This window comes from Notamacropus eugenii, chromosome 2 (genome assembly GCF_028372415.1).
Source record: "Notamacropus eugenii isolate mMacEug1 chromosome 2, mMacEug1.pri_v2, whole genome shotgun sequence".
NCBI lineage: Eukaryota > Metazoa > Chordata > Mammalia > Diprotodontia > Macropodidae > Notamacropus > Notamacropus eugenii.
This window is the reverse complement of record NC_092873.1, coordinates 253994143-254066231: the sequence shown is the minus strand read 5'-3', so window position 1 is coordinate 254066231 and position 72089 is coordinate 253994143. Positions and strand designations below refer to the sequence as shown.

General features: G+C 38.5%; 1 protein-coding gene across 1 annotated transcript; it reads left to right on the top strand.

The window, feature by feature from the left end:
- Positions 1-21732: 21732 nt before the first annotated feature.
- LOC140527137 (solute carrier family 22 member 2-like) lies at positions 21733-63994 on the top strand. The gene is made up of 11 exons (XM_072643846.1): positions 21733-22236; positions 23459-23562; positions 31555-31709; positions 36526-36694; positions 41850-41964; positions 43238-43344; positions 47972-48186; positions 56645-56753; positions 58352-58464; positions 60332-60431; positions 62748-63994. The coding sequence occupies exons 1-11, from the start codon at positions 21826-21828 to the stop codon at positions 62812-62814; spliced, it is 1665 nt and encodes a 554-aa protein (XP_072499947.1). The 5' UTR covers positions 21733-21825; the 3' UTR covers positions 62815-63994.
- The last annotated feature ends 8095 nt before the right edge of the window (positions 63995-72089 follow it).

Here is a 72089-nt window from a genome sequence, read left to right as displayed (position 1 = left end):
GTATGTTTCTTATGGCCAAGAATTACAAAGTCTGGCAGGAGTGCCTTTTAACCCTGGAATATTCAAATTTATTGGAACCTATTCTGATGTTTTTTACTGGTCTATTTAAAATGACATCATATCTTGGGTAATAATTACACTTGATCAAGGATGGCAGTGGTGGAGGATGTATGGGAGTATTTCATTTAGTGCACACACTAATGAATGCTTAACTTTAGAACCAAATCTCGTGTGTGTGTGTGTATGTATATGTGTGTGTATGTGTATGTGTATATATATATATATATATATGTATATATATATATATATATACATATATATATATATATATACACATATATATACATATATATAAATATATATATAGGGTTCCAGTGATGGCTCTTTAAGGGAGATAAAACTATCTTTTACCATTCTTTCTGATTGTTTTGTACAGGAAACTGAGGGTGTTATTGAAGATCATGCCAGTCTTAAAATAAAAATTATAAAAATAGTTACTGCATCTAGTTTCTACCCAAGTGCTAATTTCAGCTTATCTCCAAGGTCCAGAACAGTGGTCATATTAATTATCACACTGCTTTGGTTCCTAATTTGAGAGGTAGAAGATTTAATCTTTCTATTATTGTTATTGAATATAATGATAATATATAATTATTTATATAATTCCTATCAATTATTCCTTTAATATCCTCCTTCTAACTCTCACAGCTATATTTTGGAATTGTGAAGCCATACATTTCCATAATGGCAGTTTGATATAAGCTCAGCAAGGAGTCAGTCAGTCAGTCAGCTAGCATTTATTAAGTACCTACTCTGTGCCAGGCATTGTGCTGAGAAGAGGGTGAGACAGCAAAGAATAAACTCTTTGGAAAGCTCAGCTGTTTTCCAACATAATGAACGAACTCTAGAATATGCTGACAGAGTAAATTGGTTTGGTAATACATCCTTTCTGTTTTCAAAATTCTTCCTTTGGGAAAGAGAGTTGTGCAAGTAGACTCAAGGAAAATTGAATAAATGTGAACCATTTCCCTGCCATCCAAACCAAAACATTTTAGGCACTTCACAAGATTTAGCTAACCCTATATTTTTCATTTTTCCTCTGTCCTCAAGCCTCTGTTAACTTGTGTTTTTGGTGCAAATACTGGATGCAGACACAATAGAAATCTCCTGATGAAAAAAATGTACTTTTATAGGTCACAATTTTTCTGAAGGATAAAGAAATTAAATGAGAATGAAAGAAATGTGGAGATGTGAGGTCAACCTTCAAACCAACTCAGTGTAGTAATATGGTTCACAATTCAATAGAATTTGAAGTTCTTCAAGGCCTGTGAGTTAACTTGTATGTACTGCCCTTGTAGATACAAGTACTATTACCTTTATTTTGTTGGTGAGGAAATGAGGTTGTGTGATATGCCAACAGTCACACAGCTAAGTGATAGATTCAGGATTTGAAATCAGGTCTCCTTACCCTAAGCCTACTCTTTTCCCTATACCTCACTGTCTCCCAAACCTCTTTTCTAAAAGGAAGGCTTAAATTTAATGTTAGAACCAATCTCACCATCAACGAGATTGAGAACAAGCGCAATACAATAAAAATGACAATTCTACCTAAATTAATTTACCTATTCAATGACATCCTGATTAAATTACCAAAAATTATTTTATTGAGCTAGAAAAAAGTGATTTAAAAATTTATTTGGAAGAAGAAAAAGTCAAGAATTTCAAAGGACTTAATGAAAAACAATGTGAACAACGGAGGCCTTGTAGGCCCAGATCTTAAACTGTACTATGAGGTAGTAATTGTCAAAACTATCTGATACTGGTTAAGAAACAGAATAGTGGGTCAGTAGAATATTGATAATAGTTTATTAACAGTAACATGGATAGCTGTTAATAAAGTGCATTATTTTGGCCTCCTCAGCAAAGACAGGGACCCAAACGGAATGGAAGAGATCACTTTTTTTAAGACCCAAAAGGAGGTGGAGTTGGGGTTGTTGGTAAACCTTACACTGAGGAAAGTGGGTAGGTCTTCAGGTGTGGCTGATCATGCCCCTTTGATAATTAAGGAATGTTAATTGCTTTATGGGCCTCAACTACTTCTAGTGATCTTGGCTAGAAAATCAGAACCACTCCAATCAGTATCATTCTGGTTAGCTATCCCTTTAGGGAGACCAAACCCCCGCCTAATTTTGACAAGGAGAGACCAGGACAGGAGACCTATCCCTTGGGGAGGAGCCTAGCCTAAGCTAGTTCTTTCTTCACAGGCAAACAAAGCAGGGATCCTAAGTTAAATTAGTTAGCAAGCTATTGTCCTGGGGACTAGTTGACAGCCAGGATCTACCATGCCTCTAAGTCAATTCAGACTGAGACAGATAATTCAGACTATGGCAGATACTGACAATTCTAAAAATCAATGCAGCATAAATACTAATTACATTTTAAAATCAATACTGTAGAAATCAGAGGTAATTTTAATTTTTATCTCTAACATTACTGATTAAAGAAATGTGAGTTAAAACTACTCTGAGGTACCATCTCACACTTATCAGATTGGCTAAAATGACAGTAGAGGAAAATGACAAATGCTGGAGGGGATGGTAGAAAAATTGGGACACTAATACACTGTTGGTGGAATTGTGAACTGAAACCATTTTGGAGCTCAATTTGGAATTACGCCAAAAAGTTATAAAACTGTGTATACCCTTAGACCCAGCAATGCTACTACTAGGTCTATTTCCCAAGGTGATTAGAGAAAAAGAAAAAAAGCCTGTATATTCTACAATATTTATAGCAGCTCTCTTTGTGGTAGCAAAGAATTGGAAATTGAGAGGATACTCACCAATTTGAGAATTGCTGAATAAGTTGTGATATATGATCGTGATGGAATACTACTGTGCTATAAGAATTGACAAACGCATTGGTTTTAGAAATGCATGTATGAAATAATGCAGAGTGAAATGAGCAAAACCAAGAGGAAGTTATATACAGAAACAGCAATATTGTTCCAAGAATAACCCTGAATGACTAAGCTATTCTGGGTAATATGATCATTCAAATCAAGTACAAAGGACTTATAAGGGAAAATACTATCCACCTCCAGAGAAATATCTGATATATGGAAGTATGTATCATATGGTTTTACACACACACACACACACACACACACACACACACACACATACAATTTTGGCCTCTTCTATGCAGTTGAGAGGAAGGAAGGGAGACAACTCAGAACACAGAATGTAACCTGAAAATATATATAAATACATATAATTTTTTGAAAAACAGAGTGACTTTACAGGTTTTGTTCCAGGCTGGCTATGAGGGGTCCAGAGAAGACGGGAAAAGCTAGGCAATGTTGGATCCCAAAGGGAAGGGAACAAATTTTTACTAAATGCCTACTATGTGACAGGCACCATGCTAAATGTTTTACAAATACTATCTCACAAAAACCCTATGAGTAGGCACCATTATTAGCCCCGTTTTACAGTTGAAGAAATTGAAGCAGACAGAGGTTAAGTGACTTGCTCAGTCACAGAGCTAGAAGTGTCAGAGACCAGATTTGAACTCAGGTCTCCCTGACTTCATGCCCAGCTCTCAGATCAACAGTGTTGCCTAGCTGCTGTAGAAAGTAGAAGAGGAATAAAGGAGTCTTGCAGGCTGGAAGGATCTTCTAGTGATTGTCTATCATTCCTACTACAACCCTAACACAAAACTAAAGGTAGGAGGGGAGTGAAGGAGTCGAAGGGTTCTTTCCATCTAACAAAGTTTCTTCTAACTCTGATCCAGACCCCAAACATTAGACTAGCTCAAAAAGAGTAAGATATTTGTTATAGGGTTAAAATGCAGGTTCTCCTCCTCCACACACACATCTCTGAAGTCTACATAACTTCTAATTAATTTATTTAATTGAAATTAATTAAAATCAGTTGTTCTATTGCTCCCTCGGGTCCCAACACATGTGGGTGTGTTTGTACAAACACAAACAGAGCAGTGTTGAAGACTCCTCATAAACGCATTGGAATGTTACATGAACTGACCTCCTCACCTTGTAAAAATAGCACTGAAAGCTGGTAAAGAGTTAGTGAAGAGAAAAATGGGCCACAAAGCCTTTGAAACACACACAGAACAGCTTAAATGAAGGCACTAAGACTGAGGTTTCTCCTCTTTCCTCCCTTCTCTCTCAAGCAATAGTCAATATATGGTATTTATAACAATTCTCTTTCTTTCTTGTCTCTGAGTGTCTCCTCAAAGAAGACACTGAAAGAATCTGACTCCTTTCTGTGCCTTCCAGCAAGATTAAATCAGCAGTGGGGTTCAATTTGGACTTGTGTTCCAATAAAGAATTCATATGGGCAAAGAAAACTGAGTAAACCCTTGAAGTCAGCAGGACAGCGCTATGAGAAGCTAAGGATTTTGACCCTGGATTTAAGTTACAAATTTAACACAATCTGAGATGCCTACAGCCGAGAACTGCCAGACTATTTGGTCACAGAACACTGTGAGACTTGAAAGAGAGACATGGTCACTTCTGATAAAGATGGTGGCATGAAAGGTCATAGAGGAGCCCAACTCTCCCACAGACACTCCAACAAAATTCTGAACATTCATCAGAAGTAAAAACGACAGAAAAAAAGAAGCTTAAAAATAATCTCTTCCATCCAATCCACGATACTAAAAGACTACCAGAAGTCTGTAGTCATTTTAAGCAGAGACAAGGCAGGGGAATAAGAAACTAGGACCTAAAGTCAATGAGATTTTAACACTGGTCTGTTAGAGCTTCAAGGAACAGAGGCAACATCCATAGCTCACTGCACGTAGAGACATGGACTGTGTTCACTCACCTTGGGCCTTCTAGGAACGCTAGCCACCCATACCACACCTAGAACAAAGTAGAAGTTCAGTACAGTAATTTGCAGCCTTCACTGGAGCCAACAATAGAAAGGATCAGTACGTGGACAGCCCACACAGCCTGGGGCTCACCAGGAGGCTTGAGTCATGGCTTAGAGATATAGTACCTAACCCCCTGACAGAGAGGTCACAGATATGCAGTGCAGGATGAGAAACATACATTTTCAGATCCAGCCAATATGGAAATTTATTTTGCTTACTTATGCATATTTGCTATGAGGCTTTCCTTCTATTATTTTTTCTCATTGGAGAGAGGACATGAGATGAAGAAGGAGACTAGGGATAGAGTTGTCCCTCAGAAAGGAGAACAAAAGGAAATGATAGAGGGTTATTGACGCAGCTTTTTAAAATGCACCGAAGAGAACAGAAAGAAGGCTAGAAGGGATGCAAATGAGAGTTTTGAAAGTTACATGTTGGATTTATTATATATTTAAAATAAAAAACAAGCTACATAGAAAAGCGATGTATATGTTCCATCTTCCGTTTACAATGCATGTGGAAAAGTTCTGTTCTACGTTGTATGTGGAAATCTTCACTTTATTTGGAGCTAAATTCAGGTTTAAAAAAGAAGAAGAAATGAATGTGAATATTGAAAGGAAAATGACTCCACTACCAAATTTCAAGACACTCTTTTTCCAAATATGCAGAACAGAGCAATAGGGAGGGCACTTGAAGGAATTAACAAGTAGTTCCAGGGAGATTCACTTTCCCTAGGGTGGAGAAATGGGAGGAGGAGAAGAAGGAAGGGAAGAGAATTTCTTCCCTTCCTCCAGGCTTGTTCTTGGTTTGCAACAAGTAGGTTGGCCACATTTCCTTGTCTCATTTCTTAACAAAAACTCTTGGATCTGCCCAATCTCTCCTCCACTTCATCATGGCATCTTTTGTGCCCATTTGTGTCCTACTTGAGATAGCTCCTCTTCCCTTTCCTCTAAGCTCCCAGACCTCAAGGCTGGAGCCCTCTGGGGCAAATCCCACAACTCAGGAAGCTGGGATAGCCCACCAAGGAGAGTGCTTGAAAGACCTCCTCCAAGTCTCTAGAGTCACCATCTCAGGTAATAGCAAAATGAGAGGACTGGATCCTTCTCCAACAATTAAAAAACAAAACAATTTCTACTTGGCTTCCCATCATCCCTGAGCTTAAGGGACAATGATAGGGCTATTGGATTAGGGATAGATTTAGGAAGGAAGTAGGTTGAATGATACGGTATTTTTTTAAACAGAGTCAGGATTAGGGTCAGTGTTCAGGATAATATTAGGGAAAGCATTAAGATCAGGTTTAGGATGAGTAAAAGGGGACATTTTAAGATTAAGCTTATATGGGTTTAGGTAAGAATTCATGTTAGGGTTCAGCTAGTACTCGGATATCTTAGTTTTATCATTTTTAATTAAGTGAAATTGACTCCTCACTATGGGGTAAGATGAGGAAAAAAGATACTTGTTTGGCATACTATATAGTGGATTTTCAACTAGATTTCAGTTGTCAGATATGTGCTCTACTCTTAAAAAATTGTACAAGAGACAAGTAGAGCAGAAAATATCACTAATGGAAACTTCTTTTCAAAAACATACAATATCAGATAATAGTCAATATTATTGAAGAAAACAAGAAACAACAGAAGGGGACTGTTGAATATGCCAATCTGCAATTTACTTACAATCACTGTGCTTGGCTGTCTATATGTAGAATGCTTGAAACTAAAGACACATTTATTACTCATCATTAATTTATCACCTCTAATAGGAGTTCTTAATATGGGATTTATGAACTTTTAAAAATATTTTTCATAATTGTAATTTCACTATAATTTCTTTCCTGTGTAATTCTGCGTATTTTATCGTCTGCATTTTAAAATATCCATAAGATTTGCCAGACTGCTAAACCAAAAAAGAAAGCAATGAACCCCTTGTTTACAGAAAAGATCTTCCTGCTGCAGAAAGAAATATTAAAGGAGGCGTCAATCTGAGTTCTTCATGAAATGAGCAGTAGCAAAATCCAGAAACTTGACTTACACTGTTAACCATTTGCCTATCTGAATGTCTGACTTGCCTCCATAAAGTAATCATTGGCTTAAAACCGGAAATTATTCATTTTCAATGAACCTTTTCCTCCAGATAAAGGAATTAAAAAAAAAAAAAGGGAAATTGAACAGCTGCCTTATCTTCATCCCTTAGAATTCAGGCCTTCATTCTGTTAATCAGAATTGCAGCTGATCACATTCTTGGGTAAATATTTATTTTATATTATGAATGAACCCGAATAAATGGTTGATAAATACTTCCTAGATTAATTAGAGTAAATTATCAGATTATTTAGATGAATAACCACCTGGATCAGGTTAGCAAACTAGTATTGCTTTTGTGTTTGCAAGCATGCCTCTTAACTAACCTCAAAGTTTACCAAAGGCTGAGATTTAAACCAGGTATCTTGTTTCTTATTTTTGCCTTTCTTCTACTTCACCTTACTGCTCTCTATTCCTTACCTGAATATATGGCAAGAAAATGTCTATCATCCTATGTCCAAATAAAATCTGGTGGGCTATACTCTCAGGTAGAAAGTGGTTCAATAGGGACCTCAGGGCAGAGCCAAGATGGTAGAGTAAAAGGAGGGACTTCCCAGAAATCTCCTCCCAAACCCTCCAAATACCTGTAAAAATGACTCTAAACAAATTCTAGAGCTATAGAACCCACAAAATGACAGAGTGAAACAAATCACCAGCCCAAGACAACCTAGAGAGTCAGTGGGAAAGGTCTTTCTCACCAGACAGGGGGTAAGCACAGTCGATTGTGGGCCACAGCAGCAGACCTTGGGGATTGAGTCATTGGTGGCTGTGGCAGTTTCCAGACTTCTCAACCCACAGATGCCAGGAAGGTCAATGGGAATAAATTAAGGGGTAAGAGAAGAATATATTTGGAGGAGAAAAGGAGAGATAGAATGGGATAAATTATATCACATAAAAGAGGCAAGAAAAGGTTTCACAATGAAGGGGAAGAAGGGGGAGGTGGAAAGGAATGAGACCTTTCTTATCATACACATTCAAGTGGGTGTTTTACCCTATAGGAAAGTAGAAGAGAAGGGGATAAGAAAGGGAGGATGATAGAAGGGAGGGTAGATTTGGGGGAGGGAGTAGTCAGAAGCAAACACTTTAGAAAAGGGACAGGTCAAAGGAGAAAACAGAGTAATTGGGGGGTGGGACAGAGTGGAGGGAAATAGTCTTTTACAACATGACTATTATTATGGAGATGTTTTGCATAACTACATATGTATAACCTATTTTGAAGGGTGTGCGTGGGGAGGGAAGAAGGGAGAGAATTTGGAACTCAAAGTTTTAAAAACAAATGTTAAAAAAAATTGCTTTTACATGCAATTGGGAAATAACATATACAAGTAATGGGGTATAGAAATCTATCTTGCCCTATAAGAAAATAGAGGGGAAGAGGATGGGGGGGGGATGATAAAAGGGAGGGCACACAGGGGGAAGGAATAATCAGAATGCATGCCATCTTGGGGTGAGGTGGAGGGGAAAGATGTGGAGAAAATTTGGAATTCAAAATCTTGTGGAAATAAATGTTGAAAACTAAAAATAAACAAATTTAAATCTTAAAAAAAAGAAAGTGGTTCAATACTGTCATAAAAGTATTGAAATACTGACTAAGATAATCACTGCAAGCAACCTGATGACTTATCTTTACCTCATCTGATCATTTACTATGATTGGTCTCCAGAAGCATTTCAACACCATCTCTGCTTGGCATAGTGCATCCTTATATGTTTTACACTACTATATATCTCCTATGTCATAGATAGAAAGCTAGATTCAGGATCTAGAAGAAAAATTCTGTACCATATATATCAACCCTTTTGCTGCTGTTCAATTGTGTTCAATTCTTTGTGACCCCATTTGGGATTTTCTCTTTGTCAGGAGCAGGAAAAACCCTAGCACAAAGGGCACAGGAAAAATTCCTAGGAGTGGAAAAGTCCCTAGCTCTTCAAGCAGCTAACCCAAGCAACAGAAATAGCCCCACTCAATCTCTCCAGTCATAAATCTCCCCTTTTCCCACCAAAGGTTCCATCCTTCCCACCAAGTTCTGACTGGGAACACTAAAGGTCAAGGAAACATATATTGTGAGAAGGGGGAAGGAAGAAAGATATCCCTACTCTTTCTCTGTGACTGTGTGGAGGAGATTAATATGGATTCAGTTTCAATTGCTAAGCATTTTTCCCTTTCCAGCTATTTTCTTTTTTAAACTTCCGCTTTTCCCTGAGGGTGATTAAGCCAATGCCCTCATACATACTCATTCTTCCTTCATCAAAGTCTATGACCATTTGTTCATAATGACAGGACAATGCTACTGTACCCCCATAAAGGCTTTCTAGAGATGTCTTGCCCCAATGTCACAGGAGTTATTTCCCCAAGAGTAGCTATAGTTTGCATTAAACTACAGGAAGACAAGAAATCAATTCATTTGCTGGCTCTATACTTAACAAGTAGGCTACCAACAGGAGAAATGAACACGTGAATATTTGTAAAACCAGGTGCATGTGCAATAAGAAATCTATAAGAAGCTATTGTAATACAGAAAAAGGAAAAAATCATTTCTGCCTAGAGAAATCAGAAATATTCCTGGAAGAGAGAGCATTCAAGCTGAGCCTTGAAGGTAGTTGAGAATTACACAGAACTGTCATGGGGTTTTAGTGTGTGTGGAGGGGAAGAGTGGAATCATTCCAAGTGGAGAAAAGAGGATGAGGAAAAGCAGAGAAGTGGACACGATTGGGGGTCAGTGAAAGGAATAGTCTGGGGTCCAATTTGACAGGAGAGAAACAGTGGGAAATAATATCCCTTCTTTTTGGCTTTCTGGTTACCAACATGGTAGTGATTTCAACTGGATTATTCAAGAGGAGCAGGATGTGTAGTGGATAGCCAAGCAGATCTGGGTTCAAATCCCATCTCTGACAGAAATGTACTGGCTATTTGACCCTCAGTTAGTGACTTCACCTTTTGGTGCTAAAACTATAAGTTACAAAGAAAGGGATGATCTACATAAGTTTCCTTACCCAGGAATTCCCTATACCAGTTAAATCAAAGAGCCATTCCCTATCCTAACACTGTCCTTAGCGTTTGAAACATCTCCTGGAATTTGGCACAAAGATCCTAGAACATGACCCTGGTTAAATGATTCCATTGGTCAGTTCCCCGAGACATTGCTTTATGTATCAGAAAAGTGCCCTGTTGCTGGGCATCCTTCTCCATTCCTCCCTAAGTGAGGAATAAACCGCTCAAGATGAGAGTTTGACCTGTGCTGCTCCTGCTGAAGGGGTTTTCAAATTTTTACATGGTACTGATTTAAAGTAGATCCGTAAGGTAAAATTTAAAGTAAAGTACTAACTCTCTGGTAGTCTTGTGACTTGAAAGAAATATGGAATATCTATAAAGGATTTTTTAAAATTCATTTGAGTAACTTTTAAAAATTATTTTATTATAATGACCTTTAAAACATCAACTAAAATGAATGTTTCAATATACACAGGAGAATAGGGGGACAAAAAGGATTATGTATAAAACTGTGACTTTCCCTGACAAGCAGCTTGATTTTTTTAAAAAAAAATTTATGTTCAATTTAACACAGTCATACTAGTGCTACCCTGCTTGTCTCTGTCCCCTCTTGAACTTTCTTATATTTTCTTCTGTGTACAGGGTGACCCAAAAGTTTAAACACAGTTTTAAGCTTTAATAGCTTTAAAAAGTCACTCAGGAATGTTCTATTTTAGAATGTGAAGTGTCACCAAAGTCTTAGTGTAGTTTAAAGCTGAAACCACTTCATTTTAAACTGCACTAAGACTTTGGGGACACTGTATTTTTTTTTTCATATTTCAAAGTGTTTTGTTTTTTCTTGCAAAAAAGTGAAGCTGAGAGTTTCCCTCTGCAAAGGAGCTAATAATCTTAATCATGCAATGGTCCAGGTTTGAGTCCAGATAGCAAAATAAGTAAGAAGTCTGGTAAGAGAAAAGAATCTTTTCTCTCCCATGAATTCCATTATTGGCTGTCAGTCAAACAGTTGTTGCCAGCTCCAGTGAAATCCCAGGACTCAGGTCTGAAGTGACTTAGCCCAGAATAGCTCCAGTGGGCGTGTGCTTGTAACCAACCTTGAAAAAATCAGTTGAATTTGTCTTCTTGTTTCCCCTTCATTCTTCTGGTGGCTCAAGCATGTCCATGAAAGGCCTGTGGTAGCTCTGAGTATCCTGCTACAAACTGTACTCCCAGACTAACTTTAAAATAGTTAGAAGCCAACAGAGTTGACCTTTAAAATAGCTGGGTGGGTCTTCCAAGGATGGCTCATCATCATTGAAGCCATCATCAACAGAAAAGAATTTCCTCGCAATAACCCCATGGGGAAGTGTGATATTTCTCTCTCTGTTTTACAGATGGGGAAACTGAGGTCAGTTAAATGACTTGTTCATAGTCATGCGGTCAGTAAGTGTCAGAGGCAGAATTTGAAACCAGATTCTCCTAATTCCAAGCATTCTTCCCACTGGGCCAAACTGTTCTAAAGGATCTGTTGGCAGTCTTCCTCTCCACCCTATTTCTTGCCACCATTCTCTGGGATTTCAATGTTTAACATCACTTCTCAATTCCATAGCCTCTTTCATTGCAACGTCTCTTCCTATACTTTACTTCAACTGCACATGTATACAGGCCACACCACAGGTCTCAGAACTGCACCTCCAAATCCAGAACCTCAGACAACAACCTACATTTGAGAATAGTCAAGCAAGAGACTGATAGGATTAAGTCCCCCATCTGAGTCACACCAAGCTGGAAAACAGTGTTCAAGTCTAGGTAAGATAATAACTGCAAAGTGATCAGCAAAGACCTGGCACCTAGTGAATGCTATAGAAATGATATTGAGGATGATGGTGAGCCACATTTTAGAAAAGGCACTGAAAAGCTAGAAAGTATAGAGAAAAGGTCCAGGAGGATGAGAAGTGGACTTGAACTTGTGTTATGCAAGAAATGTTTGAATGAATTGAGGTTGTTTAGCCTAGATAAGAAGGCAACTAGATGGAACAGTGAATAGAATTCCAGGCCTACATCAAGAAGACTCATCTTCTTTAATCTGGCTTCAGACTAGTTGTGTGACCTTGGGCAAGTCACTTAACTGCCTTTGCCTCATCCATAAAATGAGCTGGAGAAAGAAATAGCAAATCACTCAGTATTTTTGGCAAGAAAACCCCAAAGAGGGTCACAAAGACACAGATATGACTGAACAGTTAAGCCTAGATAAGAGAAGATGAGGAAGGAGGGATGAGATCAGAATACTTTACAAATGTCATCTTATTTAATTCTAAGAAACACTTTGTAAGGCAAGCATTATTATTATCCCCATTTTATGGATGAGCAGACTAAGGCAGAGAGAGATTAAGTAACTAGCCGAGGATCACTCTTACTCCCTTTAGCCAATCAGTTGCTAAGTACTATTGTTTCCACCATAACCTCTTTCCTGAATGCCTCCTTGTCTCCTGTGACACTGCTACCACCCTGGAACAGGCCCTTATCACCTCATGCCTAGATTACTACAGTTGTCTGCTAGTAGGTCTGTCTGTCTGTCTGCCTTAAGTCTCTTCCTACTCCAGGCCAACCTGTAATCACTGCCAAATTTATCTTGCTAACCATGTCACACACATACCCTATTCAGAAAAGTTCAGTGGCTCCCTATTAACTCCAAGATTAAATATAAAATCTTCCATTTGGTTTTTAAAACCCTTTATAATCTGGCCTATTGTTAACTTTCCCTGTATTCTTATTCCTTATTACCCTCAACCTACCCTGAGGTCCAGTGACATTGGCCTCTTTGCTAGTCTCACACAAATACCCCATCTGCTGACTCAGGTATCTCCACAAACCTCCGTACCTGGTACTCTCTCACTCCTCATCTCTGCCTTCTGGATTCCCTAACTTCCTTCAGATCTCAGCTAAAGTCCCACCTTCTGCAAAAAGTCTTTCTCAGACCTCTCTAATCTTAGTGCCTTCCCTCTGAGATGACCTCCAACAATGTGTCTAAATAGTTATAGATATAGATCTATAGCTATATGTGTGTATGTATGTATGTATATATATATATATGAGAGAGAGAGAGACGTGTGTATGTATATGTGTGTATACATATATAATTTGGAGCAGCCAGATGGTCCAGTGGAGAGAGCACTGGGCTTGGAACCAAGAAGATCTGAGTTCAAATCCAGCCTCAGACACTTACCAGCTGAGTGACCCTGGGCAAGTCAATCCCTATTCGCTTCAGTTCCTCTTCTGCGAAAGAGGGAGCACCCTGGAGAAGGAAATGACAAATTGCTCCAGTATCTGTCAAGAAAGCCCCGTGATAAAAGTCCATGGATCACACGGAGTCAGACACTACTGAACAAAAAGAAGGACACCTTACTTACACATAGTTGTCTACATGTTGTCTCTTCCCATTAGAAAGTGAGCTCCTTGGCTGTTTTTACCTCTCCTTGTACTAGCACATTGCTTGACTTTCAGTAATTGCTTACATGCTTGTTGACTTGTTAACTTTACAACAACCCCGTGATGTCAGTAGAGGAGAAGGAATTATTTCCATTGGGCTCAAAGAGGTTTTACATTATTCAAGATCCCACATGCCCAGTAAATCACTGAGCAGGAGCTCAAACCCAAATTCCGTGTTTTTCCTTACAACATGGTGACATTGTGGAGTAAGTAGATAGTAACAAAGTAGGGGCTGTGAGTACAGATGACTTTTTCAAGAAGTTTCAGGGTAAAAAGAAGGAAAGAGGATTCTCATTCTATCAGCTAACAGAGTAGAAAACTCTTTTAGGATTAAAAAAATTGTAAATTGCATTCATAAATGTGTGTGTTCGTCCTTCATTGCTGAAGAAGACCATGCCATTAGAGAAATGATGATATGCCTTGCACTTGACTTTGTTTTTGAGTGAGGGAGGGCTGCATTCATAAATAGAGAAGAAGTCAAAGAAGGGGGAGAGATTGAGATGTATGAGAGAGAAAATAATTCATCAGAGTGATATAGAAGAAGAGATGAAACTAAGAACAGGCTTATCCTCATTAAGGAAAAGGGACACTTTTCCATTAGAAAAAGGAGTGAAGAAGGAAAGAAGATGAAAGACTTAGGGGAAAATGAGATGAATGAAAATTCTGGGGCTTTAAGTTGGGTGGCCTTAATTGTTGTGTTAAAATGAGAAGCAAGGTCATATCCTGAAAATGAGGAGGATGAGAGTGGGGCTGGGAAGTTGAAGGCAGTGGGGAAAGCATGTAACAGCTGCAGTAGGGGATGGGGTAGGATACCAACAATAAAAAAAGAAAAGTATTTCCATCAGCAGTGAGGGCACGGTGGAGATTAAGTAGCACGAATCTGCAGTGGACTTAATCAACAAGGTTTTTAGAATTTTTCCAGCAATTATTTCACAGCCCAAGCATGGGAGAAGAAAGCACGGATGGTGGAGGTTACACAGGGTTGAGTCATACATGTCCTTTGCACTTTAGAAAGCCCCATAACAAAATTGATCTATCCAACTTTACCATATCATTTCATAATTAGAAAATAAGCCCCTTGAAGATAAGGATTGTTTCATTCTTTGTATTTGAGAAGGAGCATGAGGTAGAGTGCTAGACTTGGAGTCAGGAAGATCTGGTTTCAGATGCTGACCAGTTTCACAACCCTGCCCAAGTCTGAATCTCCCTGTGCCATAGTTTTCTGGTCAATAAAATGAAGGAGTTGGTCTCTGAAATCCCTTCTGACAGCATTGGGTCTGGAGTCAGAGGCCTTGGATTAATTTACTGCCTCCCATGTTGGCTACCTATGGATCCCTAGGGAAGTCCAGGACTTGAGTTTATTTGTAAAATGAAGGGGTAAGACTAAATGACCTTTTAGAACCCTTCCAGCTATAGAGTTTTGAACCTATGATCCTTTGACTAGCGTAAAATTATACAGAACAAAGTAAAGAGAACAATTTATATAGAGATCTAAGTCTTCTAACATTGAAAAATAGATCATTGGTAAAAGGAAAAAGGACCTACACACAGAAAAATATTTTAGCTGTTCTTTTTGTAGTGACAAAGTATTGAAAATTGAGGAGATGCCCATCAACTGGGCAATGGCTAAACAAGGTTTGGTGTATGATTGTGATGCAATACGACTGTGCTGTAAGAAATGACAAGCAGAATACTCTCAGAGTGAGTGGAACCAGGAGAACATTGTACACTAAACACAACATTGTATGATGATCATCTGTGAATGACTTAGCTATTCTCAGCAGTATGGTGATTCAAGACAATCCCAAAGGACTCATGGTGAAAAAATGCTATCTACCTCCAGAAAAAGAACTGGTGGAGTCTAAATGAAGATCAAAGCACACTTTTTTAAACTTCATTTTTCTTGAGCTTTTTTTTTGGCATGTGTTTTCTTTCACAACATGACTAATGTGGAAATATGTTTTACATGATTATACATATAAAATTGCTTGTCTTCTTGATATGGAAAGGGAGAGGTAAGAAGGGAGAGAACTGGGAACTCAAAACTTTAAAAAATGAAGATTAAAAATCGTTTTTACATGTAATTGAAAAAAATATTAAGTGAAAAAAGGAAAATAAATCAATGTTGTGATCAGTTGATACCAGAGGACTGACAGTAATGTATATCTTCCTCCTCTTGGAAGGAAGGTGGTATAACATAGGTGTAGAAGGTGGTATACATGATCAGTTATGGCCAATATGTTTGTTTTGTTTAGCATTTTTTTTGTTTTATTGGGTTCCTGAGGAGGTGAAGGGGGATTGCAAAGTGATGGTGATGTTAAAGGAAGCATTTTTGTTGTCGTTCAGTCGTTTTTCAATCATGTCTAATTCTTCATGGCCTCATTTGGCCAAAGATTCTGGAGTGGTTTGACATTTCTTTCTTTAGCTTATTTTACAAATGGGTAAACTAAGGCAAACAGGGTTACTTGCCCAGGTTTACCCAGCTAATTAGTGTATGAGACCAGATTTAAACTCAGGAAGATGAGTTTTCTTGACTTCTATTGCTTTCTATTCATTGAAACACCTAGCTGTCCTAGAAAACGTTAAGAAATGGTCACATTTATAACATTATTATGTTATAGCAATATGATATATCATTAATATAATAAATATTCTATATCCTAAATAGTAACACTTACATGGATTTTAATAGCTATTACCAGGCATTTACCTAAAAAGAATAGTTTATTAAAAAATTGAAGCTATTTTCAATTGATAACTTTTTTGTTTCCATATCACATTCCTCCCACAGTCAGAGTATTTCCTTGTAAAAAAGAAAGAAGAAAAAGAAAAGAAAAAGAAAAAACTCAGCAAAATAAATCATCATATTGACTGTATCTAACATCATATGGAATATTCTATGCCCGCAGTTTCCTGCCTCTTCCAGTGAATGTAGGTTTATTTTCTCATCTCTTCTCTGGAACGAAGGTTGGTCATTACAATTACACAGCCTTTAGTTTCGCTTGATTTTTCTTTGTATTTAATATACACAAATGTATACGCATACATAGAGAGTGTGTATGTATGTATATAGTTTAAAGGTTCTGCTTGCTCACTCCCATCAGTTTACATGTCTTCCCATATTCCTCTGAATTTCTTGGGTTCCTACCCCCATTTGTTCAGCCATTTTCCAATTGATGGCCATTGACTTTAAAGGCAGTCAGAGGGCCAGAGGGTAAGGAGACAGACCTGGAGTAAGGAAGACCTGAGTTCCAATGTGACCTCAGACGCTTTCTACTTGTGTGACCCTGGACTAATCACTTAACCTCTCTCTGCCTCAGTTTCCTCATCTATAAAATGAGGATAATAATAGCAGCTACCTCCCAGGGTTGTTGTGAAGAGAGAGTGAGATAATATTTGTAAAGCACTTTCTAAACCTTAAAGCACACTATTACTATTCTTTCCAATTCTAAAAGTTAAACATTACAGTTTTGGCCCCTTCTGCATAGAATCATAAGTCCTCAGGGTAAAGAGACTTCAGAAGCCAGCTAGTCCCCCCTCTTCATGAAGACCTGCAGTGAATGGGAAAGCTACTACTTCGGGGGGGGGGGGGGGGGGCAGTCCATTACAAGTCTTAAATAACTCGAAGTATTAGGAAAAATTTATTTTGATCAAATCTAAGTTTACGTCTCTATTCATTGTCCCTAGTTCTACCCACTGGGGCAAAGCAGCACAAATCTCTAACTTCTCCTCTCCACTGAAGAATATGTCCTACATGCTTTTCCCCTACTCCAATTTTCTTTTCTCCAGGCTAATCATCCCCAGCTCCTTTAATTAATTCTGCTAGGACACTATTTCCAGTCTTCTCACCAATCCAATGACCTTCCTCTAGACCAGTTCCTCAATAAAACATGAAAGACTTTATAAAACAAATAGGAAAGTGCATTCTATAAGTCTGAGGGAAGAGTGACAAAGTGCAGGCTCAAGCATATACATTTCTTTAGCACAACTGTCAGCTTGAGAAATCAAGATAAGAGTTCCACCTCCCCAGCACACTGAATGGGTGTCCTTGCGTAGGGTGCTCTCAGTGCAAACAGAAGCACAAACATAAAACTCTCTCCAAACTGCTTTGAAATTGAATGACAACTTGGTCCAAAGACCATGCGTTAGCATTGTGCTCTGCAGTCTGGCTGAAAGGTGCCACCCAGAACTAAATATTCCAGTGTTTGAAAGTGGGGAGAGTGCAGTGAAGTGGTTACCTCCCTAGTTCTACATGCTATGGCTTGATGAATGAAGACTAAACTGAGCTTCTATGAAACTATTGGCTCTTTGGGATGCCTTGCCACATTGTCCCCTGATAGGGAGCTTCTATTGCACTAAATCTTTCAAATGTTTTCCTGTAAATTGCTGTCTAGCCATGCCTCCTTCATCCTAGACTTGTGCAGTAAATTCTTAAACCTAATTGTAGGACTTTACATTTAGACCTATTAAATTTCGCCTTCAGTTTTAGCAATCAAGATCTAAAAAGTCCTGACTCTATGATCCAGTGTTTCGGCTATCGCTCCCAGTTTTGCATCAACAACAAATTGAATAAGCTTGTTGTATATGCCTTCATACAAATTATCTAATAAAAACACTGAAGAAATGCCAAAGAAATAGAATTTATCTAAACATCTGAGAAAACAGATAGATTCTTTTGGATACATAGATGCCAAAAGTACTCCATTAGAAGCATCCTTTCAGGAAGATATAGGTCTGTTAATTATTACTCTTTGGGTTTGGTCACTGAACTAAATCAAAATACTACTGACAGTTCTGTCATCTAGCCCATATCTCTCCACTTACAAAGATAACACAAAAGACTTTTTCAAATGCCTTGCTAGAATCTAGTTATATTATATTGGTTCTCCTGATCTATCTGTTAAGAAATCCTGGTAAACAACAGGGTTTTTGTGGTGGCAAAGAATTGGACCTTGAGGGAATGCCCATCAATTGGGAAATGGCTGAACAAGTTGTGGCATAAGATTGTGATGGAATACTATTGTGCTGCAAGAAATGATGAGCAGGAGGATTTCAGAAAAACCTAGAAAGACTTATATAAACTGATGAAAAGTGAAGTGGGAAGAACCAGGAGAACATTGTACGCAGTAATAGCAATATTGTATGTTGACCAACTGGGAATGACTTAGCTCTTCTCAGCAATACAGAGATGCAAGACAATTACAAGAGACATAGTGGAAAATGCTATCCATATCCAGAGAAATAACTGATAGAGTCTGAATGCAGATTGTAGCAGACAATGTTCACTTTTTTAATTTGTTTTTGTGGGAGTTTTTTCCTTCTATTTCTTTTATTACCTGACTAATGTGGAAATATGTTTTACATTATTGCACGTATAATCAGATTGATTGCTGTCTTAGGGAGGGGGGTAGAGAGGGAAGGAGGGAGATTTTGGAACTCAAAATCTTTCAAAACATGAATGATGAAAATTGTCTTTACGTGTAATTGGGAAAAATAAAATACCATTAAAATGAAAAAGAAAAAGAAACATTACTAAAAAAGGAAATGAGGTTAACTTGATGGAAGCTGTTTTTGATAAAATCATACTGGCTCTTAGTGATCACAGTTTCCCTTGCTTTTTAAAAAAATTGTACTTATTTTATTCTGAACTTAAGAAATAAAATAAGCATTTCCATAACATAGTCAAATACAAAAGGAATGTACCTTTTTCTTTCTTTTTTTTAAATTTTATTGATCTGTTTTGTTTTTACATTACAAATATTTACAAACTACTCCCTTTTTGTGAGAGGACTCTTGCAAAAAAGAAAAGAAGGAAAGTAACCTAAATGGTAAGTAAATAGTGATTTCATCTGAAATTCAGCATTCTACATCTGAAGCATCCCCTGCCCGATGTTTCTATTTGAATTATTTTTTTAAATGAACAGGAATCTATTTCTCCTTCCTTCCACTGTAAAAAAAGAAAATGAAAAAATTTTTGTAATAAATATGTATTGTTAAGGAAAACAAATGTATACATCTAAACGGAATATACCTCATCCTCAGTGGTTCAGGGTACCGTTACAATGATTTAAATATTAAAAACATCCTTTTCAGATCAAAATTCAATAAAAATTATGCTGAATAGGGAACCACAGAAACATAGATTAAAAACTAATTGGTGATTAAACAACCTAATCTGAAAGAATAAGTTAAAGAACAAATCATAAAAACAATCAATAATTTCATTACGGAGAATGACTATAATGAGTTTCCCTTTCTAAATGCTCACAAAACTTTCCTTTAATAATGTTTTGGACCTTTCCCGTGAGTCAAAGTAAAGAGAACTGGCCTGTAGTTGAAAGAATCAGCTCCCTTCCCTTTTGCTGTTTTGCAGTTTTTGTTTTGCATTTGAATTTATTGTGTGGATTAAAATGCTGATTTTTAGATGTGAAACAGACCTCTGCACTTAGAGATCTATGTAAACTAAAGAATTGACACTGTTTATCTGATACAAGGAAAAACATATCTGGGGAGATTTGAGTAAGTAATTTAGGTCACTGTAGCAAACAAGTCACTGTTTTTTTGTGCCAAATGGGGCTGATAAGTTCCACATTGCAACAACATAAGTGATTCAAAAGCTGAGCATTTCACTGCCTCAGAGGCTACATGTCATTTTTGATCTGGTTATACCACCCCTTCATACATGCAGCACCTGCACATCAGACCATATTCAACTTAAGTCACAGGAAACTTTGAGATTAGGTCCTCATTTGGTAGTAAGAGACACCCAAAACTTCTTGGGCCTGTGAAACGTCAGTCCATAGCTTCTCACCTATTGGATATTCAAACAGGGCTAGTGCTAACAAAGATCATATTGGCTGGCTAAGAACCATGCGGCAGAAGGACCCCATCTATAGGATTTATGCTTATAACCCTCAAGACTTTGCCACCGTGACTCAGATGCCTTCCCACTGTAGATCTTCCCTTACCTCCTAGGACCTTCTTACATTCTACCAGGTCAGTTTCCTTCTCATACTGGAAGTCATTTCTGGTGGGTGCTTCCCTTTTGGAGAAAGGCCCAGGTTTTATTCCTCTCCCACCAGACTTCACCACCATGCCTCACACTAAGGGTATCCCCTTCCTTTTTAGCTCGCTTTTATGTGCTGTCTCCCACATCAGAATCTAAGCTCCTCGGGGGCAGACTTCATGCTTGCATTTATGGTCCAGCTCTTAGCACAATGCCTGAAATATGGTAAACTCTTAATAAATGTGTATTGATTATAGGACCTAGGAAATGCCTAATTAATTCTGACAATCCTACTGCCTCTTGTTACCTTAGAAAAAGAGAAGGTGGAAGTGGGGCAGTTGAGAAGAATGCTCTTATAGGAAAAACAAACGTGCAAGAAAACTGGATTAAATTTCTGGCATTTATTATACAGATGAAACAATAGGTGACCTACTCTCTTTGGCAACTTGAAAAAAAAAACGTTCTGGATTCTGTTGTCAACCTGCATAGACAGACTGATTGTTTCCTTTTCTGACTGACATACTTCCCTCGAATTTACGTGCATTTGCCAGAGTACCTAAACATTCCCTGCTAACGTGGACAAAAATGCATGGGACTTGTAGAGAGCAGAATGAATGCATTAAACCAAAACACAAACAGTAAAGTCTTTATAAAAATATTTAGGTCAAAGGTAAGTATATTTTATGAGGATGAGACAAGAATACCAGACTGAGGGCCCAAACATTTACTTTTCATTAGCAAAATCATGAACATCAGAAATCAAAACTGGAGATGCCCATCTGCCAACACAAGGTAAATAACTTCATGGCTGAATGTGAGAGGCACTCAGTACCACAAGGAACACAGAGAAATCCTAAACTGGTTTGGAATTGAGTTACAACTTTGTCCCCAGACCACATATTAACATTTTGGTCTGTAGTGAGGCCAAAGAAATAATAGTTTACCTTCTTGTACAGATGTACAGATGGACTATATGTTGGATATGAATATATTTGGTTCTTTGGCACTCAGTTTCACTGAGATACAATGAATGGATCTGGACTCTGTGAAGGTGCTCAGATTACTCACCTGTGTTATTTACACAGAGGAATAATTGTTTGGTGTGCTTGTATTAAGGAGCAACAAACAAACTACCAATGATATTGCAACAAACACATTCAGCCCGATTGGCTTCCTAAGAGTCACTGAACATACATCTCACTGAACAAAGAGCCCAGTTGGAAGTGACTTTCACAAAGTAAAGGTCTAGACGAAAGGCTGGTCAATTTGTAAAGTAAATTAACTGTCACCCTTTGACTTTTGGTCAAAAGTTTTGCAGAGTTCTAAACAGCCTGTCAGCAAAGTTTTCAAGCAGCGCTGAGAACAGCAGGACGAACACTGCCTCCAGAAATAATGCCCACTGTAGATGACATTCTAGAGCACATTGGGGAGTTTCACTTATTCCAGAAACAAACCTTTTTTATTTTGTCCCTGATTTCTGCCACTTTCACCCCCATCTATGTGGGGATTGTTTTCCTGGGCTTTACTCCAGATCACCGCTGCCTCAATCCTGGAGTTTCAGAGCTAAGCAAACGATGTGGCTGGAGTTTGGAAGAGGAGCTGAATTACACAGTGCCAGGCCTGGGGTTTCCAGGAGATACTTTTATCAGCCAGTGCCGGAGATACGATGTAGACTGGAACCAAACAGCCCTCAGCTGCACAGAACCCTTAGCCAATTTTACCAGCAGCAAGAACCACATCCCTCTTACCAGCTGTCAGGATGGCTGGGTGTATGATACTCCAGGCTCCTCCATTGTCACTGAGGTAAGTCTTAGCCAATTCCTCAAGAAACTGCTAAATGAAACACACGGACTGTGTGTTGGACATAAATATATTCGATTCTTGGGCACTCAATTCACTGAAATACAATCAATGTATCTGGCATATGTGAAGGTGCTCCTTATACAGAGGAATAATTGTTTGGTGTGCTTGTATTAAGTAGTGACAAACTAGCTATGAATGATACCACAACAAATACATCCAGACCAATTAGCTTATCTGGGGCATTTCCAACAGTCATTGAACACACATCTCCCTGGAACAAAGTACCCACTTGGAAGTGACTCTCACTGAGTTAAGGTCTAAATGAAAGGCTAGAAATGGGACCAAATGACTGAGGATTTGTTTCCTTAAGATGAAAGTTACAGCTCATCTTTTTATTTCTCAAGACGTAATCAGAGTTAAGTGACTTGCCCAGGGTCACATAGCTAGTCTGAGGTCAGATTTGAACTCAGGTCCTCTTGACTTCATGATCAGTGGTTAACAACTCATCTTGATGCACCTAGATAGATTTGTTTCTGGAACCCAGGCACTTTGGAACAGCTTTAATTGTTAGGTAATTTTGTTCTTGACATCTTTGCAACTTCTGCCAGTTGGTTCTAGTTCCACCAAATAGGACCCAACAGAACATGTCGAATCCCATTTTTGTATGACAGCCCTTAAAATATTTAAAGCTAACTTTCAAATCTCACTAAATCTTCTTTTCTCTGATACAAGTTTGAACTAGCTGACCTCACAGGGTTCTTTCAATTCAAAGATTCTACCATACTATTATGCCTTTCAACTGCTGGCTATCATGTAGATATTGTGTAGACTTGCTGGGCAAGTCACATCCTCTGAGGGGCTTAATTTTCTTATCTTGAAAAAGATGTAGGTTGGACTAAATGGATTCTGAGGTTGTTTTCACCTGTGAGGCTCTGATCCTTGAAGATAGAGTGTGACTGTTACATAGCAATAACTAGACAAATAAAGCTAACCAAAAACAGTTGCTACTGCAGGTTTCAGTTTGCAAATTTCCAGCTGTCTCAAGAAAGTGTTAAGAAAGAAAGCTTTTAATTTATTGCCTTTAAGCCATACCAATTCAACTTCACAAATATCGAATACACACTTGCTATAAGCTCAGCACTGTATGAAATGCTCTGTCTCTCTCATATTACTGGTGAGAATTCTTTTTCCCTATCTTCTAACTTACAATGTGTCTCTGCAGTTTAACCTGGTGTGTGCCAATTCATGGAAACTGGATCTGTTTCAATCGATTGTGAATGTCGGATTTTTTATTGGTTCTGTGAGCATCGGTTACATAGCTGACAGGTATGCCTTCAATAACATAGGATTTAAACATGCATTCTGAAATAGAACCTCTTAAGAAGAATTGGTGTTCCTGGTCTTTTGGAGAAACTATATTTATAACTCCATTGGTGTAAGGAATTCTTTGGAAAGAAACTCCTCTGAAACTCACCATCTTGCATTATAAGTCTAAAAATACACAAGTGAGTGATCTACAGCACTGAGGTGAATGACTTGCCCAGGGTCACACAGTCAGTGTCTGAATTAGAGATAGGACTTGAACCCAGCCCATGTTGGATACGGGTGACTCTATTCATTAAAGATTCTCTTGGGCTTTTTATGGCTCTCTTGAATTCACAAGGGCCCCATTGGATTAGGAAGGAGAAAATAAAAGACAAGATAGTAAAAAAAAAAAATGATACCCATTATACCAAGCATTTTTATTTTTATCTTTATCTCTACCCCTCGAATTTCATGTTTTCCCTGAGTACCTAATAATCTAACTGCAAAATCATGACCAAGTAAAAATACTTCACATTCTTCTGAGTTTAACATGTTTCTTCTACAGCAAAGTATAGTGGAAAAACCATTGATCATTGAGTCAGAAAACCTAGATCAAGTCCCATTTCTGATTCTTCTAGGCTGTTCAAGACCCGGGAGGTCATGTAAAGTCTCAGAGCTAAGCTTTTGCCACTATAAAGTGGAGCTGATAACATTTGTACTACCTTTCCTACTAGGCTGTTGTGAGATAAACATTTTGTAAAGTTCTAGCTGCTAGATCAATGTAAGTTAGTGTAAGCAAAGTTATCGTATTACTGTCTTCTCTTGGTTGTCTTGAGAATAGTAACAAATATCTCTCCTAGAAGAGGAGGGGGCAAAGAGAGCTGTGTTTTAAGCATCAGGGAGCTCTTCCTTCTTGGTGTTTTCCCTTTCACCAGCCCACTAGCTTCCACGGTTCTTCACCTCTCTTTACTCGACTTCCCACCCAGCTAGCTGGGACCCACCCTTGATCAGCAATAGACTCCCTGGCCATGTGTTGACTCTGTCGACCAGAAAGAAGCTTATCTGAGGTGACCCTGTGGGCTAGATACACATCGGATGTGTGACAGAATCTAGGATAAAGAGTGGGAGGAAAACATTCTGGGCCTCCTCAAGGAAAGCTAAGAATCTGATCATCATAACATCAACATCAGCCTGGAAGATATGGAAAGATCCCCGCTCAGAAGAGAAGCAAGGTGAACGATACTCTTAGGCAGAGTCCCACAAGCTCTAACGGAGTTTTGGATCTAAAAGAGTAGGCTACAAACTAAATAGAGCATTATTTCCCTCTTCAGATATGTATCATCTTGGAACTCTAGGATAATGGTGATGGAAATATACTGGCAGTAAAGATGTGATATGACTACTGGGTCATCCATTTTTTTTATATTCCAAGTAGAACATTACACAGAATTCTGTTTCATATATCCACAAAATCTTCATATATTCATATTCTCAAAGAGTGCCTGTTTTGACCAGGATTCTTAAGTCATAAGTGTGCTTGCAATTCTAAAAGCCCTGCATTTCGTGCTGTTCCCATGCTGCCCTCTGACCCCTTGTAGCCCTCACTTGGCTCTGTCCTCCCCAGAAGCGTCAGAGTATTTGCCCAGCTTCCCATGCCCTATTGCAAAAGGTAATCTTACAGCACAATTCTTGCTAAAGTATTAATAAGTGACAGGGCTTAATGCGTTACTTCCCTCAGAGACATTTACAATTTAACAGAGGACTGACTAAAAGGGAACCAACATGGTGGATGAGAGAGGAAGATAATTTTAGCAAAGAGCATTCATATCATAAGAGTCATTGCATAGGTGCCCATTCTGGCTCTGTTCATTTGGATGTTCAAAGAAGACAGTGAATTATGTATGACTTTTAATCACAGGGGATAACAGAAGACGTGTTTGGAAGGCCATTACAAGGTCAGTACCTCCTGCATCATTAGGGACCCATTAACAATTTAAGATCCAGAGTCCAATAATGACAGTCTGGGCTTCCAAGGGCCTATTCACCAATTAATTACTTGCTCACTAACAGACTTGGCCAGTCTCACAACTACGCTCCCCACCCCCCACTTCTCTATGCAAAATGGAAGTGAGTGTTGATCTATCAGCATAATGTAAATATATATATACACACACATACATATATGTATATATATACATGTGTATATATATGTGTATACACATACACATATATATATATACACATGTTTGCCCCTCAGCTTAGTTAATAGACTACTTAAAGGCCATGAGAGGTTGGGTGTGACATAAATGAGTTAACAATTCTCATAACCCATGAACGGTATAAGACAAATCTGTACGTTCCTGAGATACAAGCCCAAGCAAATTATCTATCTACATACACAACTTCAGGAAGCATTTTTGCTTGAACTCATTTTCTCTTTCCCTTTCACCCTCTCTCTTCCTCCCTCCTTCTTTCTCTCTGGTGATCTATTACTCATTACACTGTTTGGCTCATTATTCTTTTAAACCAGGAGTTCTTAACATGGGATCAGAGGATCCAGGAGCTTGTATGGGGGGAAGAAAATCATCTTTATTTTCAGTAACCTCTAAGTGAAATTTAGCATTTCCTTCCATTATAAAAATAAGCAACAAACCAGAGTAGTATTAGGTCTCAGCAGACTATCAAAGGGATACATGATGCAAAAAAATGTTTAAAACTTTTTCCTGAAACAATGATGTATTAGAATAGGAATGAAGACTAGTCTTGTGATTTCACTGTTTCGGGATGTCACAGATGAGGAAATTCCCCTTACCCATGTGGTTAGCACCTCTTCTATAACTTCTAGTCTCCTAGAGAATTGACAGATTAAGTAACTGGCCCAAGGGCACTTAATGACTATGTGTCTAAGGTAGGACTTGAATTCAGGTCTTTCTGCCTTTGAGCCCAGTGGTCTACCCATTAAACTTTATCTCTGCATTCTTCCTTACCCCATCTCCAGCACAGTGCTTTACCTATAAAGTAGGCCCTTAATAAGCATTTGTTGAATTCAACTAAGTTGAATTCTTCCCATAACAATTTTGGGAATTCTGCTTTCTTTTCTTGTAAACTTCCTAACAAATCCTTATAGGTCATTTCTGTCCCAACACCATCTCCCACTTTTCCTGTTTTTGTGAAAGCTGTTCTAAAACAATAAGACAACAGTTATGGTTTTTCATGTTCTTTATGCCATATCTATACCATTTTCTAACTTATCTGAGTCATACAATAAAGCTAATCTGATTTTTATATGGCAAAATTCCATGGAAACTCTCTTATGGGGAAGCTTGCTAGACTTTCATCTATTTCTCTAAAAGATTAGGATTTCCCTTAAAAAATAGGATTATAGAGCCACCAAGAGCTGGAAGAGACCTCAGAGGTTATGTAGTCCAATATATGGTCCAATCCCCTCATTTTACAGATGAGAAACGTGAGGCCCAGGAATGCTAAGCGATTTGCTCTAGATTGAAACCATTTTCAGGACACACCTAATACCAAAAAAAAAAAAAAAAAAAATGGAAAGGTGAGGAGCTGTATTCCTGAATCACAGATTTCTTGCTTCAACTTAATCTATGTTAGTAATGACTCAGACTGTGTTATCAAGGTGAGATAAGAAGACCATAGATTCAGCTGGATTCCATTGATTGGACCCACCTGTGAATGAAATCATCAACAGGTGTGTTTTTCAAGCTTCTCAAGGGCAAGAATGCTTTCATTTTTGTCTTCGCATTCTCAGGATTTGGCACATAGTAGGTTATTATAATATGTCTTATTGATTGTGGAGGTGATAGAATGGAATGCCTAATGACAAATGGTAGGAATAGAAACTGCCCATTTAAATGAAAAGGAGCAACTAAGTGGCACAATGGATAGAGTGCCAGGGCTGAAGTTAGGAAGACCTGGGTTCAGATTTAGCCTCAGACACTTACCAGTTATGTGACTCTGGGCAAATCAATTTAACCCTGTTTGTCTCAATTTCCTCATTTATAAATTGAGCTGGAGGAGGAAACAGCAAACCACTCTACAGCAAGAAAATGCCAGAAGGGGTCATGAAGAGTTGGATAAGACAAAAAATGACTAAACAACAACAAATTTAAATTAAAAGTCCTCTGTACAATTTTCATTTGCTTGGTGGGTGGTCTTCTCAAAGTTTCTGTTTGCAATGGAACAATTCTAGACCTACAAAGTTAATAAACAGCAGTAATTAGCCCAACCCAGGGCCTTTTTTTTAAATAGAGATGTCCTTAAGTCCAGTGTGTTTTCCTGTTCAATTCTGTAATTCCATTCTCTAAATCTTTGACCCTAGGTTAAGCAGGGATTAAATTAGGACTCTGGGTTCTGATATTACCTGGCACATGCAAGAAAAGTTTTTGGCTCCAGAAACTCTAAAGGCTTATTATGAAGGAGTTATAATCTGTGTCTGTAAAGGGAAGTAGATTATGAAAAGTGAATCATGTCACACCTATTCTCTGGAAATGGCTTGAGATTCGGAATGTCAATATGGCCCTTATTATATAATTTAGTTGTTTCTTGAGCAAATACAGGGCTATAGCAAGACAAGAATGGGAAGTTTATGAAAGCTGAAGAATTCTACCTCAAGGAGAATAATTCGAGGTCACAATGAGACAAGGAAACTGCCCCATCCTACGTTCCATGTTTTGAAAGGCCTTTATGCCCACCAATGCCAGGCAGGATACAGAAGGAGAAAGTTTTGCCATCTGTTAACTAAAAACAAAACAAAACAAAAACAACTCAAACTTGGGCTTTTTTTTTTCTGACCTGAACTATAAGTTCATCCATATACGGAACTCCCAGTGAGGGAATTCCTTTCACCAAAACAATTAGTAATGTTTCTGCAAACTTTATTCTTAGAGCTTTGACTAGAAACACTGAGCCAGTATGTGACTTGAAACTAGGTCTTCCTGACTCTCAGCCCAGCTCTCTACCTACTATGCCACACTGCCTTTTTTATAACACATACACACACACACACAGATTTTTCCTTTTAAAGCTTCCCCTATTGTTCATATCTTTCTTAGTTCAAATCTGGCCTCAGACATCAGCTGTGTGACCCTGAGCAAGTCATTTAACCCAGTTTGCCTCAGTTTCCTCATCTGTAACATGAGCTGAGGAAGAAAATAGCAAGCCACTCCAGTATCTTTGCCAAGAAAACCCCAAAGGGGGTCACAGAAAGTCAGACGTGACTGGAAAATGACTTAACAACTATTGTTCATAATAAATTGATTTCATTTCTGGGAAAACATTCAGCATTTAGGGACCCATAGCATGGTTCACCCTAGAAGCCTCACATCTCTCTTGGTGAGAGCATTGATTTCAGGCCCAGCTCTCAGGATTGGGACAGAATTAAAATTAATTTTATTGTTTTTAATGTCCCACAAGGAGTTGGGGCTAGGGCAGACAGTACAACTAATTAGCAAATGAGCTTATATAGTAAAGAGCTTTATGAACTCGAAAGCATTAAGTATAAGTTATTATTGAGAGAAGAGATTTAATAATAACAATTAATATTGAATAGTGGAATGGCTGAAGATTTATAACGTACAGATCTTTAAGGATAAAATACAAATCTTCCTTTTATGGAAATAATTTAGATATAATTCTTAGAGATAGCAGGATAAACCAGATAAGTCTATCTCAAAGTCTTGATCAGCTCTGGAGTTTTGTTTTGTTTTTTAATTAAGAACAGATATAAACATTTCAGATATACAAAGAACAAGAGAATTTTATGTGAAACCATGAATTACTAAGTATAGTTTTTAAAAGAAGTATAATATATTAAATTCTTCAAGGTCGTAACAAAATTACTCTGTCTGTGGTCTCTTCTTACCTTTCCAATTTTCTCACACCTTCTTGTGATCCAGGGACAGCCTCTTTGCTGTTCCTCACACATGACATTTCATCCCTAAGCTCTAGTCACTTTCACTGGCTGTCTCCCCACCCTGGAATTCTCATCTCCTGGCTTCCCTGATTTCCTTCAGATATCAGTCAAAGTTCTACCTTCTGCAAGAAACCTTTCTCCATCCTTTTTAATCTTTGTGCTTTCCCTCTGAGACAATTTCCAATTTTTGTTCTCTATTTTTCCTGAATGCTAGAGGATATTGTTTTGAACTTAGAGTCGGGAAGGTGGGTTCAAATTCTCTCTCTGACATTCTCTCTTTACCTCAATTTCCTCATCTGTAAAATGAGCATAATAGAATCTATATAATAGCCCTACCTCATGGAGTTGTTCCAGGGTGCCAATGAGATTATGAACAGACAGCTCTTTGCAAACCAGAAAAGTGCTCAATAAATATTGGCTATTAGTCTTTTCTTTGCTAGCTAGTAGGTTTAGAGAAGATAGTCTTGGACAGTTGATTCTTGCCATAATTCACCTTGAATGTCATAATTCTGATAGGCCAATAGAATGAATACACCAATAGAATAATTCACTTGATAATCTGAATCAAATTCCACCCTCATCATTTCTGAGAAGGTACAGAATCATAGAATCTGCATTGGAAGGGATATCAGATTTCAACGTCATTCCCTGAATCTGAGCAAGAATTCCTCTGCATCTTCCCAGAAAAGTAATCATCAAGTCTTTGCTTGACGATTTCCAGAAATGAGAAATTCAGTATCTCCCAGGAGGTTGCTATTTTGCTTTTGAATACTTTCAATTATTAGGAAGTTCTTTTTGTGTGGAGCTGAAATCTGTCTTTCTCTCCTTGCACTACATTCATTTCTTAAGAAAGGAAGAAAATACCTACAGAAAAGTACAAGAGAAAAGTGATACCAAAAGCATCCCCAGGTTCTTGTGCATCGATTTCCTTACTTTCAAAAAAAAAAAGCAACAGGCTTTCTGTGTCTTGGCAAAGGCTATTTGGGTGACTTGGGTGAAATTCCAGAAATTGGATTTCTGGAAACTTCATTTTATTTTCAAATATTCCTTGGTATGGAGTAAAGAATGTTTCTGCAGAAAGAATAAAACAATCAAAACTGAATGCTGGGAAATTATGACCACGCTTTGCCCCCAAAGAAGAAATATGAAAATAGACCTCTCCCCTACTTTTTGCAGACCTGGGGGTCGATAAGCGTGAAATAATACAGATAACATCAGATATTTTTGATGTTGGCTAGTTTTGCTGAATTTTTCCCCTCTTTTTTTACTCTGTCATAAGCAGAAGTGTGCTGGAGTGTGCTTAAACCAAGATGATTGTTAAATTTTAAGTGTACTCATTTACAACTTGGAAATTGGCAAAGCTACAATTCCAGATTTGGGTTATTGTTTTGTAGATTGTCTAGACTCAAGAAAGTGAAGGATAAAATGTAGATTAAACTTTTAAAATGTGGACCACATATAATTACTCCCTTCCCCCAACCTATTGTTAAATATATACCAGCACACCTCTGATCATAAGAGATTGGGAGGTTAGGCAGGGAGAACGTAAGGGAAAGTGATAAATGTGACTGGAAAAACAAAAGGAGTCCAAAATTTATTTTAAAAATGAAAATCACTTCTTAAAGGGAAAAAAAAAAGACTTCCTGTAGCACTGCTTGATTCTGGGGGAGAATTTTGGTCATTAGGTGAGTAATCAGGGTTTAGGTTATTGTTCATCTTTTGTTTTTGAAGACCAGTGACATCAGGAGGGTGGTGTCTTGACTTGCAAATGAATTGAATTGAAGTGAGGCAGAGCTGTACAAAGTCATCACCCTCACTCTCTCCTCCAGTCATCAAAGCCCAGAGGTAAAGTTCAAGATGGCTAGCAAAAATGGTCCAGGATACAGTGGGTGACTTTGGCCTTTTTATATTAAGGTCTTTCTCAGTATTCATGGAAAAACTCTTGAATAGATGATATTCATTCAGGAAGTCCCCCTATTTCTTTAAATCATAATTAACCAGCATCATTTTTTAAGAGTCTTCAGTATTTTTCATGATTAGCCTAATTCTGCCTTCTCAATGTGTCTGTTTCTTGCCAGATTTGGTCGTAAGCTGAGTCTTTTAATTACAATTCTCATAACTGCTGTTTCGGGAGTACTCATGGCTCTATCTCCAAGCTACACCTGGATGCTAATCTTCCGATTTATCCAAGGACTGGTCAGCAAGGCTGGGTGGTTAATAGGCTACATCCTGAGTAAGAATGCATGTGGTTACAGCTGTGGGAGTAGGAAAAACATGGCCTTCAAAAATAAAACCTGAAAGGTGGGAGGGAGTGTTGGAAGAATCTAAAATGGAGAATGGTTGTGTCTTGACTAATCACAAGGGGAAAAAAAAGTCTAATTTCTAAATAATTGTTTTTTTTTCTTACCTGAAAGAAAAATGATTTGTTCCAAGCCCTCTCAACCAATTTCTGCATTCTTTCTACAAAGATAAATTCCCAGTACATTGAGGAGGTAAATGAAAGAAAGGACAATCTCCTTAAGTTTGTCTTCATAAACATCTGTTTTATTATTAAAGCCTTTTGGAATTTTTGTATTTGGTTTCCCAGAGTGTTACATTTGTGAAGAATTTAGCCTACTGTGCCCATTCAAAGAGAAAATAATAGGAAAACAGGAACCCCTGGATGTTATTCAACTCTGAGTTAGAAGGCTATGTTTGTAAATCTCTATATTTATTTGGCAGTGAGTGAAGTAGAGAGAGAGTTTGTCTTGGACACTGGGAGGCAGGTTCTAGTCCCACCTCTGACAAATATAGATCTTGTGACCACCAAAACAAGTCATTAAATATCCCTGAATGTCCCAGGCAACTCTCTTAAGAATATACCTTGTAAAGAAGATGCCAACCTACATTGGTAGACAGAATTTCTCACTGGGTACTTCTGACACCAATGAAATCACAAGTACAGTCCCTATCCCTATATTTATTTCTCCATATATTTTCTGATAAATTCAATTATTCCTCAAATTACAGACAGAAACTGAGAACCACAGGATCTAAGATGACATAATCAGCTGCTTGCGGTACCAAAAATTAGAAATAGTATTTGGTTTATTTTTCAGCCATTTAGTCATGTCCAACTCTCATGTCTGACTGTGATCCCACGGACCATATTATACCAGTGCTCCTATCATCCACTGTTATACCATGCCCTAAAAGCCTAGATAGTGTTTGCCCTCTAGTCAGAGCAAGAAAAGCTGAAATATTGAATCCTAAAGGCAGCAACATTTTGATTTTTCCAGGAAAATCAACAACAACCGAAAAGGAAATTCCCAACCTAAGAATTATGTGTTCTCAGAGAGAAAACCAGCCAATTTATGAAAATTTACTGCCAATGTTAAATTAAAAATTAAGTAAATTTATTTTAATATTAATTCTTGTGAATTCCTCTTAACATTTCATCCCCCTTAGCTACATTCAAGTAGTTTCTGTGTGGTACAAACTGAAATTGTATTTTGCATATTACCTACATAATCTTATCAATGTGTTACAACCCAGAAGGATGAAGTTGGTTAATCCTCCTATGATGGCTTGGGTAGTGTGTGTGTGTGTGTGTGTGTGTGTGTGTGTATGTATAATATATATAGTGTATATGTATTGTGTATATATGTATGTGTGGATATGTATATAAATATATAGTGTATATGTAGAGTATGTGTATATATGTCTATGTATGTATACACACATACACACACCTGGTCATACTAATGATGCAAATTGTGCTAAGGAGATCTTGCAAGGTGAAGGGAAGGTAGCTTGGTTTTAGATATAATCCTTAATATTAAGGAGTCAATAGTATAAATTTAAATTTTAAGTTCTCAAGGAAAGTTTCAAAATAATAAACCCCCTCTGCCTTCAATCCATCACTTTTTAGAAATACCTTTACCATGAATGTTGGGATGTTGGGAGACAGGGAACTGGAAGGAGAGCCTCCGCCACCATCATTCCCATTCCATTACTTATTTTTAATGTCTCCCTATCCAACAGCTGGTTCTCTATTGCCTGTAAACATGCCCATGTCTCACCTATCCTGAAAAAACCCTTAGGTATGATCCTTCTATCTTTGCTATCATCCTTTATCTCTTCTGCCCTTTGTGGCTAAAGTACTTGCAAAGGCTGCACCTACTCTCTTTCCTCCAACTCTCTTTTTAACTCATTATACTCTATCTATCATTCCACCAAAACTCTTTCTCCAAAGTAACCAATGATCTCTTCATTGCCACATCCAATTGCCTTTTCTCAGTCTTCATCCTTTTCCACTTCTCTGCAGTCTTTGACACTTAATGCCCTTCTTCTCTCTAGGTTTTAGGGCACCCCTGCCTCCTGGTTCTCCTCCTACCTATCTGACTACTCCTTCCTAGAACATTCACTGGATCCTTCTCGAGATCACAGATTCTAGCCCTAGGTGTCCCTCAGGGTTCTGTCCTGGGACCTCCTCTCCTCTATTCGACTTCACTTGGTGACCTCATCAACTCCCACAGATTTAAGTACCATCTCTATGTTGATGATTCTCACTCAGATCTACCTATCCTACCTCACTGCTCACCTTCAATTTCCTACCTCTGCCTTTCAGACATTTCAAACTAAATAGACATTTTAAACTTAACTTGTCCAAAGCAGAACTCATCTTTCCCCCAAGCGCTCAGCCCTGACTCCCTTCACTGTTACAAATGAGGGCAAACTCATTCTCCCAATCCCTCAGGTTTGCCACCTAGATGTCCTGCTGACTCCTCACTATCTTTCAAAGCCCCTCTCCCCCACAATCACCCCATTGCCAAGGCCTGCCCAGTTACGTCTCCCTTCTCTCCTTCAGTACTGCCAGCATCACCTCAAGCCTGAATTATTGTGATGGCCTACTGCTGGGTTTGCCTGCCTCAAGTCTGTTCCCACTTCAATCCATCCTCCATTCAACCACCAAAATTATTTTCCTAAAGTGCATGTCCAACTATGTCGCTGCCAACTCAATAAATTCCAATGGTTCCCTATTCCCTCCAGAATCATATATAAAATGCTCCATTTGGCTTTCAAAGCCCTTCATAACCTAACTCCCTCATACTTTTCAGTCTTTTTGCAACTTAACTCCCCCTCCTACTCTTCAGTTTAGTGATGTCCTCCTGGCTATTCCATGAACAAAATATGTCATCACTTGTCCCAGTAACCTTCTCCCTCATCAGTTCTGCCTGTTGACCTTCTTGGCTTCCTGTAAGTCCCAACTAAAATCCTGTGTCCTACAAGAAGACTTTCCTAACCCCTTTTAATTCTAGTGCCTTTCCTCTCAATTATTTCCTACTTACCGTGTATATAGCTTGCTTTGTATTTATTTGTTTGCTCTTTGTCTCCAACATTCGATAGCGAGCCCCTTGAGGGCAGGGACTGTCTTTTGCCACTTTTTATACACCCAGAATTTAGCATAATGCCTGACACATAGTAGGTACTTAATAAATGCTTATTGACTGACTAGGATTCCCTACCACAATAGAGACTTATGGAGATGGTATATTAGTCACAAAAATTTAAAACCTCATTTGGGAGATAATTAGAAGTAATTTACAAAAACTTTAATAGTGGAATTTATGTTAGAGTGACAAATCTCCAAATTAAAATTAGATTTTTAAAAACATGTCTGTGGCTTATTGAATATCTATCTGGAATATTAATTTGTTTGTTTTTAGTTTTAAGGCCACTATGCCTAATTTCATGTGTAGTATGGGATGGTAGATAGACAGCTGGCTTCCAATCCAAGAAGGACTATTTCTATCACATTCTGGCTATGTGACCTTGGGCAAGTCACACTGTCAGTACTAAATGACTGTCTAAGCCAAGAAGCTGTAGAGAAGGTTCTGACCTCATCTGGTAAGAGTTTCCTCATCTAGGAAGATCCCTATACACCAATGAAATCACAGGTCTCAGCTCTATCATAAATCTGAACCCTATGGATTTAAAATTTCAATTCACTTAAACATGGATTTACTTCTGTGGTATTTAAAAAAAAAAAAAGGAGGAAGGGGGTGGGGGAGGTTTGCCAAATATAATCATGGTAAAAGAAATGCTCCACCAATTTAGAAGAACCGCTTTTGAGTACTTGTTTAGATACGAACTACGTGTATGCTAATTTTTTATCAGACCTGTGATTTTATTGAAGTGTGAGGAACTCCCAGTGAGAAAACTCCCTCTACCTATGCAGGAGAGCTTTTGTTTTAAAATTTATGGACTTAGAGAGTTGCCTAGGGCAGAGATGTCAAATGTAAGAGACAAGAGACCCTTGGAAACCTAGTGTAACAGGGGAATATTTAACAAAATAGATAAAAATACAATAGGACATAGTTAATGTTAACATGGTTTTCTAAGTCCATATGTGGACTTGAGTGGCCCCTTGTTGGACACCACAGGTCTAGGACCCCTGAGCCCTAAATGCCTCACGCAGAGTCCCACCGTCAGTTCAGTGTTAGGCAGAGTAAACCCAAATGTTTTGGACTGCAAGGCAAGTTCTATCCACTAGGCAACACTGTCTTTTAATGCTCATTCTAAACTTCTTTATGTATTTAGGCACAACCTTGTTTTTTAGCCTATTGCATATGCTTAAATGGAAGAAAATCAAATTTCTTTACAAAATTTCTTTTCCATTTTCCAATTTTTCACTAATTCTGACTTGTCTTCCTGGAACCAGTTTATGGGAATTAGTGAAAAGTTATACAGTATTTAGTGGAACAGGGGTGATGAAACGGGTCAGGGGTGTTCTGGCTCTATGGAGATGGACAAATACTGTAGTGGAATGCCCAGCACGTCCATCCCCATAGGCTAGAGCTCTAAAGGTCCAACTCCATCATTCCTTTCATATTAGGAAGCACCTAAATTCCAAAGTTTCAAGAGTCTCAAGTGATCTCATAAAGCTCTTAGAAAGGGAAAAATGTAGGGGGCATTTAGGGAGTTCCAGCTGTTTCATTATTTAAAGGCATTAATGACCCTTTGTCTCAAATCACCCTGGAAACTGACCATTTGCTTTTGTTTTCTAGTCACTGAATTTGTCGGCCTGAAGTACCGGAGGACTGTGGGAATTTGCTACCAAATGGCTTTCACCGTGGGCCTCCTGATTCTGGCAGGGATTGCTTATGCTCTGCCTTCCTGGAGATGGCTGCAGCTCACAGTTTCCCTGCCCTACTTCTGTTTCTTGCTCTACTATTGGTAAGACCCTGTGGGAATGGAAAGGAGGTCATTTTCACATTTTTCTCTTATCATATCTGATCCTGAGCTTTGTACCAGGAATTATAAGACTGCATTCTAACCCTGAGCCACAGGAAGCCCCATTGCACGCTGAAAGGCAAAGAGCATGCTGTTAATCATTTCCCTTGGGACTATATGCTCTTTTACACAGTGATCAAAGAGCTAGGTGTCTTAAGGCATGCACAGCTATAGAGGCTACTTTCAGGGGGGAGTGAAAATTGCTTCCAGCCACAGCTGCAAATTCATGATTGTGAACACTTTAGAAAGACTCCCCTTCTCTGACTGCTCGACTATCTCCAACATCTCTACTTTTCCCTTTACCATCTAGAGTATTCTTAGAGGATTCTTAACCTGGGGTACACAGACTCCTACCCCCAAGGGTCCATGGATAAAAATTTCAAGGTGTCTATGAATTTGGATGAGAAAAAAAATGTTTATTTCCTTTATTCATGAACTTTAAAGAAAGTATCCTGAGAAGGGATCCATAGGCTTCACCAGATTGCCAAAGGTATCCTGGACACATATACAAAGAGGCATGTTCAAGGGTTATCTCTTGAGATCTTCTTAGAGAGCTCAGGAGCATCAGATACTACTGATTGTCCAGAGTAAATAAGGAAGGAAGATGGTAAGCTCGTCAGCCTAGCTCAGGTTAAAAAACAAAAAAAAGTATCTTGTCCCAAGATGGGTCTTGCTTTTCATAGCAGCTCCCCTGCACATAGATGCCTAACCTAACTTTGATTTTTCCACAACCATGGGACCCCAATTGGGCATAAAAGAAGGCCCCTGATCATATAAAAAAAAGTAGAAAAATCCAAACCTTTTTAATTAAAGAAAAATTAAGCTGACCTCAGGAGTCATGAGACATGAGAAGACGTGAGTTCAAATCTTACAAACTGGCACATACTTGACTCTAAATAAGTTACTTAAGGTCCCACTCCCCTGAGGCAATTGTCTAAGACTATGAATTGCCAATACTTATGGAACTGTATTAATAGAGGAAGTGGGGGTGGGGGGGTAGCTTCCTGATGAAATCACAAGTCCAGGGAGTAAGGACTTCAAGTATCAGTACAATAAGGACATTTCCTTAGATTTTCTCCACCCATATTTTACAGAGGGCATTGAGCATCTGATAGGAATTATGGTGTTAACACTAGAATTTTCTCCATACTTTGGCACCTGGGCAATTTTCCACTTAGCATTGCTGGGCCGCAGTTCAGTGCTATTTCCGCCACAGCACATTCTCACTTCAAGTAGTTTCATTCTTGCTGAAACATCTCTCCAATATTTACTTTTCTTCAATTCTGCCATCTCTAGTCCACCCTTGCCACACCAACATGCATCCCTATCCTGTGGGTATCTCTCCCTTTCATACCCCCTGAAGAATTAATGACTCTACCCCCACCCCAGACTTAAAGGCCACCTCAGATTACCCCCAAACACACATAGAAGATCAGATCAGAGAACTAGACCTGAAAGGGACTTTACAGACCGTTATTCTCCAACCCTCTTATTTTACTTTTAGATAAGGAAACTCAAGCCCAGGAACTTTTAAGTGAATTGACCAAGGTCATATAGTAGTAGTTGTTGTTCAGTTGCGTCCAACTCTTCATGACTTCATTTGGAATTTTCTTGGCAATGATACTGGAGCGGTCTGCCATTTCCTTCTCCAGCTCATTTTACAGATGAGGAAACTGAGGCAAATAGTGTTAAATGACTTTTTAAGGATCACACATCTAGTAAGTATCTGAAGCTGAATTTGAACTCAGGTCCTTCAGACTCCATGTCCAGTGCTCTATCTATTGTACCACTTAGGTGCCCACATCAGAGATACCCTCTAGTTTTCCCCTCTATTTTCATATTGACATACACTTAATCAAAATTGCTTCACAAATTATGCAGATCAAATTGTTCCAATGAATCAAGTGGCAAATAGATTTAAGACAATCTTTTGTGCATGGGCTTTTGATGGTGAGCCAGTAACCTCATCTTCCCATATGCCAAGAACATATATCACCCAAGAACATGATGTGCTTCTGGATTCCATAGAACATTATATTAATTAGGTGAGAGGTTCTTTTACTTCCACGGAAAGTGTTCACACTCCAGGATTACAAACTTGTGGGAGACTTCCTATCAGTCTTTTCCTTTTATTTATCACATCTTCATAGACCTCTTTTTCCTACTTCCAATTTCTCCTAAGCCCCCTTGGATTTTCATCTTTAAATCAAATTTAAAAAACCAAATATGCACATGTATTTGAACCTCAGTGGAAAGAGCACAAGATTTTTAGTCAGAAGACATAGTTATATGGGCCTTAGCTTCCTTAACTGTAAAAATGAGGGAGTTTGATTAGAGTGCTTCAAAGTAGCTCTAAATGTGTCATTCTCTAGTGAGTTTGAGATGTCTCTTGCTGTTATTCTTTGTTTTTCAGTCATATTCAACTCTTCATGACTCCACTTGGGGTTTTCTTGGCAGAGATACTGGAGTAGTTTGTCATTTCCTTCTCCAGATCATTTTACAGATGTGGAAACTGAGGCAAAAAGGGGTAAGTGACTTGCCCAGGGTCACACAGCTAGTAAGTGCCTGAGGCCAGATTTGAACTCAGTTCTTCCTGAATCCAAGTCCAGCACTTTATCCACTGAGCCACCTAGCTGAAATATCTAAAGAATATCCAATTTGAAATGTATAATAGGCAGGTCATGATGTAGAAATGGAACTCAAGAGAGAGACTGGGACTATGTATAGAGATCTTGTAGTCATCTGCATAAAGATGACAATTAAACCCATGGAAACTGATGATGATGATGATGATGTGTATGTGTATAAGAGAGAAAAAATAGAAAGGAGAGATTAGAGAGATCAAAGAGCAGAAAGAAAACAGAGAAAATAAAAAAAAAGAAAGAAGAGAAGAGAAAGAAAGAAAAAAGAGAAAGAACTGAATCTTTAGGTACATCCACAGTTAATGGGTACAAGAGAGATGTAAATCCAGAAAAGGAGACCAAGAAAGAGTAGTCAAACAGGTAGCAAGAGAATTAGGGAGAGAGAACAGTATTAAAAAATCCCAAAGAGGAGCGAGTAGTGAGGAGGAGAGGGTAGTCAGCAGTTTCCAGTGAAAAAACACTTCCAGCAAGAAGTATGAAAACTGAGGAGGGAGTGTGTGAAGAGTTAGATTCAGGAATTAGGTCATTGATAACTTTGGAGAGAGCAGTTTCAGTTGCATGATATAATTAGAAACCAGATTACACAAGGCTAAGGGGAGATTTTTTTTTAAAAAAAGAGCAGAGACACCAAGCTTTTTTGAGAGTTTATATTAAAAGGGAAGGAGACAGATTGTCAACTAGCAGGGATGGTAAGATCTGGTAAGAGAGTTTTGTTTTTGTTTTTTTTTAAGAGTGGAGGAAAGTTGGGTGAGGGGCAGTTAGTTGGCAGAGTGGATAGTGTTGGGTCTGGAGTCAAAAAGACTCATCATCCTGAGTTCAGATTTGGCCTCAGAAACTTTATGACCCTGGACAAGTCACTTAACCCTGTTTTCCTCAGTTTGTTCACCTGCAAAATGAGCTGGAGAAGAAAATGGCAAACCACTCCTGTATCTTCACCAAGGAAATCCCAAATGCAGTCACAAAGAGGCAGACACAGCTGGAAGGACTGAACAACAACAAAATTGTTGCATGCTTCTACTGCAACTGGAAGATGTGAGTTTAGGAACTTCTTATTAAGATGGCAATGTGAAAAGTCATAGAATAGCTCAGTCCTTCCAAATATACATAGTAGGATAGGAGTGATAACCTGGCAAAGGAGTGACATGCCAAGGGATTGGAGATCATGGTAAGGACAAAGGATAGGTTTAGAGGTAGTAGGGATTAGGGAGAGATAGAATGATGGAAGATTGTGATCAATTCTCATGTGACATGGACTCAATACTCTTTACCATTCTGGTTGCCTTCTCTGCACACCCTCGGGCTTATCAATGTCCTTAAGCCGAACTGCCTTGAACTGAACACAGTGATCCAAGTATAGCCTGGCAAGGTCAGAGTACAGAGAAATTATCACCTTCATTCCTGGGAGCTACATGCCTCTTAATGCAGCTCAAGATCCCATTAGTTTTTCATCACATCACTCATTCATGTCAAATTTTCAATCCACTAAAACACCTAGATCCTTTGCAAAATAACTCCATGCCTCTTTTGGCTTTTATTTGTGGGGTGGATTTTTTGTATCCAAGAGTAAGACTTTAAATTTACCCCACTGAAGTCCTTATTCAAGTCAGCCCAATGCTTATCAAGATCCTTTTGGATCCTGTCTCTGTCTTCTGGTGTGTCTCTCCCAGTTTTGTGTCATCTGCAAATTTGTTGAGCATACTATATGTGCCTTTATCCAAATCATTGATTATCCTCCTACTGACCCAGGTTTGGAACCCCAGTCATTTGAATAGGGTTAAGGTCATTTCCTTTATCTGGTCAGTTTCTAAGTTCTGTCCATTCTACCTCCATGACATTTTCTTGCACCTCTCTTCCCTTTTCTCCACTTACATGCCCAGGATCCTAATTTAGGACTTCATCAATTTCCACTCAGTCTACTGCAATATTCCTCTAATCTATCTCTGCTTTCATTCTTCCCCTTCTGTAACCCACCTGACCAAAAAAACATTCTTCCTTAGATGCAGGTCTTTCCATGCTACTCCCCTCTTCAAAAACATTCAATAGCTCTCTTGCTTCTAGTCTAGAATATAAATGCCTCAGACTCTCAGTTTTAAGACCCTCTACAAGCCACCTTCAACTTACCTTTCCAAAAGATTCTTGCATCATATCCACTCCTTTTGCAGTCCTCATACATATGCTTTCCCATTTCTTAAATTCTACATTTCAGTCAAGACAGACACCTAGCTGATTACCAATTTGACATTCCATACCCTGCTTTTGTGAATTCTTTTAAGTCATACTCTATATTTAGAATACATTCCCTCTTCATCTCTACTTTTCCCAGAATCCTCATCTTCTGAAAGCTCAGTTCAACTTCTCTGTCAGGAGGAATAGTGATCCAAGTTCTGTTAATTGTTTAATTAATTAAGCAGTTCAAATTATATTATTTTGGTTTTTTCTCTCATACTCTATTGCAGGTGCCTTCCAGAGTCTCCCAGATGGCTGATCTCTCAAAATAAAAATGAAAAAGCCATGAAAATTATTAAGCACATTGCAAGGAAAAATCAGAAATCTCTGCCAACCTTTCTTCAGGTAGTTTCTGTATCTCACCTAGAGAAAGGTGTGAAAGGAGAGGGGAAGGAATAATTATAACCTATGGTCATGGTAGCTATAAGCCAAGAGGCATGGAATCATAAAAAGTCTTATTATCAAATCCTCTCATTTTATAGAGGGGGGCATTTGAGGGGAAGAGGTTTGGTGCCAAGGTCACTCATCGAGTTAATGGATGGAACCTTGGTCCCCAGAGCTCTTTCCATTATATTATGTTGTAGCTAAGATGATTACCATTTTTTTTCATTTTAGCAGAAACACAGGTGACATGGAACAGGATATTCGGGATATTTTGTGGAATGGTAAATTAAGCTAGACATATGCTTGAATATGAGGACCCCTCATTCCATGCCAATAACTAAATGATTTCAGGGCTCTCAGTATGCTTGAGATTTATGGAGGCATAGTTGAGGTCTAGACCCAGTAGAACCACTCTAGTTTCCAAGTGTCTCATTAGGAGCTAGACTAGAGGACACATTAGGTGGATTGGTCTCTAGTTCTGATTGAATGGGAGTCCGAGGGTTGAAAAACACAAATTCAATTCTCAGTCAGTCAACAAGCATTTATTTAAAAATGCTTACTGTGTGCCAAGCAATGTTCTAAGCAAAACAAAAAAGACAAAAACATGGAGCCTATTCTGCAGGAACTTGTATTTCTAGTACTTTGCCCAAAGCCTGGCACATAGTAGGTGCTTAATAAATTCTTACTGATGGACCTACCTACTAATAGGGGAGACTATATGTAAATAACTGTGTACATACAGTGTAAATGGAAAGCAATGTAAGGGGACAGCTAGGTGATGCAATGAATAGAGCATGGGCCCTGGAATCAGGCAGACCTGAGTTCAAAACTAGCCTTGGACACTTACTAGCTGTGTGACTCTGAGCAAGCCACTAAACCCCAATTGCCTCCAAAAAAAAATAATATCAGAAGGAAGGTACTAGTAGTAGGGGGAGCCAGGAAAGCTCCCTGCCCCCACCCCCATCCCTCAACCCCACCTGAAAAGAATGGAATTTGAGCTGAGTATTAAAGGAAACTAGGAGGTAGAAGTGGGGGAGAAAATGTGCTGGGCATGGGGGAATCACCAAATGGGGTCACAAAGAGTTGGACACAACTCAAAACAACTAAAAAACAACAAATCCTTGTTCCTCATTTTTTCACTCAAGTCATAATGCAATTTTTTTCATATTACTCAGGGACATTAACATCATGCATTAACCATTATTCCATCTTCACTTATTCTTTTCATTCTCAGAGCCTTAAACCTGATGAGGAAGACAGTAAAAAGATGAGTCCTTCCTTTATTGACTTGGTCAGAACACCTCAGATGAGGAAGCATACTTTGATCTTGATGTACAACTGGTAAGAAGTACCAGGAGCCATTCATCACATGATTTCTATTTTTGTGGAGGGGTGAAGCAGGAGGAGGAGGGGAGATAGAGTCTGGACCTGTACTTGCCTTCAGGCAGGAAATTGCTAGTGTGTTGGTGGTGGTCTTTCGTTCTAGAAGAATACCAATTGGATTGAAACCCCTTCACATATGTACATTAGCCATTCATCTAGAACTTACCATCTTAGAGAGTAGCCTGGGGTACTGAGAGATTGAATGACTTAGTGGTCACATGGCCAGTAGCTGTCAGAAGGACTTTAACTCAGGTCTTCCTGACTCCAAGGTCAGCCCTCCCCTGACCCTTATCTCTCATTATTCACGATAATATAGCAAAAAAAAAAAAAAAATCTATTCAATTGTATCCCATTTGTCCACACTAGCTGAAGGTAGCCATGGCATCAATCATTCAAAGATGATCACATCTGATTATGACTTCGGACAATATTGAAGTTATTTGCACTCCCGAAACACCAAACAAATAATGATTATTTATTTACACATTGTTTCCCTCATTAGGATGTGTAGTCATTGAGGGTAAGAGCTATTTTTTGCTTTACTTTGTATCCCTAGCACTTAGCACAGTGCCTGGGACATGGTAAATATTTACAGCCTTAAGGCCACATGTGGCCCTCTAGGTCCTCAGGTGTGGCCTTTGACTGAATCTAAACTTCACAGAACAAGTGCCCTTAATAAAAGGATTTGTTCTGTAAAACTTGGACTCAGTCCAAAGGCCACATCCGAGGACCTAGAGGGCCACATGTGGCCTTGAGACCACAGGTTCCTCACCCCTGGAACAATAGAAGGAACAAGACAGTCAGTTTATGCAAACAATTTTTTAATAATTTACCATAACTTCTCCTATCTGGGTAGATATACTTCAGATACAAATAATTACAAGTAGGTAGTATAATTTTATTTTTAAATATCTCTATTTTCTTTCCCTTGTGGATTAAAAAAATGCAATATATCAATTGCTACAACTTGGTCCTTCAATATATTCTTAAATTCTGGTCTTTCTACTGTTAATAAATGCTTACTAATTGAATGACTGACTGATGGTAGGGTCAAACTGTCCAGAAGGACATAGGTAGCAAGGATTAAAAAAAAAAGTCATTCATGGGTGATTGATCCATCAGGTGGCTAACAAATGTCTGACCCTATTTCCTATTTCCAATATTTTAAAATTAAACACTGCTCCTCCAGATTGTTCATTGGTTCATTCAAGGAGCATCCTAGCCTTCCCAATCCACTAAACAAAGAAGCCTCCAGGAAATTGTAAAAAACTACCCTGGCAAAATAAGATGAATGGTAGCAGGGCCTCTCTCTCTGGCCCTTTACCTCACACCTCATTTACTCCCGATTAATCTTCAAAATTAACCAATAAAACCAAAGATCATCAGAAGTGAATTTTAAAGTTTTTCTGCGACTTTGATAACAAAGGATTTCTGGATTATTTCTTCCTTCCATTTCCCAACAATTATGAAAGAGCTTCACATTTTACACAACAGATAACTAAATGATTTTATCCTAAATATTTTAAAAGTGCAATTAGTAATATCATGATAAACTAGGCCAAAATGATGGGTTGGCGTTAGTCTGTGGTTAATAACATACATATCATTAGCAGAAGAAAAGTACAGACATAGGCAACAACCACTGTTGGTTTCCTAAAATTCACATTTGGTAGAATTAGAAGAATTTCTGGTTGATTGCAGTCACAGAATTACAGAATGCTAGTGCTCAAAGGGACCTTGGAATCTATTTAGCTCAGAAGATGCTTCATTTTACAGAGAAGGAAAGTAGAGCAAGGGATCTCAGAGGTGGGATTCAAACCTATTGCACTGCAGTTTCAGAGTCTTTACATGACATGAGGAGGAGACGGCTAGAAAAAGAGGAGAGAGGAAGGGAGAAAAAGAAGAAAAGGGAGAAAGGAGAAGAAAAGGGAGAAGTGTTTGTGTGCACGTGTGTGGAAGGGGCCATATTCTCACCTCTTAGCAATCTGAAATGAACTCTTTCTGGGTGTTATTACACTTCTAGTGGTTTTCAGGACAGTCACGTATGAGATCATGTTTAATCTACTTTTGGGGGAAGAAAGACTTGAGGGATGGGTAAAACATTCTGCAAATTTTAAAGCCTATACAGTTATCCTTTCCACATTGTGACTTTCTCCACTGTGGTTTTGATATATCACGGATCAGCATAAGAAATAAAATGGGAATTTCGGGGGAGTTTTGTGGAAGCCACAGATGACATACAAAGGTGGGCAGATGACACAGAGCCTATGACCAAATACTTAACCCAAACTTTGCAATAAAGTACTGTAAACACCCCATAAAATAAAAAGAAAAAATTCCGATTTCCTCTCTAGAGAGAGACAAAAAATTTTAAATGGATTTTCCAGATCATGGGGGGCACCACACCCCTAACCCCCACAATGTGGAAGGGATAACTATACTATAAACTTTTCAGTGAGGGATGGAGGGGGGGGATGGGGCACAGTTGTAGACCCAGTAAAGAGAACTTTTGGAGAGGAAATTCCCTCTACTAATGCACCATCAATAACTGTTTTGTAGCATAGGGTTTTTATTATGATCTAATAAATTCCCAGTGACTAAATGAAATAAAGACATCGATAATAAAGTGATAGATAAAAATGGCTTAGGATCAGTTCAGTTTTTGGAGTAACTCCTTTTCTTTCGGCAATCTCTTTTTCGGATCATTTTGTGATTTACCGTCAAATCCAAAAACAAAAAATATAAGTAGGGGAAAATAAAAAGTTACATATTTACTTATGAAAGACTTGACTAGGAAGAAAACTTCAACCATTGACTGAAATGAAGTCCTAGGGTGTTCTCCAGTTTTCACAGGTGATTAAGCAGTACCTTAATTAACAATGAACTTTGTGCTATCTGTTTTAATGACCAACAAGAACTCTTTTTTTTTAAGAACTCTTAAACTGATAGTCTAGAATCTTAAGAAAGAGTATTCATACAAGGTCAAGGTTACATAGGCATATGCAGCATATTTCATTAGGGTGTACATTCAAAGAATTTTTAAAAGGTGAAGTTTAATCAAATATTCAATCATAAAAGGATATTATTTTGTTCATTAAACAAAAGAAATTTAAAATTAATTTTTTTCGAATTTACAACTGAATTTTCCTTTAAAATACAAAGTTACATTTTTTGAACATATTAGGGTATAGCTGGTCATACTTAGCGCACCTGGGTCCATCGTCCTCCCTAACTACCCCTGCACCATGTGAGTATCTCCCCCTCCATAAAGTTTGCTTGCTGCACTTCCTCTTTGTTTGTTCCTGCATTAGAGGTTTATTTGTTGGCATTCCTTCTCTAAGCCATAACACTTCTTTCTTCTCTTAGAAGTATGAACTGTAGTCCAAGGCTGTGACCAGCAATTCAGTAGCCACAGTTAATTTCCAAGTCTGGAAATAGAAAGAACAAGGGCTCAACTATTGTTCAGTCATTTTTCAGTTGTGTCTGACTCTTCAAGATCCTATTTTTTGGCAGAGATATCAAAGGGGTTTGCCATTTGCTTCTCCAGCTCATTTTACAGATGAGGAAACTGAGGCAAACAGGATTAAATGACTTGCCCAGAATCACATAGCTAATAAGTGTTTTAGGATAGATTTGAACTCAGGAAGATGAGTTTTCCTAACTTCAGGCCTGGTGCTTTATCCACTACACCACCTAGGCATCAAAGGGCTAAATAGAGAACTTCTGAACATCAGGGCCTCTTCCTTATACCCAACACCTAGACAATGATTAAGGGCTCGCCCCAAACCTCATGTCCCCTCCTGGCAACCTAGGTAACAGAAGAAGGAGAGGGTCCTTTCCCTGAACAGGACTTCAGTATTCCAAAACTCCCCAGATCTGTTTTAGTATCATGTGTTAAGACCTTGGGTAAAATGGGAAAAGCAAGGGTTTGGGAGTCAGAGGATTTGGCTTCGAATCCCAACTTTACTACTTCTTAACTGTGGGTAAATAGCCACAGTTTCCTGGGCCTCAATGTCCTCCTTGTATATTGAGGGGGTCATAGTTACATGATCCCCAGTCTCTTCCAATGATGTTCCTTTAATTCTGAGATCATATAGCATTGAGTCTAGGAAACTGCTTTGCTAAAAGAGATTTCTTGTTTGTTTTGTTTTTGTTTTGCTATTTCCTTCTCCAGCTCATTTTACAGAGTAGTAAAGTTTGAGGCCACATTTGAACTCAGGATGAGTCTTACCTGACTTTAAACTCAGTGTTCTATCCACTGTGCCACCTAGCTGACCAAACTTATTATTGTCACCACAAAATTTGTCAGCACAAAATTACATGAGACATTTGTCTTAAGCATCTATCATGGGATCAGGGGTAGGTGGGGCTGGACTTTCCTTCTCTACCCCACATATAAGTCAATTTTTCAGTGAACAAGAATGGTATTCGTTTCAACCAAACATATTTCTATACGAGAGGTGTATGTCATTAGGTGTGGACCTTTGTTTGTTTTTCCTAGCCCATCAAGAGGTAATGAAGAAATGATTTGGGGCTAATTTATCAAAAAGAGCTTGACCTAACTCTGATTCTTTTCTTTGCTAAGGTTTACAAGTTCTGTGCTTTATCAAGGCCTCATCATGCACATGGGACTTGCAGGTGGAAATATCTATTTAGATTTCTTCTATTCTGCCCTGGTTGAATTCCCAGCTGCTTTCATCATCATCCTCACCATTGATCGTGTTGGCCGCCGCTACCCTTGGGCTTTATCAAATATGGTGGCTGGGGCAGCCTGTCTCATCTCAGCTTTTCTTCCCAATGGTGAGTTTGAAAGTTACTCTTTGGTTTCCCAGAAAGGTCGTTATGTTCAGCTTTTGAAAGCAATGGAGATTTTTTTCCAATGTTTATTAATAATGATGATGAAAATGAAGAAAATGGTGAAAAATATTATAAGGAGGTAATAATAATAACAGAGAAATATATCATAAATTCAGGATAAGAGTTATCGTGCGGTTGTTTTTCAGTTATATCTGACTCTTCATGACCCCATTTGGGGCTTTCTTGACAAAGGTACTAGAGCAGTTTGTCATTCCCTTGTCCAGCTCATTTTACAGAGGAGGAAACTGAGGCAAACAGGGTTAAGTGACTTGTCCAGAGTCACACAGCTAGTAAGTGTCTGAGACCAGATTTAAACTCATAAAGATGCCCTTCCTGACTCTAAGCCCAGTGCTCTATCCACTGTACCACGTAGCTTCCTTTTCAGGAAAAGAACATATAAGAAATTCTAGATTCCTATAATCAGCAGTTGAAAGTAATGTTAAGAGATTAAAGAGATATAAGGAGTTAACATAGTGTAATGAACAAAACACACAATTCAATACCCATCAAAAACTTAAAAACAGATACTCAAACAAGTAAGATATCAAAGGCAAGATAGAATCCTTAATGAAGAAGGATGCTTCTCATACAATCATAAGATTACAGATTTAGAATTGGAAGGGACCTTAGAGGTCATCACCTCCACCCTCTCATTTACAGACTGACAGAATCTGAGTTATTTGCTCAAGATAACACAGGCAGGGAATGGCAGCTTCCCGACTCAAACTCAAGACTTCTGATGGCAAACTCATTGTTTTTTGTATTGTTAACCTGAAAACTTTGTTAAGAAAAGGCAACATGGCTAAATGCATACATTTTATGATTTAATTAATTAATCAATTCCCTATTAAAGACAACGGTAACATAATGCATTATGGAGCCAGAAATGTTCTGGCTACCCAGTGCAGAAATCTTCTGGCTTATATACATTTTGCCATGAGAAAGGAACTCTCCTAGTTGAACAAATCATAAATTCAGTAAGACAGGACAATTAACAAAGCAATGTCAGTCAAGTCTTGAGATTCCAAGCTGGGTAAACATATGTCTTGGTGATAAAGAAGGAAATCCCACCACTAGTGACTGGCAGGCTTCCTGCCCTAAACAGATAACTGACATAGGAAAGGGTAAACAAAGTTCAATAGAAATTACGACCTAAGATGTCTGTGTTTTCTTTACCATTAACATGCCATAACATAGTATATGTCTGCAAATATTAAGATATGGAAAACGTCCCATTATTCAAGATAGTGTCTTAGGTTAAAGGTCACTTAAGGAATGTTAAGTCAGCCTTGGCAGGCTTTTGTTGACATAGGAAGAGGCATTCTCTGAGTTTCCTTCAGAGAGAACAAAGAGATTATTCCAAAATTTTATATTAAACATTATCATTCCCTCCTTTTGGTCAAAGGCAAGCCGAAGGCTTCGCCTGTAGACCAACAAAGATATGAAAAAAACCTCTAAATAACCAGCAGTGTGAGAGTTTACTCTTCATGCAAGTCTGGTCCAGGCTCTTGGGAAAGTTGTCTATGTCTTATGGCATCTTCTTCAGGCCTCTTCAAAATTGGAGGGCATGATCCACTCAGGAGCAGGAGCAACAGAGGTGACAGATGGATCCAAGAGTCTATACAGAAAACTTGACAGGGTCTCCCAGAAAGCATGGTTTGATAATTGAAATGAAACAATACAACATAGTTAACATGGCTAAAGACACTTAGCAATAGTTCAGTTTCCCAGTCATGCAGGGCTAGGTTCAAACAATACAGTGAAGTTTTTTTTTACAGGTCACAAACTGCATTTTTACATTAGATCAGGTACAAATTAAAACTTAGATGGCTCACAATAGACTAGTTTTGAAAGGGAGATTTACATGTCACCAATATAAACAAGAAAATTAAACATGAACCATACAAATCAATGCAATTATTATTTCAAAGTTAATTAACATTAAGTTCCTTGTATCCCAGTAATCCATTCTTAATTTTCATTTAAACAAAACTTTGAATCCCAGATTTCTCATGTAAGTTATCTGATACCTAGATATCTTTTCCTTGACAATAGGTTTCATTCTTGGGACAGTTCAAAAAGAGAATTCTGCTTTTCTGGTTCAGATCTAGAAGTTCCCAGATACTTCTGACAATATAAATTAGTACAATTACTTAAAATTTGTTCTCCATTTTTGAAATTTCAGAAAATTTCGGTTCACATTATTTGCTGTTTCTGTCTTTACCTAAATCTTGTACCTGGAATAAGAATCTTTCAAAATGTGAGGGTTCAACTATAAAATGAACTCATCTGCCTTTTAACTTATTGGACAGATATTTTAATGGAGAATATATAATTTCATTTACTACTATCCTATACAAATTTTATGCAAAAATCCAAATTTGAGATCTTATTATCAAAAGCATGACAAATTTTAGAAGTCAATCAAATCCATTTGCATATAATTCTTAGAGGAATCAGTCTGATCCTGTTGCTTTTCCTCAAAATTTGCTCTTATTACTTGGTCTAATCATTTCCTTGATATTATCTCTATATTATATTTATTTTTATTTGGACAGGAATGTAGGTTAAAATTGTAAGCTATTCATTCCTGCACCCCATTATAATAACTCAGAGATGCTCCAATTTCCATTTATTATTTGATAGACTTAGTATTATACTTTCAGAACTTCTTGATTATAAAGATTTGCTATAAAAGAAAAAGAGAGACAATGTTAACAGAAGGAAAGGATCTCCTTAGTTCTGGTTGATTCCAGGAATAAGCCATTATCTGACATGTAATCATGAGGTTACAAGGTGCTGAAAGCAGGGCTTAGAGGTAAGCAGGTGGGAGATTTCCTTTCTCAGAAAGGAAATAGCACATTTGGGAAATAAAGTTAGGAAGATCCTACCTAGGCTGTGTCCAAGGTCGTCTTCAAAACCTTTCCAAGCATCCACCATTAGCCTGCAGCACATGTCAATTGGCTTTATGATAACTTAGACAAGTATTCCTGTAATCAGAACTTCAAACAATAGTAAATTGCAGTCCCAGTCTTATATAGCAAATCAATATTGGCTGGTATCCCTCAGATAAAATACTTCCTCACTCTTTAAACCATCTGAAACTGGCACAAAAGTGTCCAGAACAACTACAGAGGAGCAAGAGGGGTTTAGAAAACCCATATTTATTCCCAAATCTTATCTACCTTTCATAGTTTCAAGCAGAACTTAATTTGTCTTTCCAAATCTCTCAATCCTATTCTTCCACTTGCTTTTACATTTTAACCATAAGACAAGATAGCTCATAAGTTATTACTTTTTACTAGCATAACTGTACTGGAATCTCATTCCAGCTTAAATAAAACAAAGAGGTTAATGACTAAATTTATAGTTTGATGGAATTATGTCCTTGTTTCACAAGTTGTTATTCTTCCCTAATTATACTCACTCTGGAAGAATGAGATACTCCAGGAATTAAATTTTTTACATATAATAAATTCAAACGCAAACCTTAACTCTAATTTAGGCCATAGAATGACTACATATTCAGATCAAAACAGCTTAATTTTACAGTATATTATTTTGAAGCTTTAGTAGGCCTTCTAAGAATCACATATGATTTTTCAAAACATTTCTTCAAAAAGTATTTCCCTTCTTTAAAAACAGTTTAAAATTTACTCTAATGTTCACTAAACTCTTATGAAGAAAACTAGTTGGAAACTTTTAAAATGCTTGATATCTCTTTCTCTTTTTTCTTAAGCAAAAATAAACCTTTAAAACTGGAATTCATTAAAGCTGAGTTGTTACAAAAATGTTCTTAAGTAATACGAATTTCCAAAGTATCATAACAAACTGAATTCTTAATTATTGCCGTATTCTTAGATGTAAGAGACTGACTCACAGAAAAACACTGTTGCTTTTAAATAGTTTACATAAACTTCTGCATATGTTCTAATTTCAGATAAAAATAATATTAGATTTCCCAGCAAGATTACACAAAAGGCTCACATGTTTTGCTGGTTACTTGTTATTGACCACAGAAATTTGCTATAGAAGGGAAAAGCAGGGACATATGACATACCAAATATGACAGGATAAAACATCCTTTACTCTGTTTGAATTCAGATAGGAGTGAAATTCTCCAATCATGCAGTATCTGTTTCATAGCCAGACTCAGGAATAGACAGGTGAGAAACATTCCTTTTTAAAGGAACACAATAGGGAAACTGAGCCAGGGGGATCCCATCCTAGATTGAGTCTAGAATTGTCCCCTCGGTGTTTAGTCAGGTGAGAAATATTCCTTTGTGGCATGTGTCTCAGATACTGATTTAATGCAGACAACTATACCCAAATTCAAACTCAAAACAAAAATAGTTGTGGTCCCAAATACCTTTTTCCTTAAACAGCAAGCACTAATCACAATTTACAGTCAGATAACAGTTTTTCCATTCTTATGGAGTTACAATAAGCAATAAAGATTTACCAGGACACACACACATAAGGGATTCCATTTAACATCTTTCCTTCTCAGTTTTAAAACTTGTCCTGATGTAAAAGCCAATTATTAAAAATTCTCTCTATTATAACTTCTGCACAAGTAATATTCATTGTTTAGAATTTGCATTAACCAACCAAATTCCTTTACTAGGACTGATGATCTTACCCACAGAAATGAGAGGACTGTTCTGAATGAACAGAAGGAATTGAAATAAAGTTTTCACTCCATTCCCTCCTTTCCATACACAGGAATCACTTAACAATTTTAGATTTCAGTATTAAAACAGTAATCCCAAATAACTGAGTTAACAATCCTACAACTTCACAGAAGATAGCCAAATTCTTTAGCTTTAACTTTTTTAACAGACAAGGGTGAAAATACCTGGTTTTCTAAATGGTAATTACAAAACATTATAAGACAAAGTTAGCAGGACTGATAAAGTAACATAACTGATGTTACACAATTTTCCCAACATCTTTTAATTTCAACAAAATTCATATTAAAAATTGTTCTAACACTATTTCTAGATTACAGTGGTCACTCAATTTTCACAATCTAAGAGAAATTCAGAAATACAATCCTAGAAATAGTTTTAACACAACAATAACTGCAGATGGTATAATTTGCATTTCCAGAAATTATTGATCTTATTACTTTTAGCAATTAAAAGCACTTCAGAGGTAACAATTACATTAGAGAGATAATAATGTTGTATGTAACATATACCAGTCATTACATTAAGCATTTTACAATCATTTTGTCATTTTGATCCCATAACAACAAGCACAATTATTTTTACAAATCAGAAAAATGGGTCAAACAGAGATAAAATACTTTTTGCAACTGAACAGAGAAGTGAAGCTTACCAAGGACAGAGAAACTGATGTCCCAGTGGTGACTTTCGCAGGCAGTGTAGAGAATGCTCACTACAGGCCTGATTCATCCATCTCCCCCAACCCCCCATAGCGGCAGAATTTACTGAGCCCCTAAGGCGATATGCAGGTGCTGGGACGGGGTGGGAGGAATGTCTAGGACATTTCCAAGCTTTACCTAGAAAGGTGGGCTACTCACAATCTTAGGAGTTATTTCAAATGATCAGTTCCCAAAATATTTCTGATTAATTTCACAACATACAAATCTGCTAAAATGATTTTACCTAGGATGATCTAACTTTCCATTGTAATTCCAGGTTGGCCAGACCAGAATGACAAGGAAAAGTCTCAAAGTTTTGTTTGTTAATTTATTTCCCTAGCTGCAGCCCTTGAAGTCTGGCTGCTTGCATTTAAATCTTACAAGATAACACACTCATTCACAGCACACATGATACAGACACGGACATACACCAACAGACAAACTGACAACAGGACAAATACAAACGTGGCTCACAAAAAAACAACCCAGAGAGAGAAGGCAATTAGAAGCTTGCTAGAAATCCCCATCATGAATTGGCTATTATCATTCTGAGGAAAGGATGTTGCAAGAATCCAAGGTCTGATAATAAAGGGGAATCCTGCAGCCTTTGCTCAGAGCACCCCTGCGGTCTTTGGAGGGGTGGGGAGCCTTGGTGCCCCAAAGTTTCTGACTGTCTTAAAGAAACAGGCTCCATGGGAATAGATTCAGGCCTTTAGTTCTTAGGTGGATTGTAACTGTCCTCTTCAGGACCAGAGCCCTTATGGGAAAGCGGGGAGGGGGAATGGGGAGGAGGGAGGCCACAGAGGCTTGAACAGAAGCTGCCTTCCTCAGGTCTAAGGTAGGGGAAGGCCAGGGGGAAAGATTGCATCTAGGTGCCGTCAGTTTCCCCAGATCAGAGGCCTTCAAAGGGAAGGGGAGGGAGGAAAGGGGTGAGGAATAGGACGGAGGGAGTGAAGGGAAGGACAGACTGGAGCCCTTGAAGAAGAAAGGATTTTTGCCAGGATACGGCTAGGTGCTGAAGCAGCTCCCAGCCTTAGAGGGAAGAGGCTACCTGTCTTTTGTTCTTGTTCAGCCAATTCAGCAAGCCCAGGATGAAACGTCCTCGCTGCTGGCTAGTTGTTTTGTTGGCCTTTCTTAATTTGGTTGTAAGATAAAGTAACTTTGACCGGTCCAAAAGAGCCCTGTGGTGGCCAACGTAATTTAGGGCTATCTTTAGTTGATTAACACTAGTGCTAGTAATACCTGTGATCATCAGGTTGGTAATGGCTTGACACACAAGAAGCAGGGGTCTTGTCAGCCGGATTTCTACTTCTAGTTTTTGACTGACCCATAGCTAGCTGATTTCCCTAGATCGATCTTCAGAGGAGACCTAATTAATACAGAGGCGTTTTCACGCAGAGTGGTCTCTGTCCAGCGGTTATCTTTAAAGGGAATTTTTGAGTCCTTTGGAAGCTGGGAATGGAAGGACTTACCCCGACCCCGTCAAGGCCCAGGACTCTAGGAAAAATGATTCCTATTGGCGCCGGAGTCCTGGCGTTGGCGAGATGAGGAAATGTCCATTCGGTTCCACAGTTCCAATCCACGTTTGGGCGCCATAACTGTTAACCTGAAAACTTTGTTAAGAAAAGGCAACATGGCTAAATGCATACATTTTATGATTTAATTAATTAATCAATTCCCTATTAAAGACAACGGTAACATAATGCATTATGGAGCCAGAAATGTTCTGGCTACCCAGTGCAGAAATCTTCTGGCTTATATACATTTTGCCATGAGAAAGGAACTCTCCTAGTTGAACAAATCATAAATTCAGTAAGACAGGACAATTAACAAAGCAATGTCAGTCAAGTCTTGAGATTCCAAGCTGGGTAAACATATGTCTTGGTGATAAAGAAGGAAATCCCACCACTAGTGACTGGCAGGCTTCCTGCCCTAAACAGATAACTGACATAGGAAAGGGTAAACAAAGTTCAATAGAAATTACGACCTAAGATGTCTGTGTTTTCTTTACCATTAACATGCCATAACATAGTATATGTCTGCAAATATTAAGATATGGAAAATGTCCCATTATTCAAGATAGTGTCTTAGGTTAAAGGTCACTTAAGGAATGTTAAGTCAGCCTTGGCAGGCTTTTGTTGACATAGGAAGAGGCATTCTCTGAGTTTCCTTCAGAGAGAACAAAGAGATTATTCCAAAATTTTATATTAAACATTATCAGTATAAATGCCTCAAAAATAGAAGGCTGAGAAAGCATAGAATAAATCAGCCATTCTCTTACCCTTATGTAGCTTAAATTCTGTGACAATCACATGCAAAGTAGAACACCAACAGCCTGAGTTAAAGAAAACAGAAGGTCATTCAAACAATATGGAATTTTATTGAGCTTCTTCAAGTAGCTACTATCAAAAATTTTTTCTAAATTTCATTCTTTTCTAAAATATGTGTGTGTGTGAGTGTGTGTTGGCCTTCCTCCCAAGAGTCTGAGTCAATTCATTCTAGGAATAGCCTTCGTAGAAAAGCTGATTTTTCATGAGGTGTCAAGGTGTCACTTAGGACCAACCAATTCATTTCTGGGCCATCAAAATGCCAGTAAGTACCCTAGAAAGGGAAGTGCTTTTAGAAGCTCCTAACCAAAGCTACCTTTCTGTAAAGTTATCATGTTAATTGGTAATTCACACCTGGACCAGAGACTATAAGTTTCATGAAGGCTGGGATCCATGTTAACTAAACTTTATCATCTCTCCTGGAACTAGCATTGCTCCAGTGCTCTACATGTAGTGGGTGCTTAATAAATGTTTGTGGATTTGGACTGAATTAGAGCAAAATGGAACAGAGAATTTTCTGAAATATTTTCTGTTATTTAGAAAAGTTAACATTGCTGCAATCTTTATAACAGAGATATAAAAAGTCTTGTTATTAGATGCCATCTGCAAGATTAAATGGTATCTTAGTGGTAAACCTAAGTATTTTTTCTCATCCAATCCATATGTTGAAATTTTTTCCCTCTAGATCTAATGTGGCTAAAAGTTACAGTTGCATGCCTGGGTAGAATGGGGATCACAATGGCCTATGAAATGGTTTGCCTGGTCAATGCTGAATTGTATCCCACATTCATCAGGTAAGTGGAATTTGCTCAGCATGAGGAATGAAATGATCAGAAATGTTTGCCTGTTGATGCAACGACCACAACAGAAAAACAGTTTGGACCTTGCTGTTTCTGAGCTTGTGGAAGAGGTCAGAGGGGGAAGAGTGCCCTGAGGTCAATTCTTGGATAGCTTACAAATGCAAATTGTGGACAGAATACAGAGAACTTGTAGAGAAAACCAAGAAGGTTTGGAAAAAGCCTTCAAACTGCTCAGGAAATGCCAAATTACAAAAGGGAAGATCAGCTTAATAAGCTAATCAACAAGAAGTCCTATGGATCAAAAGTCCCTCAGAATTAAGGTTGCTGGGAGAAATATCCACACTCTCAGATATTCAGATGATAGAGCTCTGTTGGCAGAGAGAAGAGTTAAGAAGCCTCTTGATGAGGGTGAAAGAGGAGAGTGTAAAAGCTGGCTTAAAGCTTAACATAAAAAAACTAAGATCTTGGCGACTGGTCCTGTCACTTCCTGGCAAATAGAGGGAGAAGAAATGGAAGCAGTGTCAGATTTTATGTTCTTGGGCTCAGAGATCACTGCAGATGGTGACTGTAGCCGTGAAATTAGAAAATATTTATTCTTTGGAAGGAAAGCTATGGCAAATATGGTTGTTGTTCAGTCATTTCTGCCTCTACGTGGCAAAGATACTGAAGTGGTTCGCCATTTTCTACTCCAGCTCATTTTACAGATGAGGAAGCTAAGGCAAACAGGGTTAAATGGCTTGCCCAAGGTCACACAGCTAGTGTCTAAGGCCAGATTTAAACTCAGGAAGATGAATCTTCCTGATCCCACACTGTGCCACCTAATCTACAATCTACAATCTAAACAGTATACTAAAAAGCAGAGACATAACCTTGTCAACAAAGCACAATAGAATCAAATCTATGAGTTTTCCAGTAGTAATGTATAGCTGTGAGATTTGGACTATAAAGAAAGCTAAGTGTCACAGAATTAACGCTTTCAATTTATGGTGCTGGAGAAGGTTGTGAGAATCCTTTGAACAGCAAGGAAATCTAATCAGTCAATATTTAAGGAAAATAATTCAGACTGCTCATTGGAAGGACAAATCCGAAAGGTGAAGTTTAAATACTTTGACCACATAATGAGAAGATTCATTGGAAAAGACCCTGATTGAAGGAAAAAGGACAAGAGGACAGCAAAGGATGAGATGGATGGTGTTATGGAAGCAATGAACATGAACTTGAACAGACTTCAGGAGTTATTGGAGGATAGAAGGACTTGGTGTGCTATGGTCCATGGTGTCGTGAAAAGTCAGATGTGACTGAACAAATGAACAACTACAAATGGGAAAGAGGAGATGGAGCACTGAGAAAAACCTTGACTTCAGATTGGATACTTTGAACCTTCATTGAAAAGGAAAATTGTGTTGTTCTCCCTTGAAATTCTGAGATGAGCAAGTAAACCAATCATTTTTCTTCTGCTTTGAAAAGCATTTAGCAGTTGCCTAAAGAGAAGATGTCTTAGGGACCTAAGGAAATATTTTCCATGTTTTGAGATGTTGCTTTGGGGTTTTGAACTGCCATATTTTGATCTATAAAAACTCTTCTATTTTTAGGAATCTTGGTGTAATGGTCTGCTCTTCAATGTGTGATATTGGTGGAATGGCAACACCATTCCTTGTCTACAGGTTGACTGATATCTGGCACGAACTCCCCCTAGTGGTTTTCGGTAAGAGTTAAATCTTGTCCTTTGTAGAATGGGGGAAAAAACTTATCCAAAACATAATTTCTAAACATCTTGGTTATTCCATCAGAGAATAAGGACTATTCAATTGTCTCCTAATAACGAATAAATGGGAAATACAAGAATGATATCTATGAATGACCTTAAAATTTTACTTTTGTCAATAGTTTCATCTTTCCTTACCAATCATTTCATCAGAACTGCTGACAGGTAGCAAAGCGCTAGCGAGCGGATTGTCTCCCTCTTTACCCTCTAAGTCCAGCCAAAGTGGTTCACTTGCTAATGCTTGTGCATGATGTTCTGTCTCACACTTCTGGGCCTTTGTACTAGCTGTTCACCATGCTTAAAATACTAAGACCATCCTCTTCTTTGACTTTTGGAAATCTTGCGGTCTGTATTGTTAATAAGGCGAAATGAGCATCATATAAACTTGAGAAAAACTGGAACAAAATGGGGTGAGCCAACATTTATTTAAACATTCACAACATGCCAGCCATTATGCTAAGTGCTGGAGATATCTCCCAAATATGGAAAAGAAAAACAGTCCCTGTCCTTAAGGGACTTACAATCTAATGGAAGAAGATAATATACAAAAGGAAACTAAAATATTGGATGGGAAAATACTCAGCTGGGAGACACAAGGGAGAATTCCAAAGGAGTGAAGCTGAGTGGGAAATGAAGAAATGACTGGTCTGGCCCTCGCTCCTTAAATGGGGGGGAGCGGGGGAATTTCCTACTCTGTCCTCTAAGACAGGGGTCCCAGGGGCAGAAGATACTGAGGAGGTATGAGCCCAGTTCTACCTTCACAACATCTCTCTGCTGTGCTCCTTTCTCTCCTCTGACATTGCCGTCCCCATGGTACAAGCCCCATCACCTGGACTATTGTAATTATCTTCTAGTTGGTTTTCCTGTCTCACATCTCTCCTTACTCCAGTCCATCCTCCACTCAGCAACTAAAATAATCTACCTAAAGCAAAGGTTTGAGTCTATAGCCTGATGACCCTGCCCCATTTCAGCCAATTGCAGGAGCTTTCTATTAGCTCCAGAATCAAATATTATCTCCTCTGTTTGGATTTTAAAGCCCTTCACCATTTGCCCCATTTCTACCTTTCCCAATCTTCTTACACTCTACTTCCTGATCTCAGTGACATTGGTTTCTTTTCCATTCCTTGCACAAGCTGCTTAACTTCCCAACTCTCTCTTTTCATTGGGCTCTCCCTGATGCCTAGAATGCCCTATGCCTTTGACTTTACCTTCTGACTTCCTTTAAGTCTCAGCTAAACTTCCATCTTTTTCCAGTTGCTCTAGAGATTAGTGCTGTCCCTTTGAGGTTATCTCCAGTTTACCCTATATGTGTCTTATCTGTACGAAGTTCTTTGCATGTCTTTCTCCATTAGAACTTGAGCTCTGTAAGAGCACAGATTGTTTTTACCTTTCTTTATATCCTCATCTTTTAGCAAAATGCATGACGCATAATATATGTTTGATAAATGCTGTTGGCTTATTCACTTGACAGTTCATCTCCTGGTCATTTTTGCCACCAAAGTTATTTTCTAACATCAAAGATTCACAATAATATGGACTGACTGGCCAAGGATGACCTCTAACTCAATTTTCAAGAGTTTATTTGTCCTGTAAGGAATTTTTATTATGCATAATTTTGGTATTGGAATCATATTTATGATGGGAAAATAGAGTAACTAGCAGTTGTAAAGGAACTGGTAAATAAGTTATGGTACAATGGTTTAACGAAAATCAAGTTAGTTCTAATTATAAAATACCACATTCTTTAGCCCTTAATGGGACTGCACATGTGTAACCTGGATTCTGACTATGTATGTTTAACTTCTAGCTGTGATTGGCTTCATCGCTGGGATATTGGTATTGATGCTACCTGAGACCAAAGGGAAGGCCTTACCTGAGAACATTGAAGAAATTGAAAATATGAAGAGGTAAGGTGCCACGGCTCTTAACGGAAAAGGGGAACCTGAATGCAAGCTTTGTTAGCAAGCACCTCGACTAAATGGGCCTCAGACATTTCTATTGTTTGTATCTGGACCAAATGTGCCAAGTTAAATCCAAGAATGTGAGACTTTCCCCAGTTTTTAGCTTTTCGGGCCATCTGTACACAGTTGTTTGAGAGAGTTCAAAGGGGTCTAAAGCAGGACCTAGAAGGAAAAGGCTATCACAGAATCTGAGTGGATAGTTTCCAAAGACACCAGTCTTTTCAGTTCAGGAATTCACCTCCTTTTCAATTCCGGAATACTTTCAAGAGCATCCCTGATGGAAGTCATCCAGCCTGTTCTTGAATACTTCCAGAGTCTTTTTAGAAGTTTTCACAGATGAGCTCTCAAAAAAAAAAAAATTTAGCATCTAGGTCTCATTTTGAATTTGACCTTAATTTTAATTACAAGGAAGTTTCTTTTTTTTCACCTTGACCTAACATTGCGATTCACTGCCTTTGATTTTTTCTATTTGTATCAAATACCTATTCTTTTTTTTTTTCATTTATTTTCACCTCTTGTTAACTTGTTATCTAACAGAGAGATCTTATAGATAAAAATGTGAACCCAAAACAGGATGAGCCTGAAATGACCTGAACCAGTCCCTGAAATCTAAATCAACAAATTTTTTAAAATTTAATAGAAAATAACCCATACCAAAAGATAGTTACTTCCCATCAAGTGCCAAAAGCTGTGCCCAATGTAATGGCTCACTCTCTCTGAAGTGGGAATATGTGGTAGTGGATGATCATGAAAAGGATTCTATGTAGAAGTTTTTCTAGGATTTAAAGAAAAATCAGCACAATTTGGGGGGGAGGGAGAGGAGAATCTAGACCAGTGATTTCATCAGTGTTGGGTACTGCTGATGTGAAGATGCCTTCCACCTGTGCAAATCATTAGTTGTAATTCATAGTCTTAGTAAGTTCACTGGAGGAATCAGCTAGTGTTTGTCAGAGATGGATTTGAACCCTGGAATTCCTGACTCTGAGATCAGTCTTTTTGTTCACTATATCACACTAGTTCAAACACAAAATGCTTCATAAAAGGCAGCATGATAAAGTGATAAGTGCACTGGATTTAAAGCCAGAGAATGTGGGTTCAAGTTCTAGCTTTGACACTTAGGTTACTGAGTAACCTAAGGCAAATCACTTTACCACCCTGGGCTTCAATCTCATCATCTGTAGAGTAAGAGATCCAAACTGGACAATCTCTAAGGTCTCATTCTAACTTTAGATATCTGACCAAGTTATGAGCTTTTTCTAATCTCTTTTCTAATCTCTAATCTCTAATGCTCTTAGTGAGCATTTCAGTCAACTGATAATTCTTTCTAGGTTCAGCACATGATCTGTGAATGACAAATATTTTTAAAGACTCTTGTCTATTGGTTTATACATGCCAGTCAAGCAGGCCGCTATGATGCACAGATATTAACCATGTTCATTTCAATTATTCCTATTTAAGTAATCCACAGAAACTTCTCCTAAGAGATAAAACTGGAGGTTTTTGTTTCAATATTACAGTGGAATTTCTTCTCTCAAAAATGGGAACTCAATTCTCATGTGACCATAAACAAAGACATACCTAAAAGAATTGTTCAAAGCAGAAACACCAAGGAACTGGCATTATCTGTTTGAGATCTTAGAGATAGTCATGGAAATCTGAGCCATGATCCATAATAAATTCTTCTGCATCACATCTGTGGGATGCTATAAGTTGCGATTATTATAGGGTTGTTATTCACCATATACTGATGACCTTTTGCCTTCTTGAAATATGCCATGCTTTTAAGGTGATTGTTGAGGTAGATTTGAAAAAGCCTATTTGAATTCAATTCCTCCCTTTTCAGACTATAGAATAGGGGGAAATTAACATCTCCTTAGGAGACTTTCACTTGGTTTCCACTTTAAGAACTGTTGGCAATAGAGCATATCTGTGACCTCAATCTAATCTAAGACGAAGTTTATAAAGTCTCATCTGTTCCTCTTGGTATTAAAGGACTGGGCAAAGAAGCTTTGGGTCAGTCATGTAGACTAGATTAGAAAAGAAGGACAAATCCCAAATCCCCTGTGTTTACTATTCATCAGTTTCTTTGAGTTTCTCATTTGAGAATTAAGAGCTCAGAATCCATTGTGGAGTTCAGTCTAACCATACCCTTCTTCTGGATCATTCTCCCTTTTCATCTGGGGTTGTTGTGAAGGCTTTCCTTTGATCTTTAATCTCCTCATTATTTCTTTCTTCCCTCCCGACCTTGTTTTGTCTCCACAGACAAAGAAAAAGTAAGGAGAAAATCATTTACCTCCAGGTCCAGAAACCAGAAGTTTCCAATAACTAAGAAGAAAGGAAATTACCCCCCAGTTATGACCCGCCTTTTCATGACCCAAAGCCTGGAAACAGAATTATTCACCCAACACAAACCCCATATGAACTTACTTCCCTTCATACATCCTAATCTTAGATCTATAGCCTAATAGAGCTTGTAATGCTATTGGTCCAGAGGACCAAAGGCCTAGGGTGCTACATCCTGTCAAACCCCTCCAGCTCTCTCCAGGTCCCAGAATTCCCAGGATGATAACCATCACTTTGTATGGGAATTGTTCTACCTCTGTATTTCCATTACTGAACCTTTTCTCCATAGTTATTTGTGCCCAGGAAACAACGGAAGTGATGGGAGGAGGGTGGGAAGAAACACAACAGCTTATAAAAGAAGAGAATGTGTTTTCCTGATTGAAGAAAAATATCAAGGTCAATGTCTGATTATCCACAATGAGCCCTTCTGTACAACAAATGAGGAAACTTCCCAATACTGTGCTTATTTTCTGTGGCCTACTTGAATGCTTACCATGTGTTTAAGAAGAACTCAGAAAGACAACACTGAGGAGGAATCAACTATTCCCTTTTGTCTTCAGACTGGATTATAACTGAGCAACCCTGTACTACTGCTAACACGGGCCTTCTTTAAAGATCTGGAAAGGAGCTGTGGCAACTGGTCTGGTGCTTCTTAGGATGGCATCATTAAGTGTGCACAGATGGTAAAGATTTTATGGACTGGTAAAAACTGCAAAGGCACATTTTTTTGGTTTTCTATACCTATCTAAAAGACTAAGATGAAAATGTTATTGAGTTTGGCGAAGGCTGAAAAAGTAATAACAATAATGCCACTCTGAGATGGCACCAGAGGTGTATCTGCAAGCCAGGGCTTCCACAGACAATTCCAGTGCTCTTTTCTCTAGACCCCACAAGACCAAGTTGTTTGTGTAAGGGACAGATAGCATAAAAGGCAAGGGGAAGGAAGCTAGGTAGAGGTCTGAGGATCAAAAAGAAATGAGTTAGAATCCTGCCTCAGATACTTAACTATCGTTGTAATCCTTAGTAAATCACTTAACCACTCACTCTGTGTCTCAGTTTCCTCATCTGTAAAAGGGAAAAGGAATAAGTACCTACTATAGTGCTGATCACTGTGCTAAGCATTTTTAAAAATAAATATTATCTTAATGATATGATCCTCACAACAATCCTGGAGTTAGGTGGTATTATTTTGCATTATACCTCATTTGTAAAATGAGGGAGTTGGACTCCATGGCTTCCAAATATCCCTTCAGCTCTATTTCTATGAAGTTATGATCTCATAACTGATATAATAAAAAGCAAAAACTGGGCATAATAGAAAATAAATAGCATCTCAATGATTCTCCCATGTGCCTGGGCTCCATTCCTCCACAAATACCCCCTCAGTGAATAGTAGACATATATAAGATACATGTTTTGCCCATATGCATGTATAGAGGAATACACATGAAAGAAACATAGGTGGACATGGTAACTCATATCTCTGATGCTTCATGAACATATTCTGGAGGTATGATGATGAGGATTCTTCTATGGCGATTCCTCACCGCTTTGGTTCCATCAGGCATAAGGTTGTACAATTTCTTTTTGCTTGCATCTTCTGGCTTCAGCTAGTGTCCTTAGCTGAAATATTCTGTCTATCTCACAGTTCAGTAAGTGGACCCTGCCATGTTTTGTTTTGTTTTGTTTTTTAGTTCAAAATCCTAAGGGTTTCTTTGCTATAACTATCTTTGAAAAAGACAAACCCTAATGCACCTAGTCATAGGACTAGAGAGAAAAAAATGTCTTCTTACGGGAGGGAAAAAAACATGCAGGAATTTTTTTCCCCTCAGGTAGTAGCCTGATTGTTCCTTGACTAGAAAGGGTGTGACCCTCCAGGAGAGTTCTGTTCCAGGCACCAGTCTCTCAGGATCGTGAGAGCAAAGGAACTCCCAGCTAGCTAATACCCTAGGGTTTAATGATATTATTTGAATTATATTTCCTGGTCAGTAAGAGTTGTGTTTCAGTCAGATTCTGTCTCTCTATCTCTGTCTGTCTCTGTCTCTTTTTCTTTGCCTCTCTGTCTGTGTGTATGTGTGTGTCTGTTTCTCTCTGTCTATATCTCTTTCTGTCTTTGTCTCTCTTTCTCCCCCCACCCACTCTCTTCTCCTTCCTCTTTTCCCTGCCTCTGTCTGTATCTCTCCTAATTATAAATTTCTTAAAACCTTTTGCACTTTCTCAGCACCAGTACAATGTGTGTCACATACTAAGGGAAGCAGGGAGGCTTAGTGGAAAGAGTATTGGATTTGGAATTTGGATCTGGGCTCAGATTCTGCCTCTATTACTTTCTCTGTAAGAGCTCCCCTTCTTTTCCTAAACTGCAGTTTGCTCAGCTCTAGAATGGGAAAATTGGATTAGCTGGTCTCTAAGCTTCTTCCCACTTTGGGATATTCAATAAATATTTGATTTACTGACCCAAGCTTGGCTTTTAGACTAAAGTGTCCATGTCTTGTATTGTACTTGGGCAGATATTAGAACAAAAAGATATGTTCTTCATAACCTGAGCAAGCTCTGATAGTGACTAGCATGTACAGCACTATAATATTTGCAAGGTACTTTACAAATATTATTTCATATCATCATGACCACAGTCCTAGGACGCAGGTGATATTGCTATTACATTTTGGAACTGAGGCAAACAGAGGTTAAGTGACTTGTCCAGGGTCACAGAGCTAGTAAGTGTCTAGACAATTTGAACTTGGGTCCCCCTGACACCAAGTCCAGCCCTGTCTTCACTGAGCCACATAGCTACTTCTGAATTCTAGAGAACACTTACCTTACAAGCATCTTTTGCGATAGCTAGTATTATCCCAATTCTTCTAATAAGAGAACTGAGGCTCAAAGAGATTTAAGTGATTTGCCAATGGTGACACAGGAAGTTGTAGCACCAGGACTAAAACCCAAGTCTAGTGAATTCAAGCCAGCACTCTTTTCCCTTACGCTTACACCAATGATACCCTGACTAATGCAGTGTCTCTTGTTCCAACTTTCTGATTCTATCCATTCAGTAATATCACAGGGATCACATATCTAGAACTGAAAGAGACCTCAGAAGCAATCTTCTCCAATGTCATCATTTTGCAAACAAGGAAACTGAGATCTAGGGAGCTGAAGTGACTTGTCACTTGGACGTCTGTGTGACCATGGTCACACAGGTAGAACGTGTCAGTAGCAGCATTTGAACTCAGTTCCTGGCAATCTAAAACCAATATTTTTTCCACTATAATATGCTAACACTTCTACCCATGCTCTCCAACTTTTCCCTTCCCTCTCCACCTTCAAGAAATGGCTTCTTTTGTTTGAGACACTCCATCTGGTCCCAGACAATTTTTGAAAGGGAGAGAGGAAAATAAGACTGAATTTGCTTTCTATGTGATCGTCACCTGCCAACAGAGTCACCACCTTCAAAGAAACCAGACTCATTTCTCAAAGGCTGGCTTAAAGACATTGAACATTCTGGAAGTTCAGCAGCATCCTGGATAGTATTATTTACTCACTGATGCATGCATGGCATTTTGCAAGTCTGCTTGGCAAAGAATGATTCCCTTGATTGTTCCATCAAACATGTAACTGGAGGCTGAGATTAGCAAAACCAATGCCAGAAACAGATTAATCCAATCCAAATACTCAACTAATTGTGGAATTTTCATACCGAAGAGGGCAAAGGAGGATGCCCCACTTAATTCTAGTCACTCAGCCAAACAAAGTGAGATGCTATCGGACCCAGTTACAGGGGACTAAATGTAGCTTATTTATTAAGAAATAGGCAGTAAATCTATTTAATAGTCATTGACACCCCCCCCCCAAAAGGCCTTTAAATATTTGTCCTTTACATCATTTTGACATGTGTGTGTGCCATTCTAAGAGCAGAATACTGGCCTTGGAGTCAGGAGGACTTGGAGTCAGGCTCCCCAGTGTGTTGATTTTACCTCCCACTTCAAGATTTGGGGGAACAATTTCATTTCTTACTCTGAAGTGTCCTCCCCAGGAGGATAGAGAAAAAAATGAAGTGAAAAGGGCACCCAAAGTGAAAACATGAATAAGATAGAGAAAAGGCTGTTCTACTCCCACAGAGAGATAAGGAGATGCTAAACAATACCTAGAGAATGATTACAGTTAGTTGAGAAGTTGGCATTCAAGTTTCTCTATACATTTGTAACATCAGATCTTGTTAACGATTTCATATTTCATCTCTACTGCTAAAAGCCTGATCTACATCAAGTTGGTTGTTTTCTTTGTGGTAGATTCTCTGTCTGAGGGCAATTCCTTCCCCTCTTTGACCAGTCTTCACAGCCTCTACTGGTGCTGCTACCACTGCTCCCATAGCCAATATGGTCCAAAAAGGAGGAGCAGGGGTGTTGTACACCAGTTGCTGTTTGAGCTGTCACAAAAATCTGTACTGAAGGAAAGAAGATACAAACAGAAGGCAGCACCAACTCACCTAGAGGCTTGCCTACAAGATGGCGAATGGGACAGGGAGACTGGAGGGGAGGGCATACTACCCCTCAAGCCTTTATAGCTAAGAGAGCCATTTCTAAAACACAAGGCCAGGAGGAATAAAGAAAGACCTGTGGGGTTGGAATTGTGTCTTTAATCTATCCATAGAGTTTGGCAGTGAAATAAAGATGTTACCATGACTGATAAGAGAAAGCAATCCAAGGATATCTCATCTACTGGAAAGGTATGTCTTGTTCCTCCCCCAACCTATTGGCCAATCTGCCTCCGATACCTTAGAAGGAACTATAGATGATATATTTAGAGCAATGAGGGACCTTTGAGGCCACTGAGTGCAAATCCTTCATTTTACAGATGAGGATACTGAGTCATAAAGAGGTTAAGTGACTTGCTCAGTTCACTTAGCTAGTAAGTGTTTGAAGCAGGATTAAACCTCATGCTTCTTTCCTCTACGTCCAGTGTCCTATTTATTGGAGCCCCTCTAACGGTACACTAGGTGGCAGTAAATAATGCCTGGTATAATTCTTTGTAGACCTGCTTGACTCCCTCTATCTCTGAGTCTCTGACAGAAGCAACCCCCAGCTATATGTTCTGGTCTGGATTTTAAAGTGCCCCCCCCCCCCATTCACCAGGACTTTTTGGTACCTCTTCCCACTCTAGGATGCTTCCTCTTATCTCCTGTTTCTGACCTGGAATACATAGGTCCAGGGCAAAAATAAAAATGGGAAGAGAAATTAGCTAGCATTTAGACAGTGATTAAAGCTTGCAAAGCGATGTTATCTCATTTGACCTTCACAACGATCTTGTAAGGTAGATTGCTATTATTATCTCCACTTTACAAATAAGGAAATTGAGGCTGAGAAAGGTTAAATAACATGCCCAGGTCCCCTAAGCTAGTAAGTGCCTAACATAAGATTTGAATTCATTGACTTTTGAAGTGTTGCTACACCTTCGTCCCTCTATGCTACAATCAATATGATTCTCTCCTCACACTACACTCCGTCTCCCAACTCCATGCATTTTCCCCTGACTACCCGTATGCCTGGAATTCTCTTTCCTCATCTGTGTCTACTGGCTTCTCTGGCTTTAAGTTCTAGCTACAATTCCACCTTCTGCAAGAAGCCTTTCCCAGTACTCTTTAATCTTAGTGCCTTCCTTCCGAAATCATTCCAATTCATTCTCTAAATATCTTGTCTCTCCCATCACACCGAGACCTACATGAGAGCCAAGACTGTTTCTTTTTTTTTTTTTTTAGGTATCCCCAGTATTTAACACAGTGCCTGACATATAGTAGGTGCTTCATAAATGTTTTTTGACTGACTGATTCCTGACTCCAAATCCAGCACTATAAGATGTATTTATCCTCTCCCTCTTTCTCTCTCTCCCTCTCCTTCCTTCTCTCCCCCTCATTTTCTCTCCATCTCATCTGATTTCAGAACTTCAAGTATTATTTCTCTGTATTTGAATCTTAAATCTATATATTCAGTCCTATTCTCTTTGCTGAAATCCAGTCATGTATTATTAACTGGCTGTTGGCTATGTCTACCTGGATTTCCTCTGGGCATTTCAAATTGAGTGTGTCTGAAAGGGAATGGATTATATTTCTTCTCAAATCTTCCTGTCCTTGGACCATCCCAATTTCTTACAAGGGTGTTACCATCCATATATTAACCAAAGTTCACAATTTCAAAGTTATCCTTAACTTTCCCTCCTCCCTCATGATCCAAGTGACCACTAAATCTTGTCCATTCTACTTCCACAACATCTCTCTTCCATATGCCCCCATTCTTTATTCACATAACCACTATCTTACTTTAGGACTTTCTGGGCTCAACCTGATTCAAGTGAATCCCCTTATAGTTTAAGTTCAGTACTGGAACAAAATGATACAGTTAGAATTCATTCCACAGTTAACAAAAGGAGATATTCACTTAGCCAGAACAGAAATAGTTCAACGTTCTGCATCAGCAGAAAGCCACTTATTAAATTTTCAGTGTGAACATTTACAGCTCAGAAATTTGCAAATGCTAGATATTAGGGATTCATCCATTTGTTGTTTTGTTGATTGTTTTGAACGATAGAATGATAGAAAAAAATGTTAAAAAATTAAGATTAAACTTAAAGGTGTGTTCATTTTTTTCTGGAAATCTGGTTGTTAAATACTTGCCAACATGCTACTGATGGGCATTGCAGACACATTAAGTTGATTCAGCTGAATGAAGCTCATGTGATCCATCAACCAAACCTCCTGTCCCTCTCCCCTCCAACCCAGGTCTTAGTGACTATTTTTTACTCAAGCAAGAAGGAAGTGACATCACCATTCTGAATGCTTAGTCCCCTGAGCCAACCAAGTCTTGAAGACTGTCTCAATACATTTTAAAGGAAAACTGACCTAAGCTGCAGGAAGGGAGATTTTAAAGACATCTGCTTCTACCACACAGGTCCACATCAGTTCTTCCCTAATCTATTGCAGTAGCTTTCATTATCTCCCTTCATGAATCCATCCTTCACACAATTGCTAAACTGATATTCCCCAAATGGATTTGATCGTGTCACTCCCCTACTCCCAATCTTCAACGGGTCCTTACAGTCTCTGAAGTAAAGTACAGCATGCTCATCTAGCATTGGAAGGTCTCTATAATCTGGTTCCCACTCTCTTTCTCTACATTCCTTCTCCTACCTCCATGATTTTGCACAAGTGTACCATCTTTTCTTGAATACATTTCCTTTTCATATCTACCTCTTTGACCCTCTAGCTTTCTTCAGATGCTGCCTCCTACAAGAAGCTTTTCTGGAATCTCCCCCACCCTCTGGTTGTTTGAGCTTGTTCCTTTGAAATTAGTCTTTCACTTTCTTGAAACTTTGTACGTGCTGCTTTAATTATGTGTTGTGTATTTGCTTCCTCCTACTCCCCACCACCACCACACACACTTAATAGAATGAAGTTCTTTGAGGAGGGGCAGAGAGGTGGAACCCTGGAAAGAGGGCCAGGCTTGGAGTCAGGGAGAGCTGAGTTCAAATCTGACCTCAGACACTTAATAGCTATGTGACCCTGGACAAGTCACTTGACCCTATTTGCCTTGGTTTCTTCATCTGTAAAATGAGCTGGATAAGGACATGGCAAATCACATCAGTATCTTTGCCAAGAAAACCCCAAGTGGGGGTCACAAAGAGTCAGACATGACTAAAAAATGACTGAACAACAATAGTAGTCATAATATAGAAATCTTGACATTCTCACTAAAATTGAAGACAAAACAAAGTTGGAGCTAAATGGAAAGATGCATCACAGATTCTCCTTGGAGATGTAAGCAATGAAATTGAGTTAGTTATATGATGCACTTAAGGTCAACAAGATATGTTGGGATATTTTATCATTTCATATTGCAGTGTTTAGGATAAAATTTTACAAGACAACCATAAAAATAACTGTGATTTATACCCTAAGATCTGCTATGGAGGTTTTAAAAAATCTTCAAAGAACTCTGTAAGATCCTCCAAGTTAAATCAACATATACTTTTATAGTGAGCAGGGAGTAATTAGGGACATCAGATCTCTTGAGTCAATAAAGTTTTAAGGTTTTTGCCCCTTTCAAAATTTCAGTGGTTACATTCATAGCTTATAAATCTTTAGTGACTCACACTCTTTGCAGCCTATTCACAGACGGCAAAGGTTATGAAACTGGGAGCAGCCTATTCAAAAATTGTAAAAGAGATACAATATAGTGTATATAATTCAATGCTCATTTAGTTCTGAAATCCCGCCATCCATTAAGTGGGATTATGGGAGAGTTAGACATTGTTTAGGTGAAGTTCTTTATACATTCTTTACACGTTCTAAGGGAAGAGAGAAAGCAGAGGGAGAAGGAGAGTGAGAGGAGAAAGCAAGGAGAAGAGAAAAGAGAGAATGATTGTTCATTTTTCTGCTTGTACCTCTTCAAGAGTGCTGCAGTTGGGAGGGGGTTTCTTCTCTATTCCTCCCCACTTCCCCACTGACAATGGAGTAACTAGAGAAGTCTGAGCTATGGAGAAGAACAGCCCCAACATGACAGAGAGTTACAAGAATAACAGGACATGCTGCACTGTTTTGTTGTTTAGTCGTTTCAGCCATGTCCGACTCTTCATGACCCTTTTTGAGGTTTTCTTGGTAGAGATCAGGAGTAGTTTGCCATTTCCTCCTCCAGCTCATTTCACAGATGAGAAAACTGAGGCCCAGAATCACAAAGCTGATAAGTGTCTGAGGCCACATTTGAACTCAGGAAGATGAGTTTCCTGACTCCAGGCTTGGCACTCTTTCCACCAGGTCACCTAGCTGCCCTCTCTGGGAGGAGCAGAATAAAGAAACCAAAAACTCTTTACAATTCCAGAGGTGTAAATCGCATTAACTGCTTGTATTCCCTACATGTGTGCTTCTCCATTTGTAGGATCTCTATGTGTGTCCATCCTAGTGATTCCAGGTAGATTTGTCGGAAAATGTTCCTCAGGTCCGTAAAGATGCTTTGCTATTTCAGTAAATGGCTTCACCTTGAGTTAACTGTGTCTTCTTTCTAACTAGAATAAAGAGAAATACACTCTTTGGTGTTCATGAGGTATGATTTTAGGAACACAAAGCTATAGAATATCTTAAACCTGGAGTAGTCATTCCCTGGAAGACCCAATCTGCAAGTGCAGGTTTAGGGGGATGAGGAGGTAGAAAAGATCACCAAGCAGAGATGTTTTAATACTTAATGTCTTCAATGCAAGGATAGGATTCTATACGGAAGAGTA

Excerpts from the sequence above, each read along its gene's own strand:
- LOC140527137 (XM_072643846.1), top strand. The coding sequence starts at position 21,826 with ATGCCCACTGTAGATGACATTCTAGAGCACATTGGGGAGTTTCACTTA. Across the intron at positions 36,695-41,849 it reads TGTTTCTTGCTCTACTATTG|GTGCCTTCCAGAGTCTCCCA; the intron begins GTAAGACCCTGT and ends ACTCTATTGCAG. Across the intron at positions 48,187-56,644 it reads CTCAGCTTTTCTTCCCAATG|ATCTAATGTGGCTAAAAGTT; the intron begins GTGAGTTTGAAA and ends TTTTCCCTCTAG.